The sequence below is a fragment of the Poecile atricapillus genome, chromosome W, assembly GCF_030490865.1.
Source record: "Poecile atricapillus isolate bPoeAtr1 chromosome W, bPoeAtr1.hap1, whole genome shotgun sequence".
NCBI classification, from domain to species: Eukaryota; Metazoa; Chordata; class Aves; order Passeriformes; family Paridae; genus Poecile; species Poecile atricapillus.
This window is the reverse complement of record NC_081288.1, coordinates 103,262,137-103,333,212: the sequence shown is the minus strand read 5'-3', so window position 1 is coordinate 103,333,212 and position 71,076 is coordinate 103,262,137. Positions and strand designations below refer to the sequence as shown.

Below are 71,076 nucleotides of genomic sequence, written 5' to 3'. Positions count from 1 at the left end.
GACATTAAAAGTGCTAATAGTTTCCCAGACAATTGTGCATCAAGGCCCTGTGGACACAGATCTCAGCATGTCCCAGACCCTCAGGATTTGATCTGGCCAGATTAAAGTGAGTGCCTGTAGGCTGCCTTGTCTTGGAGCAACACATCTCCAGGGAGCAGCTGAGGAGATCTGTAGTACAAGAGCTATGTAATCTTGACAGATTTTAAACAGAATTATCTCCTTTTTATTCTCCCCATGAATAAAGGGAAGTAAAAAGAAAATTGTTCAGCTAGCACATACAGCATTACAGAACACAGAAACAAATATGCTTTTCTAGTGTGTACAAGTACAGTAAAAAGCTATCTGTTCAGTACTACAAAACAACCAATACTCTCAGTTCTACTGCTCAGAAATGCACTTAAGGTGATAATCTTCTGCTGGCTTCCCCCAGGCTCTCTGACAGTCTTTACCATCCAGTTTTGAGTTATAGAAGATGGTGCACAAGGTGCATAGAACCACGACCTTCCCAATACCAAGAGCTCCTTTTCTGATATCAGCTCCCAGAAATGCTGGAAACCTCCTGCTTTAGTGGTGCTTTACATTTCAAACAAGTCTTCTTTTCCTATGTAATCCCAAACAGATGTGAGACACACTAATAACCCTGCTGGGGGCAGGCTGTCATCTCCATGGGGACACAGAAAGCTGCTGAAGTGAGGGGGAGTGGAAGAACATAATTACTACTCTGCACAACCAGCGTGGAAGTAGATTTGCCTATCCTTTGCTGGAATTGCTGAGAAACTGAATATGAGACAGATGAGGGAGAGTTTCTGGTATTCTCAGCCAGAGTCAGATAGACTTGAAGAGGTAAAAATAACAAAAGTGTGTCAAGGTAGATACAAAACCAAATACAAGCCCAAAATGGTTCTCATCCAAGCAGTGATCTCACAGTACATGATCACCCATGCCAGGCAGCAGCTCATGGATGGACGCACCCTCAGGGTGAAAGAAGCTGGGACTGCTTTCCCCTTGGATTTGTATGTCTGGAGGGGGAAGCAGGACAGGACTGGAGCCGAGAGCCTTGAGGCACCATTTAGAAGCCCTGGTTTACACAGCAGCCCCACAGCCAAGGTTTAGCCACAGCTGCTGATGTCCCTGGGTGCACTTGCAACAGTTTATGCTGAGTGCTCACCACAGGCTGTTGGAAAGAAGCCACAGGTGGAGTTTGGTGAGTAGGTGGTGTTATAAATTCACTCGAGAGAGTGTTAAAGTTTAATAAAGGGAAGTTTTATTAATTATAGCAAGCAAGCAATAAGCAAAAGACAGCGCTGGACAGCCGGGAAGCGATCTCGCTTTGCCGCGGCCGTGCTTTCGTTTTTCGTGTGTCTCCTTTTAATCAGTCCGGCTCTCCGGGCTCTCCTGTGACGTGTCCTTCCTCGGGTCTTTCTACGCATGCGCCTTCATCGGTCTATGGGTCCGATCGTTCGGTCTTTTCCTTATCTTCCTTTAACCTTTCTTCACTGTTCTCTGTAAAGGCTTAGCTCAGTAATTTTTTGGAATGCAAGGAATCTTAGCAAGGACATGATAAACGTCAGTAGCTATACAAGCATCAGTTACTATGCATACGTAAGTAACTATCGTAAGTAAGTAAGGGGTAAATAACAATCTTGATTTTACAGAACATAACATTACAGGATATCCTATCTGCATGTTTAGTCGAACAAAAGGGTCTCTGTTTATCACAGGTGGTATCTGAATCATGGCAAAAGTGCTGCACTCAAGTACTGGAAACAAACATCAAGTTTGCATCCTCCCTGCACCCCAAGTAAATCCACTCCCAGAGAAACCAACAATCCTTTTGCACCTTTTCTCTAGCTCAGTGGAGCAGTATCTGTTACTGTCACTGTCACTGGGCCACACACCACAATGCAGGCTAGCTTTGACAAGTCAACCCTTACAGATAAACAGCTCAATTAATTGCCAGCTGATCTGCAGAATCCAAAAAGCTACAGCTCTCTTGCCTCTCAGGCAATCAGAAAAGCTCCTCATGGACTGCTCCTAACAGCCTCTGGAATGCCAAACATAGCTCTAACCAATGACCTTTCTAAACACACTGGAGGAAAAAAAGCTTGGTTGAGCACCAAATTCCCTGTAAACAGCTGGGTACATCATGGTGCCACATGCAAGCCTTCAGCAAGGTTCCTCACTGAATACCTCTGGGTTTGTCTCAAGGTCTCACTGCAGGCCCTCTCACTGAGGGACCTCTAAAGGCAAAGTCTACCAGTCTCATCTGCAAGTACAAAACAGATCCTGTGTCGCTCTATTTGGAACAGCAAGAAGAACGACACAGACTCTCTTGGGAGTCAAACAGGAGAGTTTCTCCCCGATTTATTACCTCCGATCTTTTTTATAGACCAATATGTGAAAGTACAGAAAATTAAAACTTTATTGGTTAGTGAACTAACACATCACCGTCATTGGTCAGTGGGATACACCACCCCTCAACCTTCTCTTGCAAGAAAACAAGGAACTGACAAACAGCACCTGCAAGGCTGTCTTCTATCTCTGAGGATTGTTTTAATTCCTCCTTATGATTTCCCAGGACACTTTCTCAGGCAAGACTGAGAAAGTTATGTGGCCTGCTATTCCACAGGCACTGTGCTCCCTGCTTCACAGTTAGCATCCATAATCCTGGGAGATTTAGGTCTCCCTAAATATTTCTGTTTATATTTTTGGGATACCTATAGGTGAGGCAAGTGGATGGATGTGTGTTTCATATTGCTGACTTGGGGTGAAGCTATTTAAAGCTTGTCATATAGCAATTCCCCTTTCCCCACTGTTGGAGGTTTTTTCACAAATGGGACAGGACTGCCGGATGACGTGTCACAAGCTTTTATTTCAGGCACCAGTCTCAGCTACAGATGCAGGAGATGGCACAAACCCACGTCTCCCACAAGCAGCACAAGATCTCTTTGTTACAGAACATTTTATAACTTTTTCAGCCAATAGCATATTGCTGAAGCTTACAAAAAATTGTTCTATCCAATCACTAGAAACACATGTACACCTTCTTCAAACAATGTTTGCTTTCTATTAACAATAGACAATACTCTATTATTAAGCTTAAAACTTTCTACTATTGTGGTAAGCATATTTTTCTGCAGTCTTAGGGTCTATCTTGGCCAAGCCTAAAAACTCAACTATTGTTTCATATTGTATTATTGCATCTTTACTTTCAGGCCTTGAAGCTTCAGCTAGCTCTAAGTTCTCTGCTTTTTCTTTTCTGAGGCTTATTTTCACAGCTTCTGAAAGTCTTCTTACCTTTACTTTTATGCTTAAATGTTGCCCCTGTTACCAATACTCTCTCCTGCAAAGGACACTTCTCTGTGCAGTAAGGGTGAGAAAACAGGGTGTGATTGTTTACTTGCTTGCAGGGAGTTATTTATATCCATAGAAAACAGTTATTAAAAGGGAGGAAGTTAATATGGCAGAGATATAAATAATTACCTGCTAGTACTAACTAGTAGTGTTGGTCTTCTCTTTCCTATCCTAAAGGAACTGAGGTTCCCCTTTCTAGTACTTTGTTCTCTTTCATTCTTTCTGTGATTCTTGAGGATGTTGAACAACAATTTGAGCTGTTACTTCTTCAAATACTTTTTTCCTTTTCTGCCATAGAGCTACTAAATATAGTGAAGTATTTCCTCTCAAAACACCTGGCATTCTTTCCCTTCAACATTTTTTTTTTCTGAAAATGGAAATTTATTCCAAATCACCTATTTGCAGACTCTTCCTCATTCTCTCTTTGAGCAGAAAAAAAATACTTTACTTATCAGAGGAAAGAGGAGTATCTGAGAACCTCCTCTTTGGTTTCAGATTCTCATGTAACACCATTAACACAGAAGTGTCATGCTTTCTCAAGAGATATATTGTTAATCTAAGCAAAATTTTAGTATTTCTTGACTTCTCCTCAGTTCCTCAAGCCTCAGGTATACACAAAAATACAACTACTTTCTCATCAATGCTTTTAGACTATCATCCTTAAATTCATCCAGTGTGTTAATCAGATTAAAGAGGCAGTCATGTTAAAGGAAAATTCATGCTTCTTTATGTCCTGGTCCTCTTAAACATTACTTCCTTTTGGAGAGAAGCTGGTGGGACCAAAAACGTGTTTCTGTTGCTGCTGTAACCAGGGACAAGTTCTGTTTAATAGATTTATTGACCATGAGCACACTTCACTATAGCCTATGAACACTGGGAACTAGGAGCTTAGCACTAAGAGCAAAATGATCTCAAGCATATTCTCCAGAGTGAAACTTTTCAAGGTCATGCTACAAGAAACTTAATTTCCATAGAAGACAAGACTAATGGAAGTTCTTAAAGGAGGAGTAGTCATAAATCCTCCCTTTAAATTTTGCAGCAAATAATTCAATTTCTAGCAAAAACTGTGCATGTGGGGCTTTGCGTTTCTCTCTTGCAGTTAAGTGTACTTGAAGTGCTGATATATGAGATGCTTGTGGGAGTGTTCTCTCTTGGATAACAAAAAAGGGGTGGGTGCGGAAGGGACAAACTTGTAAATTCACCGACAGAAACATACTCCTTGTCAACCAAGTACAAAACAGTAGCTTTGTGGCCTTCTGGGCTTTACCAAACTTTGTTGACTCTGCAGTTTTGTTTAGAGGAAAAAACACTTTTAGAAAAATATGAGCTCTATAATGAAAGCAAATCAACTTTTTTTTTTTAATGGAAAAGCTATTGGAACTTATGCTCTGTAGTATTGAGAGGCCTGAGCCGTGGGCTGCTGATGATTTTAGCACAGCCAGCTGTGTTCTGTTCCTTCCTCAAAACTGAGCTTCTGTGCCTCTCTTCACTCTGTGAAAGCCCTCTAGGTAGATAACTACAAATGGCTTCTACGTGTCTCCAGTAGAAAGTACATGGAAACCCTGCCTTTCAGATTCCTTAGATAATCCTTTATTCTATTGGCTAGTTTCTCCAGAAGATTTGAGCAGCCTAGTTTATTGGAAGGTGTCCCTGCCCATGGCAGGGGGTGGAACTCAATGATCTGTAAGGTCCCTTCCAACCCAAACTGTTCCATGAGTGTAAGATAAGAAGTCAAAATGTTCTGGCCTACGATCAAATGGGGAAAGAAATGCAGTTGCTTCAGCTGGACTTAAAAGAAAAATGGACTGAATTGAGGCTAATATGTACAAGTAAATCTATGTGCAACTACACCCATTGGAGCTTCAGCTTTTTTCTGGATGACAGACTAGAAAGTTGTCTAAAGGAGACCAAAAGTTTTAAGTCAGCCTGTTGTTAGGGACAATAAATGAGTTTAGCAGAAAGTTCTTTGAGGGACTCCAGCAGCATGGGCTGCTTTCTATTTTAACTGGTCATTTTGTGGCAGGAAAACTAAGGAAAGCATTTTTCTTTTTTCATACTCTAAAAGTGCATGTTCTCATTCCTGAGTGAATGAAGCACTTTCTTCTATATGGGACTCTACTGTCCCATGTTGACTAGCCATGTGCTTCTGTAAAACATTCCTGCTGGTCTGAATAAAACCTCACTCCTGGTCCTTACATAATTTTGTTATTCAAAGGAGTTTCTAAGTAAGGAAGAGAAGGTTTGTCCATGTGCCTTTGTTGGCAAGTTTTGATGTCACTCAGTTCTCTCATAAAACTGTTTCCAGGCTCATGAGGTTTGATGTGTCTTTGAAAGGTCTTGTGCTTATCTATATGTGATAATATACAAATTAGAGTTGGTTGAAAATTTTGGTAAAGGGACAATTTTTCTGCTGAAAATACCAATTTGTTAAAATTAGAAAGAGTCCTGGAATGTGTTGGTTTCAGCAGAAGTGGGGAAGGAGACCAGACAGGTTCTAATGAAAACCTGCCTAGCTTTGGACTCTGCTAACAGGGAGCATGCCTAGAAGAGAATTTGGCCATATCTGATTTTCTTTTTTCTACCCCAGAATTAAATATTTTCAGAACTTTGATGCCCTCAACCAAAGAAAAATTCCACCTATCGCATGGATATACTGAGGATATCTTTTTTCAGCTATCTCTTCTGGACTGCACCCAGAAATGCCCAATAGCTCCATCGCACATAACATGAAGTTGTCCTCCTGGGTCCTATTAAAAATAACAAGTCAATATTTCTATAACACCTATTGTATTTTAATTTAAAATTTCAGTTACAAATAGAGTCACCTTCATATACAGAATTCATCACAAACAGAACTGGATCAACAGCTAAAACCAATGCTGTTCAAACCACAGCATGAGCCACACAGCCTACAAAAAAATCTCCCACTTGAAACCAGCTTTTTGGATCCAGTGAGCCAAGCTGTTGTATGTTATTTATAAAGCATTCACAGCTCCTGTTAGTAAGGAGCACTTCACATTTCCAAACATTTGACAGCCTAACTTAATTGCTATTCTTTGAAGAGCACTAAGATCTGAATTTTGCTTTTTCTAGGAGTTTATCTGTCAGTACTTCAGAACTGACAATTTGCATTCATGCATCCCTTAAAATCCCCTGCAGCACTGATCTTACTGAAACCTTTTATTCAATGCCCTGCCTTTCCTGGGATTTAAGCTCCTTCATTCCATTGAGTGCCTGTATCTTCAACTCATGTCTGTGCTTCTGTGTTTCTCTTGTTTTTATCTCTGTATATCTTGCAATCTTCCATTCTGATTCTATAGCTGATCTAGAATTTCTAGAAGAGACATAATCAGTTCTTTAAACAGTGAAAAAAACAGTCCATCATCATGACTTCAATGTTGAGGATTCTGATACTTTTATCACCAACCTTGATTGTAACACAAAAGTCAGTAGGTTTTGGCATGTGATTTAGGACATGCCTCCAAGGGAACAGAAAATTCCAACCACCATTCAAAATGCAAAGAAACATTATTTAACTTGAGTACTATGAGTTCCCTCATTAAATAATGTTTCTTGGGCTCAGTAACAGAAAAAGGAAAAAACAAATGCATATAATGATACTGTGCGAATACATCCACTAAGTTAATGCCAACTTGATCATCAGAGAGACACATGAAACACTTCTCTTCTTGAATTTACTACCATATGGAGAACACAAGTCAATGAGCAATTGTAACATTAACACCAGGGAATATCTTTTTGTTTTGCTGGTTTCTGTAAGAACAGAGGAGTTTTTTCCACAAAAGCATAACCAAATTCCCACAATAGCACCATAGCAATGTCAGGCTACAGTATTTTTTTTCAGTACAGAAACAATATTAGCCTTTGGAGACAGATGTTAATGTATATTAATTGCTCAGATTATTACAAAATTGAGCTTCTAGAATAAGATGTATTGAATTTCTTACAGAAATAATGGAAAAAATTATCAATAATTCAAAAATTGAAAATAAAACTTACTCGTGCTGTGGCTTTGTGCCCTGTGATTAGGTGACTGTGCCTAACACAAAGTACTCCCAGATCCAAGTTCTTCCTTAGGAGCTTTCCTAACATCTCTCTCCTGAAAAGACTCCTTGGTGCCAAACAATCTAAAGGACCTCCAAGTGAAGTGTTTTCATCTTGGGGATTTTAATTTCTCTCAACAAATGTCTGTTTTAACCAAATGAGAAGAAGCACAGTTTCTCTGACATGTCACATCCCCTGTCCATGTTAGCTGGAAATCACCAACTGGCTCAAAAGTTTTCGGTAAGGCCCTTTCACACAGACATGCTCAGAGAGTGTGGTTGCAGAAACCTCATTTTCTTAGGAAGAGAGATTAAAAATTAAAAATTAATAACTACCCCCATATATTTTTGGAACAGCCAAGTCCTGGAACTTTACAGAACCCTAATGACAACTTTCTTTAATATCAGTGTGCCTTCATTAGCAACTTCAGCCATCCCACCATCTCATCCAGGTGAACATCCAACCGTAAGCAGTAAGAGGAACATCCCACTTCAATGAACAAAGAGCTCTTGAGTTTCTTCCCTTCAGTACTGCTCATTTTTTGGTACCTGAAATTTGTCATCAGAGACATCTGCTTAGTACCTCTCAGTAGTACACAGATGAAAAGTAGCCACTGTAGTTCAAAATTGAAAACTTTGTCAGTGACATTTCTATATAAAATTCAAAATAATGTTATGCTGGCAAGAAACACCCTAAATAAAAATAATAAAAATAATAAAAATAATAAAAATAATAAAAATAATTAAAAATAAAAAATAAAAATAAAAATAAAAATAAAAATAGTAAAAATAATAAAAATAAAAATAATAAAAATAATAAAAATAAATAATAATAATAATAAATAAAAACAATAATAATACAAGTAATAAAAATAAAATAATAATAATAGTAATAGTAATAGTAATAGTAATAGTAATAATAATAATAGCAATAGTAATAATAATAATAGTAATAATAATAGTAATAATAATAGTAATAGTAATAGTAATAATAATAATAGCAATAATAATAGTAATAATAATAATAATAACAATAGTAATAATAACAATAATAATAATAGGAAGAAGAAGAAGAAGAAGAAGAAGAAGAAGAAGAAGAAGCATTACTCTTATCAAAGCACACCATGTCCACAATAAGCTGTGACATCAAGGTCAATGCCAGAATCTCAAAAGCAGCCATGTGCTTATAATTACTCTGAACTTTACTTGTTGCTTGTGTTGGTCATATTACAATCACATCATTGGAAAAAACAAAATATCTGTTTGCATTCTAGAGATAATTGTGGAAAGGACAGAAACAGGAATTTGACAGTCCCTTTGAGATAAACAGTTATAAATAGTGGGTTATACACTCCATTTCCAGATAAAAACAGGAGCTGGAGAACACTGTGCTAACTTACTTCAGTTCACTGAAGAGCTGCTACACTCAAAGGATCAAAATATATGCAGGCAAGTGCCCCATTAAAAAGAACCACTAGATCCTTACATTTTTTGCGTTTTACAGCTCTCTACATCAGCAACAGTTGCACACCAAATAAAAATGGAATATCAGACAGAATGGTGGCTCTGATTTTCTGCAATTTCATTAATGGAACACGATTAGCATTTCTTACACGGAGTTGAAGAAAGTAAAAAAACCTGAGAAAGCAAAGTTTGGGGAGGAACAATAATAGGAAAAAATTGCAACTTTTAATTTGTCCGAATAATTTTAATTCACATGTTTATGTATTACTCACAGTGACACAGACATTGGTGCACAGAATCTTTTCTAAAGGAAAAAATCCTCTGCTGGCTAGCTCCCCCCCTTTTATAAACATATTTTTGATCTTTTGTACTTTCCTCCCAAAGTTTTAAGTCTGTGATGTTATTGATGTTGTTCGTATTTTTGTAAGGATCATGCACTTTTAATTATTCAGCAGTAATTGTTCAGTTGAGTTATTTTGAGCAAGCTGCCAGGAACAGGTACCTGTGCGCGTGCATGCACATGTGCTTCTCTTTGAGGGAGCTGTGGGAGTCAGTCTGGAGGAGGAGAGGGGAAACAAGGTAAATCTAGGGCATATTTTCATATAAAACTGAGCCCACACTGCAGATCTCTGATGGGGGAAAAAAAAAAAAAAAGAAAAAGAAGAAAAAAAGAAAACTTTGCCTCATTCCATTCCAGTCTTGGCCAACTGTATTAGCACTGGTTGCAGCCCCATTAGACCATTTGCTGACATGCTGCAACTCCTGAAGGTCCCAAAAGTTTCTCATTTCCTGCTGATCTAGATTCCTGCCATTACAGGGAGCTGATGAAACATAGGAGGACTCCAGCAAGTGCCAGAAGCAACACGAATTGTGCAGCAGAAATGTGTGTCCAGAAGAGAAGAAGGGAAGGTGACAGAGGGGCACCAAGACCTTTTGGCACTGGTAAACCAGTATGCCAGCTCTTGGGAAACCATACCCTAGGGAATACATTTTCCTTATCTGTACCACACAATTCCCAGAGACAAACAGTGTCCCATAGGAATAATTCAGAACCACAGCCATTACCCTCTCTGAATCACCATTTGGAGGAGCTGTTTCCCCAGAAATCTCAAGGCAGTTTATGTCTACCCAAACCCTGCACTTATGAAATGTTTTGCAGTCAAACCAGGTGGTCTGCAGTACTTGCCAGATGATTTGCAATGTTACTTTGCAATTATTGTGCATAATTTCACATGAAATTTAACAAGTGATTTTGATCCACTGAGAAAACAACAGTGGGACAGTGTTTCAAGGTGCTTAATGTGCACCCATCTGAAGACCATCCACTCTTTTTCCACTGGGGTAGGTTTCTGCTGGTGTCAAAAATGGAACTGGTTATCCAAGTGTAACTCCAAGTTTAACTATCCAAGGACACCTACAGCTGTCAGGAGCAAGCTGAATGCTGGAGGTGCACAAGGGGAGCAGAACTGGTGCTGGCTTGTTAGCAGTGAGCTACCTGGTGGATCAGCTCACATCATCCCATAGGAGATTATGGGATACAAATGCTGGTCTAACTTTTGAACAAGAGCAAGGTCTAACAACTCATTTATCAAGTGGCTAAACCAACACAAAGTGACCTGCAACAGCTCAAGTTCTCACTTAAGCTTTTGCAGTGTTACACAGCAAGAAAATGGCAGGCCTGAGAACACAAGAGTCCCTATCCTGGGCCTCCCTCTTGCCTTGGATTTGCCTCCATTCCCAGCCAGTCTGTGGTCTCTCCAGTGTCTGAGCGCAGCCATTCCAGCTGTGCTGATTCCAGGGGTGATGTGACATCTGTTTGCTAAGAGCTAGACTGGGACCAACAGCTCCTTTTGTACCTTCCCACAGCCATCACTGCTTCTTCTTCACTATTGACTTGGACAAGATTCAAATTAGCTGCCTATGGGTGAAAGGTTTCTTGTCCCATCATGAATTCCATGCTCCTGCTTTTCTCTAGTTCCCAGCTGTCATGTCCTACCCTCTTCCTCCAAGTGGCTCTCTGAGCTTCTTGACCATTTTCAGCTGTCCCCTTTGTGCTGTGTATCCAGCTTTCTGATCTCCACAACCTGTTTTTCTTCTTTCCTTTATACCTCCTGCTTAAATCAGATTCTCTTTGTTCTTGAACTACACTGCTTTTGTATTGCTTTTCTCCATTTCAGCATCACTGGCACCAGTCTCAGCTTCCACCACAAACCAACCTGGACTTCAGTGTCTCGATCCCAAATTCTCCTCTCTCCTTCTTTCACCATATTCACTGTTAGCCAGTTGTCATGCTCCCTCACTTCTCAGTCCAAGGGAACTCAGGTCCCCCCCTAAGCTGCTGGCTTTTTTAGCTGAAAAATTAATCCAACCAGGCAACAGCAGCTGAAAAGACAAAAATTAGCAGTCCCTGCATGAGAAATGGAAAAGATAGGAAAAGGGGGTTGGACTGCAGTGAGCAGGGTGTAACTGAGGGGGAAAATACTATGGATCCGGGACACACTCGGGTTTCCTGCCTGCAACCCGCGCTGCGACATCGCCTCGGGCTGACACCAGGTGGCTTCTGTGGCTCACATAATAGTGACAAGTGATAGCCAGCCAGGTGGACACAGCATTCCAGCCCACAGTGGAGCCGTTCCAGTAGACACTATATGGATGTAGGCTTCAGAAATATATCAATCACATAAGTAAGACTCCACCTGCAATTAAATGATTTAAATGTGTAGGTTTGCCGAGTAACGTCACTGCCATAAATAACTCACCAGCAATACAGGTTGTATTTTTCTTTCAAGAGGCAAAACATGAGAGTTATACCCTAATACCTGACATTTGGATGTGATTTAAGCAAGCACATAGCTGAGTTTAGAAATTAACCGAAGCCAGGCACATGCTGCTTTTTCTGGACTGAGGACCACACAGCAAATAGCTGGGCTCTAACACAGATGATCTCCAACACCCCAAGGCTCTTACACAGCCACAGGAATTGCATGTTCATGGAGAAGCTGCTTCTCAAGCCCTCAGCTCTTGCTAAGTGAGATTCCCTGTTCTGTTGGGCATTTTAGAGGTGAAGTATTTCACAGACCTAAACTGGAAAACTATCCAAGTGAGAAGGTTTCCAAGACTAGCATTGATTCTCAAGTAAACTCCCTCACCCCTTCACTCACTTTGTTTTGAAACCATAATTTCAACCTCCACTAAAACTCCAATAACTCTACTAAAATAATACAAATTCTAGATTTAATTATGCAAAAATAATTCCCTTTTCTAACACAGTTATAAAATTCCGTAAGAACCTTGAACTTATTCCCTTAAAAGAAACTTTCTACAAGTGTTATTGGTGATTATCTTGGTAATTTTAGAAAGAGACAAGGTCACCTCCTGGAGCACCTGCTGTTCCCTCACCTTGTATGGTTTTGGAAAGTCAGGTTCTTTCTAGCAGAACTGACTCCAGGAGGAGTCAGGACTGGAGAAGAGACTCCAGTCTCTCTTGGACAGAAAGCTCCCCCAAGTTTCTACATGAGTTGTGTGATCTTTGTGGCAGGGGAAGGACAGAAGGGACAGAGAACATCCAGCTCCTCCAGGCTACACAAATACCAGCCATTTACTGGAAAGTTTGGATTTATTAGGAAAATAATCATAATCATCAGCATCAGATCAGCTGCACTTAAGTTACCTCCAAACCCACAGATAAAACATGGGAAGCTTTTTAGAAATAAATTACAGGTTGTTCTAATTATAAAATTAAGTGTATTTTAGATTAGTAGTATATTTTTTAACAATGTTTCACTGTAATGATATATAATCTTATAAGGCATGTTCTTTCCAAAACAGAAACTCATTATTTGAATGAATACATCATGTAGTTACTGGGATAATTAGTAGCAAAAATATTCTTGAGACAAAACGCTTGCCAAGAGCTGCAAGCTGTTCAAATGTTTCCTTTCTAGCAGCCTCAAAGACAAATAACTTTTAAGAGCACTCAATTTATGTATTCTTTCATGTAAGTTAGGAATCCTTAAAAAAAATGTTGCTGTTGGTATTACCAACATTTCCTCAAATTTTATAATACTGAAAGAGTGTACAGATTTTTAATTTTATCTTAATGCTCTTCATATTTCAGAATAAAAAAGTGCACATAAAGGTCCTTTGTTGGGGATAAAAGCAACACAGATGATGAAACAAATGCATTTTAGCAAGATTAGTAGTCTCCAATATGCTTAAATCATGACTATTCATATATTTAAATCTACACAAATCACATCTGTTTAGTCCTTAGGAATAAAGCATGCTATAAGCATAGTCCTTGAAAGAGGCCCTATCTTTTTGATTGGAGAAATTTCATGAATCAAAAAATCCTTTCAAAAATAAGTATATGATGTTGGGGGGGGAAGGAAGCAAGTATTAATGAGACTATAGATTTTATGCTAAACAGAAGCATTAGGGTTCATTCCTAGAATTACCATATATTTTTCTGGGCAGTTCCTTACTGCAGCCACTGATAATGGGTTTATTCCCAAAATGCAGTCAGGTCATAGTTTATCTCAAACAAACAGAGTAATTTCAACACTCTTCATTTCTTTAGGAAATATGCTAATTTTATAATAAAAGTAAGGACTTTTGGCTCAGCTGGCCAGTAAAACTTGCTCTGGTCTCAGTGAGAGCAAAACTGGAACTTTTCTACACCTAAGATGACAAATTATCTTTCTGTTATGCAGCATTCAGAACAGTACTTGAGGTCTTGCTAAGCTTGACAGATACCATAAGCAGCTCAAAGGAAACAGTAACAGCTGGATTAATATATTAACCACGGCTTTCCCAGGGTAAATGGAAGCCTTAATTGCTTCCTTGCATGTAATGAAAAACATTTTACTAAGTTTGTACTCATTTCACATTGATGACTATAAATCAATTCAAATTAGCAATGTTATACATTTATCTAACAAATTACTTGTTTTGGCTCTTTACATGAGCAAAACAAATTTACAAGAGCAAATTGTGTCTGATCACAGCTGGACATCTGGTAAAAACGGCAGTGTCTGAAGCTGGAACAGTGTAAAGCAGATCAATCAGCAATCAGAAATGCCAGGAGCATAGAGGATTTGCCCTCAGAAATACCAAATATACACATACATCCTTAAAAACAAAGATCATTTGGAGAACAAAGAGCCTTCTTTGGGAACTATAGTGGATATAGTGGCTGATTCTTTGAGGAATTGGCTTTTCCATTGTCTTCAGGAGATAACTCATGGAACAGGTTTTGAGCCCAGGAGCTCAGGTACTGATTCCAGGCTGATTCAATGGGCAGTTTCAGATTTTTCTTATACCAAAGATCATGTGAAAATGTAGGTACTTACACAGCAAAATGATAGATAAAACACTTCCACCCACTGGGCCTCTCCAGGAAGTTGTAGACCTGTCCCTGTGTGCTGGTTTTGGTCAGATACTGGCTCTGGAAGCACTTCGTGGTTCGGGCCCTGCCAGCTCCACTGTCCAAGCAGACTGCAGGCTTTGTGCCTTCCCCAGAGCTCTGGGGAATCCTGGATCCTTTATCCACGAGGGGTTCTGTTTTCAGTGACACAGGAGAATACTGCATGGTGCTGAGGTTCTTCCTGACTTCCAACAATGCTGCAGATTTGCTATTTCCACTCAGAGTGCTCAGCTGGAGAGTGGAGCCTTGATCCTCCCCATGGTGGTTACACGCCGGGTATGCAGCAGTTTCTCCACCACCATAGGACATCCCACAACAACACACAGGTATTGCTGCCTCCGATCAATATTAAAATCATGAAGGAGGGATTAGATGTCTTCCCTGCACAGGGCTCTCCAGCAGCTGATAAGATGACTTCGTGCTGCTATCATGGAGCTCCTCTGTGACACAAGTGTGACCTGCCAGTCTGTCACCTGTTGTCACTCACAGCCTCTGAAATTATATCAGAAAAAACTATGAGACAGTGACACCAGAAGGAACAGGAGTCTGGGAAAAGAAAGAGGTTGAGACTTCTGGAGGAAGGGAAGAAAATAAAGTTTCAAAATTACATTGTTAAGAAGGAAGCCTAGAACTATTTAAATGGTGCAACACTTGTGCAGCAGCAGAGACTTGAGACCTGATCCTACCAGATCACTTTAAACTGAGCAGTTCTTGAAGTGCCCTGATTAGAGATGAAGTGTTTCCCAAAACACACCTGAATGAGGCTTTGAACTTCAACACCTACACTTCAGGAAAACTTACCTAGAGCATTACAGGAAGATTTTAAGACTTAAATAAATTACTTCAGTCATCTCATGGGACCCGATCTTGCAGTACACAGTACTGTGGAACAATTTTTCTCAGGTGTAAAAAGGAGGATGCTGTTAATGATAAATGATACTGGGAGGTTAATATTGCTACAAGGGAAAAGATCAAAAATTCCTGGCCTGAACCTCAATTTTCTACAAGCCCTTCTGTCGCCCTGAAAACTCAGCTTCTGAGCTTGCTAACATAGTTTTCTAAAGACTTTCCCAGGACAGTAACTGTAAACATAGATATGTGTACATTCTTTCTGTTACACGTCTTGTGATGGACATCTCTCATGGCCAGTGCTGTGAGAAAGTGTTATCCTGACCATCCAATCCCTGGCTGTGGTCAGGAGCCTATAAATCCTGGAGGGAAAAATAAACCTCGCTCTTCTCTTCACCACACCTCGACCTGTGTCCGTGTGATCTGTTCATCTTCAGCGGCAACACCCTTCTATGTTTGCAGCTAATTTTGCTACTCTCAAACAAGTACCTAGACAAAACAGAAAAGACAATAGGATTGTTCTAGATCAATACATATTTCATGGACCAGAATTAAATTGTCGCTAATATAGAGCAGCAATTTCTTAGCAGCAATATTAAGAGTTTTGTAAGACTAAGAGTGGATGTCTTTTTTTCTACTGCCTTATTTCTTACATACCACATTCAGTAACTTTAGCCTCAGCAGAATATTTTAGAGAGACCATTTCAGCCTTCATCCCCTGCTTTTTAAAATTAAGCCTATCTTTGCTGTTGCTTAAAGCTCCTCATGTGTAGTGAATGAACTTCCACTGCAGTACATTAAACAGAGTCCTCCAAGTTATTTCACAAAATATTTATATGTATACATTTTAACATGACTTTTTACACTGAAATCATTTCTTAACACCCATCATGGAAAGGTGAGCATCAGTTCACATTTCCACATCAGTCCTAGAGCAAAGAGAGAAATACATCCCTTCCCTCGGCAATTCTCTTAATGAACAGCTGGAGGGTGCAAACATTAAAGCACAAAGCCCTTCATCCAAGCTAGCCTGCAGCAGATCCCTGAGAAGCACCTCTAAGAGTATTCTTTCACTTTGGGGTGCTGAGGCTGCCTGGACAAGGCTGGCTATGCAGAGCTGCAAACATAGCTCCCTAGAACGCCTTTCCTGTGCTGCTCCATCCACACACGGCATCCCACAGACACAGCACAGAAAAACCCGAAACCAGCTGGCAAACAACACCTACTTTCTCCAGGCGTATCCCTCTCCTGGCGGCTGCTGCACACCGTAGAGTACCCTGGAGAGATGCAGGAGAGGAGCTGCTGCCCGGCTCTGTCCACAGCTCCCCAAGTCCCACCCTGAGCAAGGCAGGGGCCCTCCCTTTGGGCTACCTTATATGGCTGCCCTTGCAAAAGGCGCTGCAAGAATCAGGAACAGTTCGGATGATTTCAGAGAGAAGTTAGGCCTGTCTCTTCCTACTGTCAAAACCAGCAATCACAAGCAACAGCTTAACTTCCCTCACAGTCTTTTTCTTATCTGCAGACACCTCATTGCACTGCGTTAAAAGCAGCCTTTCCTTACTGCACATCTTTAAACACTGAATTAGGTGATGTCTGTGGCAAGATGGAGGCTCTGCATCCTCCCTTCTTACTAGGAAAGTCTAAACAGCGGCTTCAGTCGCTCAGGGGGTTTTCCACCAGTTTTGACAAAGCCAAAAGCAGTCCTTCATTGTTCCATCAAGTAATGGAAAATCAGGGTTCTTTCATGTTGTTGCCTTTCTGAGGTCCAAGTCATTTTTTGTATTAATTTGGGAGGAAGAGAATCCCAAACATAACCATTCCAGCATCAAACTCCCCATTTTATTGTTGACCTCTCTAATCAGGAAAAAGAAAGTGAATACTGCTCTTTCTCTCATTTCCTCCCTCTTGTAACAGAAAGCAGACTGTTGTATGCAACACCAGCATTCCAAACTTAAGCTTCCCACTTTTCCAGAGCCAGGAGTTTGAGAATGGAACAAAGGTACTCCTTTCACCCTATGGTTATTGTCAGAGGGGAAATGCTTCCATTGGACATAGTCTTCACTTTTTATCATAATTGTTCATGGGCAAAGGCATCTCTTTCCTTGGAAAGATTATTCCAGAAAGTTATTTCTTAGTTTCCCAGTTATATTTCCATAACACTGCAAAAACTTCAAAACAAAACAAAAACCCAAACCCAAACCATTTTAGTTCCTTTCTTTTTCCCTGATACATGATACATGTAGTCTGATCTAAAAGCCAACCCATCCAGAACATTTTCCTTGGATGCTGTGTTGCTCAGTTTACCCTGTGCACAGAATTGAATACATTATTCCACATACTATGGCAGGTCATTGAGAACTGATACCTGACTGGAGCCACAAAAATCCTTCTCCAGGTTTTTGCTTCTTCCTGAAATGCTTGCTGCATCAATTAATACTTTTATACTCTGCTCTATTAACTTTTCCAGACAGTAACTTGCTAAATGAAAAAATTGTTGTGTGTCCTCACCTCAAACCTCTCCTGAATGTAATTACTCAAGCTCTACAAAATAGCCAAACTATGGAGGGAAAAAAGCATTAAAAAACCCCAACAAATTAAACAAAAACCCCCAACCAACCAACCAACCAACCAAGAAGTAATTTTCATGGATATTTTAAAATTAAAAATAAGTTTCCTTTGAGGGAATAGTCATACCCAGCTTTACTGCAAAAGCAAAAACTCAACATAATAGCAGTGGGTTTGAAACAACAGCAGAAAGAGAAGCCAGAGCACCTATTTCTTGATTGAGGAAAAGATGATTTAGTGATAAGATTTTAATACGCTGAGATGTGGAAGACTTGAACTCATTCCTTCACACACCCCCAAAAGCAGTATATCGCATTTTTGAGTCAAAATCTCAAAAGGCAATTGGTCACCTCACTAATTTATGACTTACATCAAATGAATGACTTCAGGAATGTCTAAATGCTGAAGTGTTCACTGTTAACTACAGATGCACACAGCATCCTGCAACTGTGTGTATACAGAAGCATGACTTCTGTGGCTGAGCTCACTTCATGTCTTTTATTTTGGTGGGCCCAGTGCCAACCCTGTGCTCAGAGAGCACATCTTCCTCACCCTGACAGCACTGCATTTAGCACTAGACTTGGGAATTTATAACCAAAAGGCCAGGATGGAAAGGCACAGAGAAATGTCTGTCTCTGAGATGCATTTTTGAGCCCCTTCTTGAGGAGGAGGCACTTCTTAGAGAAAAACTTAAACAGAGCACCACTGGCACCACCCATCACTGTCTCCTCCAGGGGCTGTTTTAGAAGGAAGTGTTAATGAGTCATGCAAGAGACAGATAATATGGAACCCTTAAAGCTAGAAAATATCTTGAAGGGTAAATAATAAATGATACTTGCAAAGCATTCCCATGTCTCTCTGTCCCTCCCAGATTCCATTCTCCAGACATAAGCTCCCTGCATCAGTGCTCTTGAAGATCTGCTCTGGATCTGTGAGCTGCAGCACTGCCAGCACTGATACCCAGGAGCTGGGCACTGCTGAGTGCCACACAGCCCGCTGGGTCAGCTGTGGGATCTTAACAGTGATCGAATTGGGGCACAAATCCAGTGAATTTTGTGGCTCCAGCTGGTGATGACCAGAACTCCTTTAAGGGGGCAAAATTCCAGCCCCTGCTCTCTGATTCCACTTCCAGCCTGGTGGGCTCTTACAAGAGACTGTAAACAAAGGTAATTGAGAATCATGAAATGAGGCTTCAGCTCTGAGTTCACTTAACTGTACTTGAAAAACTACAGTTTTTGAACTGTAGGCTGAAAAATGGGGCAATATTTGTCTTGCCAATCTGTTACACAGTTCAGATGTCTATGGAGCACCTGGTAGTCAATTTATTGTGCACCATGAACACCATTATTCTCCTTCACAAGAATATGCTGCATATAAACTAAGATTATCATGACTTGTACATTGTGGTATTGGAAAGATGGTGCATATCCAGATTGAGACCCTGGGCTTCCATTCTCTCCAAAAGTTTGCCAAGTGAAATGTATTTGTAGCTATTTACCGCACAAGGAAAGATATGATGCGATAAATTTCCTTTTATGAGTGCTGGCAGTGCTTCATCATTTTTGTATTAAAATAGTCTACAAGGCTCACTTCTTGACCCAGAGTAGTGTCTAAGAATTCCATAATTCTTTTATTTCCACTTCATGATGGTAAAAATGACGGTAAGAAACTAACTTCACTCCTGCTCTTACGAAGGTTTTTTTCTCTATGTTCAAACTAAAACTAAAATATTTTATTGAAAAAATGAACAGAAGATGCAAGTTCTTCAAGAAATGCTTGAACTTCTTAACAGCTATATGTGAAGAAAGTGTAAATCTCATACTATGATGCATATAATGAATGTATAGATATTAGAATTATCATAAATATATAAAACTTATACTAAATCATACTTAAATTATTGATGATATGCTGAGTCTAATAAACTCTATCTGCCTGATGGAAATTTAAAAAAAAAATCAATTAATTCACATGATTATTAGAGGGGGAACTAGTAGCAACTTTCAGATCAGGTTGTCTCCCTGTTCCTACAAAACATGTCCCTTTCATTTCTGGAAGATTCATCAACATTGTAAGCACCTGGGCATAAATTTTATTCTTAAAATCTCTAGTTCTGCTTTTGACTGGTTGGTTAAAAAGCTATTCAGCCACTTTTGACTACGCAGACAGAGGAAAATGGGCAGCACTTTTAAAATAAGCCCCACTGATAACCAACATCCACAACCATCCCAAAATGAAACCAACAAAACAAAACAGCTTGTGTACTGAAACCATACCTGAGGATGTATCCCTTTCCAAAGTATGTTCAGTGGTACCCATGAGATTCAGCATCCTGGAGAGAGCAAAGAGACCCTGCTCAACAACCCCCTGCTTTTCTCCGAGACCCCCACCCACCCAAAAATCACATCTTGTGGGTGCGGAGGAGCCTGCCGAGCCCAAGATCCTGGCTCTCCCCTAGAGACAAGGTACTTCTTTGTAAGAGAGACACAATGTATCGCTCCCAGGGGTCTTTGAGTTAGATATGTTAAACTGTTGTGCCCCATTGGTGCTCCCCCCTGCTGTCCCACCTCCATACATGTATCTCGGGCTTCCCACCACCCCTCTCCTCTCCTATAAATACCCCGGGTTTTCCCCTGTACGGTGGATTAGCTGTTGCTGGCGCCCTTCGCCAAAGCTCTGCCTGAATAAAGGTTTGTGCTTAGCAGAACGCTGGACCAGCTTTCTCGTCCCTGCTTCCCGTGTCGCCTGCCTGCCGCCGCTGAGCTGAGCTGGAATCACTCGCCTGCCCGAAGCCGCTCACACACGCTTCGGCCCAGCCCTTCTCAGGGCTGTCTCTAGAGAAGTTGCGGTGCTCCAGGCTTTCCATCGCCGTGGCAACATCTCACCACCATTATGTAAATGCGGGACTCCAAGTCCTATTTTTCTCTCACTTCAGTGAGTCCTGATGAGTCCACAGCCATCCAACATGTATCTCCTAAAAAAACCCTGCGTTTTTAATGTCAGCAAGGATGTCATGTATTCAGTTTATCTCTGTGTGTTTGTGTGCATGCATGTAGGTCTCTGGGTTATACCATAATTTTCCATACACTGCAACACCTGTGTACGTGAAAAATCTCAGATAAGCAAATCACTTGTGTGGCTTAACTATTATTCCTAAGTCATTCAGGGTACATTTCAGTTTTCCATGAAGAATACGCATATTCTGTGCCTCAGTCTCTTCGCTCAGTATCCTGTCACTATTTTATGTTGTCTCCCAGTACAAGGAGCGGGGAGATGCAAGCTGAAAAACCAGGTGAAAGAGCTGACAAAGAAGTATGTTTTGCTCTGCTGGAACTGGGAAAGGTTTTGATTCCATTACTTTTGCACCATAGTTCAGCAAAGTTTCAAGAGCACTAATTTCAATTAGACAAATGCCAGCATCACAGGGTCCTCGTAGGAAAACATTTTAACAGAACAAAGGCATGATATTTTACTAAAAGCCTGTCTGCACAACCCAGCTTTCAATCCAGGCAACAATTCAAAGGGCAGTGTCCTTGAAACTCTCCTGGAACAGCGAGAATGAAGAAAAACAATGGCATTGTGTATAAGGAAAAGAATGTTAAAAAATATCTATTAACCAATAGTAGCTTGTTAAGTCACGCGAACCCTGCCGGGCCCTATAAAAGTGTGCTAAAGATAGAAATAAAAGACGTTCGCTATACCTCTGTGAGGACACAGTGAATAGTCTGAGTGGTTTTCCATTAGGTCTTCGTCCTGTTTGCCATTTGAGGCACTATGGGAAGTCAAACAATACTTATACCCGCATTCCATGAGAGTCATTTTAAGAGCAATGCAGACAAATTCCACTGTTTTCATGTTATTCCACCTGGAAAATCTTGGTGTGCAGTTTAAGTGCTCTTCATTAGGCCAGCAGAATTCTGTAATTCTAAATCATAGTACAGCTTTATATAAAGCCAAAGCATTTTCAATATCGGATATTAAAAAAGCAGATGAACTTAAATAAATTGCTACCATGTAATGTGAAGTATCTGTTGTTATGCTTATGTTGCATTAAAGGAAGACAAAACCACTGCATGAAACGGGTTCACTGCTGAAGAGGTAACCAGATAGGAGCCACAGAGAACCTTCAAATAATAAGAGGCAATACAAATTCTTGCATAGCAAACCTCAGCTGTTACTTGATTCCTTTCTTCAGTTATACTAAGTGTTCCAGCATTGTTTGATTTGGTTTGTTTAAATCATTAGTGATGCAGTGGAGAAAAAGGATACTGTTATTGGTTCTAGAGATGTAATAGAATACCATGAAAAGTAGGTGCTTATTTCAAGTGTATCTGAAAAGATTGACCAAAATAGAACTTTAGGAGAGACTACATAGGAGCTGTACATTAGAACTAAAGAGGCAGTTTGGAAAGATGACAATAATCCTTTCAGGGTAAGTGGAGCTGGGCATTTTTATATTCACATGTATGAGTTTAAAAGTCAACTAAGACATTTTATTAATTTTATTCAGTTTCCACAAAACGTCTTTTCTGTGAGCCATGGACTCTTATACAACCTTCAATTGATTATCAAGCTGATATTAAAGTGCAGTAAACTGAACTTGAAATTCTTAATGTACCAGGTCCACATTACCTTATTTCTGTGCTAAGCTGGAGCCTCAGACAGTAACTCTTCTGACACTTCACTTCATACTCAGAGTGAAGCATATTTTCTTATTTCTTACCTCCATCTCCTGTAATTTTTTTGAGAGATCTATTGCTTTCTCTGGCAGTTCTAAACTCCTCACTGCTTCCATAGCACGTAACATGCAGTGCATACGTGCAGCATGACCAGAAAGTCAGGCTTAGCATGTTCTGCAGCGATTTAAAAAGCACAAGCTGGCCGAGGTTCTTCCCCACTGCATTCTAAGCAATCCCAGTAAGCCAGGCTGACCTAGCTCTCCTACACACAGAATGGTGGAGAGCTCCCTGGTGAGTACTACCACTCTGGGTGCTCAGAATGTCACCCAGGACATTTCCAGCAGAGGAGCAGATCCTACATTCTTCACAGAATTAATACATTCAGCTGGATATGATGAGCTCAGCAAAGACACTTGGCATCTGAGAGACCTGGCACTTCACTTTTGTCCACCTTTCGGAAATCTGGGACTGTATTTGACTTGGCGGAATCCAGGATATCTAAACAAAGGTATCTGTGACAAGATTTGTTCAAAATTTGCTGTAGAAAAGAAGCTGCCTTGACAGTAAGGATTGTGGAAGAAGTGAGTGAGCCTGAGATCTATGTGTTCTAGCAACTAGGACATCCCATAAACGTTTCTTTAAAAGTACTCTCCTGAAGCAGGAGGGTGTTCCTTTGATGTTCATCTGGAGTAAAATTTACCAAAAGCAGCAGTGTGCTGAACATGGATCACTCTACTGAAAGCTGACTTGTAAAAAATAATTGTGACATACTGGTTTCTTTTTAGGAAAACCAGGAAAATTTGGAGAGGGTTTTAAAGTAAATCAATAACTTTTGATACTGCAACCCAAGACGTGCAAGTGACCCACATTGAAATACTGAAACAGGAACTCCAAGCTAAAATATGACACCTACAGCTGATCTTGTTCTGGGAATAGCACGATTTCAACAACAAAAGTTCTCTTCTTATGTTACCCTAATGTGGAAAATAAGATAAAATTCAGAGTGGCTTCTAAGTAAGAATGTTCTAGTGAGAAAATAGAGCAGGACTTCCGAAGGTCAGTAAGACCACTTTAAGGCATTGTTGAGTATTTGTAAAATGCACTAATAAGTGCCACTGTTCTTACAGGGCACTTACAAAGGGTTCTCCAACTTTGAGCATTAATACCACTCTCCACCTGGCATTCAGGCGCACAAACTGACTTGCAAAGTGTCTGTCCTGAGGACATACAGGAGCAGAGAAGCGTGGAAATACACAGCATTTCTCTTGGCCTTGACAATGACTCATCATGGTAAGGGCAATGAGGTACATCTGACACATCTGCTTAAAATGAAGATGCAAAGATTTAGTCTTTTTTAATTGGAAAAGGTGTTATTATTTATAAGAGATATTTGTGAATGTATTATATGATATTCAGTGCCATTTTATATCCCATGTGTACAGCATGAGGAATGTGTATCTTCTAGAGGTGTGTCCATGCACCTTACTACTGCTAACAATTCATTTTTTAGTTCAGGACATAAAACCTTCAATTTTCAGGTTCAGGATAGATTCAACCATTTTTGGGTGCTCAAGCCCAAATGCTCACTCAGATGCCTTGCTGTCTTTGATCTCTGGACATGTTCACTTAGAATTAACTTTGAAAACACAAAGATTTACATAATTTAAATAATTAATCTTAGCTTTGAACATTTATCAGGCACTGCTACTAAAAATTCCATCATCTCTTTCTTTGTCCTTTTTCCATCAGCTGTTAACAATGGATGGACATTCCATACTTCAAAATTTGTAAAATTACCAAAAATCTTGTGGAAATCTGTAATTGCAAAGTTTATACTTTAATTAGCAGTAGTAATTACTCATTGTCCATCATTCACAATGCATTCTGACCAGTAATTGTGCTAAAGTGGATGAAGTAATTGTGAGATCCTGTATTAGTAATGAAAGGGTAAAATACATAACAGCTCTGTTGTAATATGAAAAAAACACATCAAAACCAGAACTCCTGGACACAGCCAGGGGCACAAGCATATTGCTACCAAAAAAGCCAATTAACATTTGCACAAAAATGTCAGGAGGCACAGGAAAAAAAACTGAAATTAAAGAAAAGCAGCACTACCTAGTCCAGATTTACACAACACCATCACCATCATGTTTCTATGGGGAAAATGTTCCCAGGGATGATCCATTTGCATTTTCCTGAAAAAAATCTACAGAGCTTTGCTTATAGAGGTTGTTGAAAGAGCTTGTCCCTTTTTTGGGTAGACAAACAGCATACAGTGACTGAAAAGTTGTATTTTTAGTTGTGAGGGGAGAAAACTGACTTGGAAGAGACTGAGGGGAACCCTCAGTGGAGTCTGCAGCTTCCTCCCAAGGGACAGCAGAAGGGCAGATCTGATCTCTGCTCTCTGTGACCAGGGACAAGACCCCAAGGAACGGCTGGAGCTGTGTCAGGGAAGGTTTAGGTTGGATATCAGGGAAAGGCTCCCCAGGAATTGGCCACAGCCCTGAGGCCACCAGAGGTCCAGGGGTGTTTGGACAACACTCTCAGGCACAAGGTGGGACTGTTGGGGTGTCTGTGCAGGGCCAGGTCTCCCTTCCCCTTCCAACCCAGGATATTCCATGATTCCATGCAATGGAATCATGGCTCAGTGGCTCCACAGCCACACACTACAACAGGCCCCAGGATGGCAGAGCGTGAGGCTCTTCCATCGGGGTCTGCATGGAGGAGGATTACTAAGTTGTGAGTTGAAAATTTGTTCAGGAACCCCTTCCGCAGTCAAACCTTGCTAAAACAATCTGCAGTGACTTTTCCAGAAGGAGTTTATTCCCAAAGGGAAATGGAGGCCTAGGAAGACTGGAAGGAGGCAGAATCCTAGAATTGTTTAGGTTGGAAAAGACCCTTCAGATCATCCGATCAAGCCATTAACCCAACACCACCCTGTCCACCAGACCATGGGGTCTGAACAAGATGGACAAGCCCAGTGCAGGAATATCCCCAGGGACATATTGGAAGGAAGCCTAGATGGCTTTGGGTGGATTTAGGCATTTATACACTATGGCCCATTCCTTACAGGGATTGTAACAAGCAGTCTTCTTCCTTCTTTCCTCCCTTCCTCCCTCCCTCCCTCCCTCCCTCCCTCCCTCCCTCCCTCCCTCCCTCCCTCCCTCCCTCCCTCCCTCCCTCCCTCCCTTCCTTCCTTCCGCACTTCCGCACTTCCGCACTTCCGCACTTCCTCACTTCCTTCCTCACTTCCTTCCTTCCGCACTTCCTTCCTTCCGCACTTCCTTTCTTCCTTCCTTCCTTCCTTCCTTCCTTCCTTCCTTCCTTCCTTCCTTCCTTCCTTCCTTCCTTCCTTCCTTCCTTCCGCACTTCCGCACTTCCGCACTTCCTTCCTCACTTCCTTCCTTCCGCACTTCCTTCCTTCCTTCCGCACTTCCTTCCTTCCTTCCGCACTTCCTTCCGCACTTCCTTCCGCACTTCCTTCCGCACTTCCTTCCTTCCGCACTTCCTTCCGCACTTCCTTCCGCACTTCCTTCCGCACTTCCTTCCGCACTTCCTTCCTTCCGCACTTCCTTCCTTCCGCACTTCCTTCTGCACTTCCTTCCTTCCGCACTTCCTTCCTTCCGCACTTCCTTCCTTCCGCACTTCCTTCCGTACTTCCTTCCGCACTTCCTTCCGCACTTCCGCACTTCCTTCCACACTTCTGCACTTCCTTCCGCATTTCCTTCTGCACTTCCTTCTGCACTTCTGCACTTCCTCCTGCACTTCCTCTCTCTCTCTCTCTCTCTCTTTCTCTCTTTCTTTCCCTTTTCTCTCAACAAACAGAGAATGTAAGGGCCCTTGCAGATTCCAGGTGAGAAGTTCCCCAAAGCAGAATGTGAAAACTGACATGAAATAGAACAAATGCATCAAACTCAAGCCATTAAGTAATACAGAATATTTCTTTTTTTCCTACCCAAGGAGCTGGTCTAAAATATGGAACTATTATATATGTAACTATTTATTGCTTCAAAAGAGTGAAAGATCCTCCTTCTTTTGAGGAAACATAGCACCCCCATAGCACATCCATTGCTTTTCAAAGTAATGAAACCCTCTTGCCAAACATATTTGTGGTATTGAACCCACCAGCCCTGGCAAGCTCCTGCTCCTTGACTTCTCTGTTAAAAGCGTCACAGGTGGAGCCTTTGGTGCGGTTGGGCTGCTGCTGGGATATCTGTGATCCCAATGTGATTATTTTTGGCTGTACTGGAACTGGTGGTAATGGTGTAGATGTTGCTTCTGGTGTATTTGCACATGCAACAAATTTCTTTCATTCCTCTTCTGAAGTTTGCATTATAGATGTAGAAGAGGGTTGGTTTAGAGGCTGAGGAACTGAAGGAGATCCAGGTGATGGCCAGGAAAAGCAAGGAGCTCTTTCTGTAGTCTGTTTCCTGTGGGTGCCACAACTGTACTGTGAAAAAAGGGAGCCAGCACAGGAGAAAATCCAAGACAAAAATGAAAAACATCTTGACAGTTTTCACTTTTCTTCTTGAGACAATATTCATTGTCCTCCTGCCATCTGTGTCCTCAGTGCCACTTCTCCAAATGTAGGTGAAGAGTTTCTGGTAGCAGAGGATAATGAGAAGTGATGGGATCAAAAGCAACAGCACTGAGAGGTGGATGACACCAGAGGCAGTTCCGAGCCAGGAATTGGGGAGGAAAAAGTTGCAGTGGTGGTCGCTGTTGAAGCCGTAGAGAAAACAGGCTGGTGATGCAAACACAGCACCACAGAGCCAAGAGACCAGAGTCATTCTCTTGGCTTTCTCCCTTGACACTTTGAAATTCAGAGGATGGATGAGAGTGTAGAATCGATCCACGCTGATGGCGAGGAGCACATAGATCTGGACTCCAGGTGTGAGGTACTGGATGTATCTGACCAGCTGGCACACCCTGCTGCCCAGCATCCACTGCCCAGAGCTCAGCTGCAGCAGCAAGAAGGGCGCGCTCCCCACGCTGCTCACGAGGTCTGCACAGGCCATGGACACCACAAAGTAGTTGGTGGTGGACTGTGTCCTCCTGCTCCTGTGGATCACTAAGCAGACGAGGAAGTTTCCCAGGACAGAGATCAGCCACAGAGCTCCCCAAACCACGGTGGCAGCTGCAACTTCCCCCGGCCTCAGCCCATATTCTACCAGAGAGTGGTTCATGCTGGAGCTGGCTCCTGGGGGTGGAGGTTCTGCCATCTCATAGCCAGCAGGAGGGGTGGAGGCTTTGGGGCTGCTCGTGTTCTGCAGCAGGAGCAAGGTAAGGAGAAAAACAGGACCACTGCTGTTATCCATGTTGTGGGCAAACTCAGCCATCTCTTTTCCTCAGGCTGCAGACAGAGAGAGAAAAGGTTTTGTTGAACAACTGCGTGAAAAGCCCAAAGTAATCAATAAGAGATAACTCTAAGTAGTCTCTATACTCCTTAGAGCAGATTTCAGAGAAAGGGGTCAGAAATATATGGTGACACTATGTGGCATGGCAGAGAATATTAAGTTTAGTGCAGATTTTTAGGAATGGCCTGAGTATTTCAGACAAGCATTTCTGTCTACAGAAAGATGAGCTGGAGACTCAGCTGGAGACTGAGGTGCAATTTCATCAGGGCTGTTGAGCTGCAAACTGAGTGAGCAGAACATGCCCCAATGATCCCAGAAATGAGCTGTACTTCCTCTGTGAAAGTGTCAGAAAAGCAGACCAAGAGGGTCCCTGCACCCTTGACTTGACCTTGAGCTTTGCTGCAGAAGGAAAATACTGAGGGAGGAGGTCAGTGTACACAGACAGATGATGGGGGATAGATGGGAGAGCCTTTTGAGTTCTAGCAGTGGAGCCCCAGCTTGTCTTGTCAGCATTGTCAATACATGTGGGTGAAGTCAGCCGCTGAGCATTGCTGTGCTCTGGAGAAAATCCAGGGAAATGGGAATGTTCTTACCTTGGTCAGGGCCTTCCACCCAGGCAGCAGCAAGGCTGACTCTGTCGCTGCCCGCTCGGCCCCTTTTGCCTCAGCTAGCTGTGGCCGATGTCAGCGGCAGGAGTGGGGAACCAGGCAAGCACTGCGAGGCTCAACCTGGAACCTCCAGAGCTCCTCTGCGCTCTGGCGTCGTGGCTCACAGGGCGACACAGGTTGTGACGAAGGGAGAAAGAGTGCTCAGGCTCTCCCGATTTCCCAGGAACAAGTTTATTCCAACAGGTGCAGGGCTGGGATCACAGGGGAGAGGTCTGAGCCGAGACCCTGGGCACCCCCATGCGCCAGGTTTTAAGGACCGTGGGCGGCTCATATGGTGACCAATGGGACAACAGCAACGGAGGGGTTATGGGTGGGGATTACAATATGCAGGACCAATGGTAAGGACCCGGGGGAGGGAAAGCAACTGTACAATCAATGGGGCGTCGAGGAAGGGATGATGGGCAAGGAAAGAACTGGAACAAAAGGTGGGGGTTCACATAGATTGATAGGGCTTAGGGGCAGGATTGGGGTGATGGATGGGGAACAATCTGGAAAAATGGGAAGGGTTTACAATGATGGGCAACTGGGGACAAACCATTCTTTATGACAGGGGAGCAGCTGGGGTAAACCACCTCTGAACTTAATAAAACCAAGCAAATGGGCGGCAACAGACTCTTCACAGCAGGACCAGCCCAAAGGTCCTGCAGGTCTAGGGTTGACCCAAGGGACAACTGAAGGACTGCCAGAAGCAACTGACACCAACAGTCAACCGAGAACCTCTGCCCCCGATTCTGTAACAGAGCTCTACAAGCTGAGATTCACTGTGGTCCAAGTGCAGGACCCAGCACTGGGTCTTGCTGAACCTCATCCCATGCAGCCTGTCCACATCCCTCTGCAGAGCCTTCCTACCCTCCTGCAGATCAACAACTTGTGCACAAATCAGTGTCACCTGCTCGCTGCCCAAAGGGTCACTCGGCACCCTCAGCCATGGTCGTTGGTAACGATATCAGACACAACTGGCCTTGCCCAGCTCTGGGAAGGACAGTCACCCTAGGGAAGACATGTTTTTGTGATAATAACGTATTCTTTGATAAGCATACGAGCAGACAAACCCTGTTCCTTTCCAATGCTCAGTAACTGGGGTGTTATGAACTGGTACACACTTTCAGAATTTCAGAACTTTAACGCTTATTGTCTTGTCTGCCACCGTACACTCAAGCCCTTCAATTCCCTACTGCTATTCCCCCTTCTCCTCCTGCTGATTTATCCCAAGCCAGGAAGATGGCAAGCTCCTCTTCTAAGCATCTCTGAGATCAAATGTAGTGGAAGACTGGAAAAGGCCTGTGTCATGGGGTGGCTTTACCTTTATGATAGCTTTGGGAGCTAAAGAAGGTGAAGCTGCTGGTGGCTGATGGGAGTCTTTCCTCCTGACCAATTATCAGTCATTTCTAAGAATTGACAGCAGTTTTAAACATTAAATGTGAAGTCAACTTGTAAATGCCTCCTTAAGATGTAAAGTCAGAGCACTCTTGTCCTCTTTGTTTCCTGGCTGTGAAAGGTAACAGAGCTCCAGCTGGCCTCCCGTTCCCTGCCCAGCCCATGCGGCTGGGCGGGGGCTGGGCTGGGACGGCCGCAGCTCCGGTCCGGGAGATGGGGCCTGCGGGGCTTGCCCCGGGCTCTGGCCAGGCCAGGCCAGGCCAGTCCCTGGCTCGGCTGCAGTTTTTGCTGTGACTGAATTCACCAGAGACTGCCAAGTAAGGAAAGAAAAAAGCTCTTGACCTGCAGCAGGCTGAGACAGTGACCACACTCTCCAGAACAGCCATGAAGAATCTTCCATCGCAGACAACTCCAGCTCTTGCTCCAGCAGAGATCACAGAACCATCTACAAAGCCTGGGCAAGATTTTAACCCTTTCATTACCCAGATGAGACTTGCAGATTAATCCTTTTATCCAGAGAGAGAAAAAGAGAGTAATCAACATGTAAAGAGACTTTATAAACTATCAGAGACAGTAAAGAAAAGAATTAAGCTTCAGAAAAGGTAGAGAATAAGGAGATGCTTTATAAGCTGAAATATTTTTCTGTTAAAGCTATGGAGATGGACAACAGTGTGTCCTGAAAAAACTCCTTTAATTCATGGCAGAGTATATAGGGAGGAATGGAGTGTTCAAAGTTTGGATTTTGAGTAAAAAGTAGAGTAATTGTGATACAGTGAGGTGCTGGAACAGAGTGAAGCGAAAATTTGAAGCCTTGGGGGGCAATGAGAAAACTGTTTTCCAGTGGAGCTCACAGAGACAGATGAAGAGGACTTTTGCCTTTGAATAACTCATCCTTAAAATGACATCCCTAGACTCATGGCCCATACACACCTCAGAGTGATGTGAAATGGGAGGAGTGAACTGATAACAAGATTTCCGGGTAAGTGGCATCAGAAAAATAGAAAGCTATAATAGAAATAGCTTTCTTGTAGAAAACTCCATAGATTAGCAGAAGAAAACTTCTGTTTCTCTACAAAGACTAATGAAAAGACTCTAGCAGGAATTGGGACTGTTTTAAACACCAAAGTTCCGAAGTTTTTGTCTCTATGTTGTCATGTGAACAAAGGAATGGTGGGTAGTAGGGGATAAAAAGGGTTTTCTGGAAGTTTATTCTGGTGTTCTTATTCATGTAGTTTGTTAATAAACTTTCTTTATTCCTTTTTAAGTTTTAAGCCTGTTTTGCTCTTGCTCTAATCCATATCTCACAGCAAGAAATAAGTAATTTTTTTAGTTACTGCTTTAAAACCACGACAGCATGGTAGCCAAATGGGAAAGGCCCTCTGTTAAAAATTCCTCTACAAACCAGCACTAACTTTTGCTGTAAAAGAGCCTTGAAATTCCTGGGGTCTTGGAGGCAGTAACACTGACATTTGCAGATCAGGGCTGGCCATGGTGTTATGGGCAGAGCAAAGAGGTCATCGACTCAGACAGCTCAGCCAGTGGAACTCCTCTGATTAAAACCAGCAGGTGGTGAATATATGGGAATGTAAAATCTTGTAAAATATTACTAAATATGAATGCCTCCTGTGGAATGTGGCCATTGAGACAAGATGTTGGAGCCTGGGCTGGTTGTGTTGCAGCAGGGAGGAAAATTCAATTACTAGTTTATCACTGAAAAGTCCCATTGAAAGCAGGAAAGAGAAGTAAATGGAGAAAGAAGTCGATTTTCCAGTAAGGAAAAACATTCAGAGGCATTCAATTCTCCTTGCTCCGATTCCAAAAGATTTTTGTCAATGTTTTGATTTTCTAGGTATAAACAAATCACATAGTCTTTTCTGTTTACATGATTTTCTTAGATTTTTTTTATCCTCTTACATTTCCTGTCCTTCAGGATGATATACTGGTATATTTTACACAAAATAAATACAACAGGGATAAAATTGTGCATATTTTTTTATCCAGACTTGGAAATCTGGGCAGTTTACTGGGACCACCTCTGCTACCAATAGTTTTGTTTCCCTATCAAGATTTATTTTGTGGCTAAAACTTTAGGAGAGCTGAAAGGAGCTTTCCTGTGGAAAGGAGGTTCCATGCTGTGTTCCAGAGGAAACTCTCAATGTGCCTGTTGGTATTTCACTTAATTCTTAGTGAGTTCTAAAGCCCCAGCTCTGAGCAGTATCCATATCTTTAATACAGGACTTTCCAGGCAGTTACTTAGATTGCTTTTAATTTGAAGCTCTTTCACTATGAAATATGAATCAAAACCTTGAGTACCTTTTGCAGTGTATTTGCTAGAAAAGTCAGTCATTGTCATTCAGATGAGGTTTTTAGAGTGTGTCTCAGATGTAGCCCAGCAGAATTAAATTTGTTTTGCAACAAAAAAAAAAAAAAAAAAAAAAAAGGGATTGAAGGATCTTGTGGGAAGAGGTGGATGTGAGAGACAGAAGGCTCTGGTTGAACAGCATGAAGGATTGATTAGTGCCATCAAACTTCTAGCAGAAAATGTTGATTACTAGTTTTAAGAAATACACAGTTGCAGGACTATGTCTTATCCTAGCAAATTCTACTGGTTATCCTGTTTCAATTTACAGCTCCACTGACTTAAACTTTTCTTCATTTACTCTCTCGATCTCCTGTTCTGAACTGTATTGTATGGCTGTTTTCACCAGTCCTCCTTCCCTTCAGTTCTGGGGGAAAAAAGTAAATCCTCCAAAAATAAATTGGCGGAGACTGGGGGGAGAAGTTGTATTTTTACTTGGGAGGGGGAAAAACTTGACTTGGAGGAGACTCGAGGGGCCCCTCATGGTCGCCTGCTACTTCCTCATGAGGGGAAGCAGAGGGGTACTTCCGATCTCGGTTCTCTGGGACCAGGAACAGGACTTGGGGAATGGCCTGAAGTTGTGTCAGAGGAGGTTTAGCCTGGACATCAGGGAAAGGTTCTTCCACCAGCGGCTGTCGGGCACTGAACAGGCCCCCAGGAATGGTCATGGCCCCGAGGCTGCCAGAGCTCCAGGAGCGTTGGGACAGTGCTCTCAGGGATGCACAGGGTGGGGTTGTTGGTGTGTCTGTGCAAGAACAGGACACGTTTCGAACACCGGATATTGCCCAGTCCAGGGCTCCACAGCAGCGCTCAGGAACAGACCCCGGGACGCCTGCGGCTTCTCCCTGGGGCAGAACGGGCCCTACGGGGCTCCATCAGGGTGGCGCTGCCGCGTTCGCCCGTGCGCGGCCGGGCCCGAGCCGGCCGCCGTCGTGCCGGGCGGGGCCGCGGGAGGAGCGCGGCGGGGCCGAGATGGCGGCGGGTGCTGGGCGGTGCTGCCGGGCCGGGCTGAGCCACGGGGCTCTGCTGTCCTGGGCTCTGCCGTTCCCGGTTGCGCTGTCCCAGGCTGTGCTGTCCCGGACCGCCGGCGGAGCCCTGGGCACGCCTCGCTGGGGACGCGCCGCTTCTTCGTCGGCGGCCGCGGTGAGCGGCAGGGAAGGGCCGCAGCCTCGGGAAGGTGAGCGTGGGGTGCTCGAGGCGGTCGGGCTGCACCGCCGGCATGGCGGGACGCACGGCAGGCAAGGCTGCAGCGGAGCGGTGCCTGTGTTAGGTTATTCCCAAGGGGAATTTCATCGCTGTGTGTACTCCGGGGAAGCCTTTGGTGTCGTGCCTGGCCTCTGCCAGTGGGAGTGATGGGTCAGGGTTTTCCCGGCCTTTTCCCGGTGGGCATCTGGAGCACGCCGGGTCGCTGAAAGCGCAACAGAGTGATCTCCGGTGACGCTGCTGTAGCTAAAGGTGTCCTGACCTGAAATTACAGATGTTTGTAACCGGTTGTAAGATTGTTGTGACATGTGGCTGTATGTAAAAGCACCACGGAAAAGGTAGGTCGAGGGATAAAGGAATACTGAATATTATCTGTTGGAAAGCCCTGAATGGATGTACCGTTCGGTTTGAGATTTTAATAGCAAGAAAGCGATGAAGAGAAAAGGGTTCATAAAGTTTTCAGATTAGGAAAACAACATGCGAAATCCACAAGTTTTTATGGGGTAGGGTTGTAAGACTTACGAAGGAAATAAAAGAATCCAAACATCCCTTCTTAAATCTCAGTCATCGCTTTTTGCTAAATATGTGCAATCAATGAAATCTCTGAACTCAAACCAAAAACTTGAAAATAAATGCCGTCAGGCTCATCTTTGAATGTCTGAGGCCACGTTATTCTGGTGGTGTTGTTTGGACAGTGGGGTTTGGAATGTTTTAGAGTTTGAGGAGAAGGAAAAAATGGGGACAGACCGGCATGCAAAGATCAGTGTTTAGTTTGAAAGTCCAGTGGTATTTGGTGATTTCATTCATTCCTAGGGATCCCTCACCACAGCTCCAGGTGAAATCAGTGAGCTATAAAGTAGGGCCAGGAAAAGCCCAGGCCTGAAACTGATTAAATGCTTTCACTTCCTTCCACCTTCTCTGGGAATGCCCAGTGAGCGGGATCAAGGTATTCCCCACCCCCAGTTTAAGAAGAGAAACAATCCAATATCCAAAACGTTCATGCAGCTCATGTGCTGGAGAGTGGCACAGAAGACCGTGTGAAGCTGTGCTGTCACAAGAAAAGGATGGAGCCATGGCACTCTCCTTTTGGGAGTAGGAACTCATAAGTTTATCCATCTTGTGCTGCTGATGGAGAGTGATTTGTGACTGCTGTGTGGGAAAGAGGAAAAGGAGCATAGGAATGACGGCAAAAATGTCCTTCATTCTTGTCCTCCAAATTCTTTTTTATTTTATTTTTTTAAATAATTAGTAATCTGCAGTTTTGAGTATCTCATCTTCCCCTTCTTCCATGTAAAGATTGGAGAGTATTACTAGATACTGTCACAAAGACAAAAAATGTACAGAATTATGCTGTATTTTTTGCTCCCTAAACTACAGAATAATTTCTTTTTAAAATGTTTTTGTTCACCTCTTTTGTTTTTCCATCTTTCAGGTTCAGTAAGGAGAAGAGGCAGGACACCACAGTTTGTAAGATCGGTAAATTTACAGTTAGTTCAAGTGTTTGGGAAAATTTTCTAAGTTCTGTGTTGTATCAGTTTACTCAGGAGCCCTTTCTGCAGTCAAATCCTGGTGAAACAATCCCTTGGGACTGGCCTGCCATCACCTGGCTTCTGTAACTTTTTCAGTCTGTGTTATCAAAAATCAAATATATAGCACTAAGCTGATGGTTAATTTGCATTGACACCATGTAGCGCAGGTCTGAAAAGTAACTTAAAGTTGCATTTCCAGTAACCCAGACATGTCAATGTTGTTTTCAGCCTGAGTTTACAGGGTTTGTGGTATAAAGATTTCTGGCATAAAGCTTTTCTTTTTCTAAGAGCATTTAACTAAAATGATGGTCATTTTTTGGAGTGTATAAGCTGTTTCTGCAATATGCTGATACATTGTCCCTACACTGAAATTTCTATGGCAAGAAATTTCAGCATTATTTATTACGAGCTGTTCCACACCTACAGAATTACAGATTTTTAAAACTCATTGTCTTGTTCCCCACCAAACATTCATGCCCTTTAGGAAACAGAGTTTGCAATTCTGTGCTGGTTTGATTCCCCCTCCTGATTTATCTTAAGGCAGGATGATGGCAAGTTCTTCTTCCTAAGCATCTCTGGCATCAAATACAGTAGAAGATTGGGAAAGGCCAGGCAACTAATATGGGAGAGGCTCTCTGCTAAAAATTCCTCTACATATCAGCACTAACTTTTGCTGAAAAGGTGTCTTGAAATGTCCAGCTGTGGTAATTGATTCCTGAAATCACTGTTTGGTGTGTTGATCCTGTCTTGTCTTACATCCCGTGTATGTCCTGTCCCACCTGTCCCCTTTACCCTTGATTAGGCTGCACCTCCCAGGACGGAGAGGATGGCTGTGGATCAGGACTGGAGCAGTGTTTATCCAACAGCAGCTGCCTTCAGACCTGCCTCTGTGCCTCTCCCAATCCGAATGGGTTACCCAGTGAAAAGAGGCGTGCCTCCACCAAAAGAAGGCAACCTAGAACTTATCAAGGTAAGACACATGCCATGGCTGGGGGATCACTTTTAAAGTCACTGTTCACTAAGGCTGCACTGCTTTGATTTGAATATTTGTCTTGGAGACTGTTTTTTGTTATTAAGTCACATAATCCTCTTGTATTTCTAAGTGGTAACAAATGTAAAGTTAATTAAAAAGTGAATGATATCAGGAGACTTTTTAGGATGATCATGCTAGTGACTTTTGTCACAGAGTTAAGTCTTTCCCTAAATCAGACTCGAGAAGAGTCTGCTTATATGAACATTTCCTTAAAGCTTGCTACACTGCTTTAGCAAATGTGAGAAGTGTAATCAGATTTCAGTAATGCCCATTTACTTCTGATCAGGCAAAAAGCTATTATTTTGGTAACTGTTAATGTGTCTGTTTCAGATTCCCAATTTTTTGCATCTTACTCCTCCTGCAATTAAGAAGCACTGTGCAGCTCTTAAAGGTGAGGGGGGTGGGGGGGGGGTTGAGGTTTTTCTTTTTTTTTTTTTTTGTTTTTGTTTGTTGTTTTTTTCTTTTTAAACCATCCCTGGAAGTTTTCAGACAGCAGGATGTAACTGTGTGTGATGGAGGTGAGACATGGTACACTTGTGGAGCTGGTTTTTTAGCTGGCTGTGGCTGATACTGTCTGCTTTCCTGCTGCTGCCAAAAGTCATCCAGGAGGTAGCAGATAAGTCTCAGGAGATTGTCAGCACAACAGTAAGACTGAAATGTTACTTTTCCATGAGAACTTGCTTGAACTGATGAGTTGATAGTTCAGTGGTTTACTGAAGGTGAGTGATGAATGTGACTCAGTTCTCAGAGAACTCTGTGATTGAACCAGGCTTCAATCAGTAGCCCTTATGGGCTGCATTTAATGACCAAAAAGCTGTTAATGTTAAACCCTCTGTGAAAGCAGGGTCTGCTGGAGAGATGTAGGATCTACTGGAGACCAGGAGCAGCCTTCCACACAGCAAGCCTGTAAGAGAAACCTGATGAGGAGCTCAGGCAAAGGAAGCCTTTTTTGTGATGAGGGTGGTGAGACAGTGGAAGAGCTTGCCCAGAGAAGGTGTGGATACCCCATCCTGGAAGTGTTCAAGCTTAGGCTGGACAGGACTTTGAGCAACTGTATCTCATAAAAAAATCCCCATAGCAGGAGGGTCACTTCCAACCCAAACCATTCTATGATACTATTTGGCTGCTGTGAGACTGCTTCTGCAGTACTGTATCCTGTTTTGGGGAATCCAGTACAAAGAGGGATGTGGCAACACTGGAGCAAGTCTAGCAGAAACACTGCTGATACCTAAATGAATGGTTTCTAGGACTAGTACTTTTAAAAACATATATTGCAATACATTTGAAAGAAAAAAAAAAACAAAAAACAAACAAACAAAAAAACCCCAGCCAAAACCCAAGCAGACAGATATTACTCAGAGCATTTTTTCTTTATTGCACAGATTTCTGCACTGAGTGGCCAAGTGCTCTGGACAGTGATGAGAAATGTGAACAGCATTTTCCCATTGAAATTGAAACAGTAGATTATGTTTCTTCAGGGATTTCTATTTGGAATCCCAAAGCAAGAGTGGTGACCTTAAGAGTAAGTAGTAGTTAAGTAAATAAGTAAACAGCCTTTGTTTCAAACCCCTAAATACTTTACTTTGTTTTCCAAACATACAAGTGTGATCTACTGTAAGGAAATGAGGTAAATGGAGGGAATTCAAAATCACACACAAATGAGTACATCTGTGTGTTCCTGACCAAATCTGTCCATTCATATTGACTGGCCTTGGGGCTTGTAGAGCATTGTGGGGATGTTTATTATGCAGATGTATATTGTTTGAATACCCACATTCTTGCCCTGTGTTAAGATTTCCAACATGATACAATCCGAAGAAATTCTGCAAATGCATCCTGAATAGCTCTCCTTGATAGAAAATGTGCCTGTCTCAAGTACTTCTGAGTTCAGAGTTTGGATTTTCCAAGGAATTAAAGTTGTTTTCTCCTTTTCTTGAAGGTTAAACTTTCGAACCTGAATTTGGATGACCATGCAAAGAAGAAGCTCATTAAGCTCGTGGGAGAGCGGTACTGTCGGGAAACAGATGTACTCACAATTACAACAGATAGGTGAGCTGTCAGAAGGAAAAATATTGTAGCAATGCCTACAGCAGAGAAAGGGCTGGGTGTCTTCTAGTAATACCAGTTTTTGTCTTGGTGAATTATTATATTTTAGGACTAAAATAGGACTTAATTAACATTACTCCTGTTATTAACTGTGAAAAACAGGTTTTAAAAGAGTTCAGACAATGTATTATGGATTCCACTTTGGCACAGGGGGCAAAGAAGTCTCCAGAAGATTTGTAAGTTCTTGGGTATTGTATATTTTCCTGCTGACTTGCAGCTGCCATTCTTCTCTGTTCTTATTACTCATGCCCCCATTACAATGTTATTCTTGGTTGTGTGCAATTGAGAAATAACACAGGAATCAACCACTCATTTCCTAAGCTTCCCTCCTTTACACAGTAGAAAATTTAATGGTCGGTTTTAACCTTTTGTTCAAAAATTGTTTCTGTATTTGCAGGTGTCCCTTGAGAAGACAGAACTATGATTATGGCATGCACCTGCTCACAGTTCTGTACCACGAATCCTGGGTAAGCAGTTGTACATGGACTCTCTTGATGTGCTCTCTGTCATATTTTAAAGTAAATGACCTTAAAATTCTGTTCTCTTCCAACTCACTTTTCTTCAAATTCAACCAAGAGAACATTTTGCAGAATTCCAAACTCCTGTCTATTAATTAGAATATGTCTTTTCTTGGACTCTTACTGGGCTGCAGTAAACCATGGCTGTCATTTGGAAGTGTTCTGCTTCTTAAATGATCTCTCACAATCTTGTCTCAAGCTGACTGCTTTTCTGAGCTCCCTCTTGCTCAGAAAAGAGGCAGCCTTCCCACCTTCTGACTACAGATGTTCCTTTCCCAGGGAATTCTTCACACTTGTCTCCTGTATTTTTGTGGTTGTGTTGGTGCCCTTCAACAATTGTACAAGCATTTTTTACAGAAAACAAGTGAGCAGTCTGAACTGAAATTGTCGTTGTTGGAAATCCATAGTAATGTTTTGGATGACTGAACTTTGTTCAAGTGTCCCATGTCACTATCACATCGTTTGAGACAGACAAAGCCTTCATGATCTCCATATGTCACTCTTACAGAAGTTGTACCTTATCTACTGCTGAACTCAAACTTACTGTTTTCAGTTGTTCTAGAGTAGGAAATGTCTGTATTTAGCAATTTTATGAATTTTCTTGAATTTGATCACTGCAGTGCTGATGTTCAGAATATCCTAAGGAGGATGAGCTATATTTCCCTTTCAGTGGCAGTCGCCTTAAAGGATAATTTTGTAATTGTAGATCATTATTGCATCAAAGTAAATCAGTGGGGAAAGATAACATTTCAATTTGCATTACAAATCTTAAATTAATGGCAGAGTAGTTTCCAGTATTAAGCAATGACAAGAGAGCTAGACAGCACTCGCTTTAATAATTTCAGACAAACACCACGGATGTGCTGGGCTCCAGCTTTAATTAGTGCTGGCAGACAGGGCTATGCAATATTGATATGGGAGTATTCAGTGTGTATTGAATATGCACAAGTCTCTTGCACTTTTATTACCTTTCCTCCACATTAATATTTGATGAGTTCATCAATCAGTTGTAATTGTCTTTGATTCCCATGAAAAATTAATGGTTTCCTGAGACATGGGTTTTTATTTTGTGTGACATGTTTTTTTTTTGTGGCATGTTTCTTTTTGCCCCTGATCAGGGATAATGCCTTTTAATAACTTGATGAAAGATAGTTTGGATCCATTTTGTAAATCATGAGTAAGCAGTCTGTGGTTTATTTCCATTTACATAAACTTTAATATTGGAGGAGAATGGACAGGGCCTGGCCTTCCCTTTAGGCAGTAATATCAGTGCCGTTTGCAGAACTAATTGTAGGATTTGATGATTTCCCAGCAGAGTAGTGCCACACTGCTGATACATGTGGCTGCTGGAGTTGAATCAAAAGATGAGGGCAGTGTTCCGTTCTTGCTGAGTGAAGGAAAGCTGGATGCATGTAACTTCTGCCCTCAAGCCTCAAAACTTTGCCCATGACCACTTTAAATGTGGCAGAACTCCTGTGATTTACATTAATAACTGTATTTTGTCGATTGGAAGCATGTATAGGAGGAAAAAGTTATATGCAGATATACATCAGGAAATGGAATTTCATGTGTAATTATGTTTTAGTTGCCAGTGATGCATCATCCTTTCATTACGAATAAAAGAAGTTAAGAATGCAGTATCAGATCCACGAGTTCAGTTATTTTAAAACAGTCTTTAAAATCTTCACAACCTAAGAATGTTTTGTTTTCTCATTCTAAAATACCTGGAGATGTTTTGCTTCCTGTTTACTAGTTGTCTTGTTATTAATCAAATATTGCTGTTTTATTAGCTTTCAGAATATATTAATTAGATGGCTGATTGCCTGAACTATTAAGAATTACATTTCTCTTCTTTGGACTTTTTCTGTGATTCCTTTCAGATTATCCCCCAGGATTGTGCCTAGATCAAATTAATCAGTGAAAGAGTGAGATATATTAGATAGATTATTAATCAGCATCTTAACCAGTTGTATTTTTGCTGCCTCTATATGATTGCTGCTTGAGTGCTGTAACATCACTCTAAACCTCGAAGTCGTCGTATGGTACAGGTGGTTTTCAAAGAGGGTTTGCTGCCCTCTAGTGGTTGAAAGGATCGTGGATGGTAATCCACACAGTTTGGATTAATAGTTCATCACTCAAAAGATCACTTCTGTTGGGAGTTGAAAGCAGGAATGAGAAGCAAATGCAACAGGAAGTCAATTTTCCAGTAAGGAAAAACGTTTAGAGTAATTAAATTTTTATTGCTCTAATTCCACATGGTATTTCAACATACACAAGATATGGGAGAGAGAAGGATCTTGATTTAGCCTTGCAAAGCTGGGATCTTGAAAGATTACTGACTCGATCTTCTCGAGTGTGGCCCGGCTAGCTCAGTGTTGAGGTTTCTCTTCACTCGAGTTTCGAGCCAGCATATGTTTGTGGGGTTCACTGATTTTCTTCAAGAATTCAAGTCTATAGAGTGAGTAAAGAAATCGGGGGGGACTCTCTCTCTCTGGTTTGCATTCCACAGTTTATTTCTGTGAAGGGGAATCCAAAGGACGAGAGACCAAGGATTTGGGGTCTGGGGGGTCTCTTTTAACAGGGTTTCTCGGAGGGAGGGAACATCAGAGAAAGAACCAATTATTTTTCTCAGTTAGTACATCTTACAAGCTTTCTACAAATCAAGGTTACACACACCAAGATAAGAAATAACAGACAATTGCCCACAAAGGTGTAGGACTATTCTCCACAGAGGGGCAGAGGGGGAGAGAGGGGGGGCTTGGTTTCCTGGCAACATAGGGGGGAAAGAAAGGGAAGGCAAGGTAAGCATACCCTCTCAGCTTCCATAGCTCAGAGGCATTCTGGGACAGGAAAAACAAAGTTACAAACTTCCGTGTTGGAAAGAAGGGTCTCTCTTCTCCCAACCCCGTGCTTTCCTAGGCTAAAGAAACTTCAAGCAGCTGGAAATGCCAGCACGGTCCTCTCTTTACTCTATCCGGCCTCTCGCCGTGGGGCTGAGGAGAGAAACTTCAGTAACCATGGTAACTTGATGCCAGGTACAGTTAGGAGAAAGAGAAGCTGGGGGGGGGGGGGGGGGAAATCACATCTAAAAGATGGGAAAAGATACATTTCAAGCTATCAACTACAACAATTACTAAAAAGTTGTCCTGGATTTTCCGTTCTCCACTACTTCTTAGAGTAAGAAAAAGAAAGGTGAGGGAGGGAAAAAAAAAAGAATGGGCAGATAGCATGGCAGTGGAGGCTTAACTAAAATTTATCCTTCAACCCTGCAGCTGTACAGCTTGATTGAATGTCAAGGGAACTACTTTTGCATTTCTTTTTAGAGCTTTCAATGGTAACGCACTGGTGGTATGCAGTGTCTGTGTCTGCATGCTGAGTGGGTATTTTTATATGAGCACTGGTGATAACACTCAAATCCATCACATAGCTTTTCTTCAGGCTTCATCTTAATTCTTTTTCAACTACAGTCATTTTAAGCTATTTAAGTCATTCCAAATAAACGTAATTTTTACTGTTTCAGGTTGTGCCAGTAATACTTGGTAACAGCAGAATTTTGCAGTTCCATAGTGGGAGTTTACCTTGTAATTAAGCCTAAAATATGTGAAAGGATATGAGTCCACTGTTGAAACATATGCAGATCTCTGGCTACTTAGGATTTAAAAGTTCATGTTAGGAACACTTGGATGTTATGACATGGGGGTTGTAGAGTTGCAGTGGGAGTTGGAGGAGGTACTCAAATCTTGCTGAAGCTCCCTGGGCATGTTTTTGTATCACTGAAAATGTTCAGGGTAAAGGTTCTGGCTTGGGTATCTTAGAACAATGACAGGTGGTGTAATTGTACTCTCCCTACCTAGAACAGGCTTCTCTCTCAGTGTTGTTTAAGGGGTTTAAGTAATGCAGACTGAGGCTGAAGTGAGGATGGTCTCTAAATGTTGGAATATGTCCTTTGTTTTGAACAATTAATTCCATTGCATGCTCACCAGAATCAGACAGCTGAGAGAGTCTTCATCAGTAATGGGAACTAGAAAAGGTAAAGTGGCTTTACAGTAGGTGTTAAATTTCATAAATTTTCTCTGAATTTAAACATTTAAAATCAAAGGAAGGAGCTCTTTTGACAGGAAATACATATTTTAGTAGAAGGTTACACCTTTTTTTTGTACTTCTTGGAACCAAAAAGGATGAGCATTCCAGCAAAAGGCTGAATTAGGAATTGTCTTTGTAATATTTCTGACTATAGTAAGCTTCTTGCAATACCTTGTGTTTAATCTCCATGTTTCTTGTTGCTGGAGAAACAAGGCTCCTCACTGATGCATAAATACAGTTTTTGCAGCTGTTCAGTTTTCAGTCTGTGTTGGAGTGAAATGAAGTCTCGTGGGGCATAGACATTCATAAAAAAAATGAACAGAAAATCAACAGACTTGGATTTTTAATATCACTGATCTCTCTTGATGAGATCAAAATCTTATTTGGTCAACCTTCAAAAGGCAAACTGAGGTAGATTTTTAAAAAAAAATATTTTTATATTTATTAAGGTATTTACCTTACAAATGACCCTTTCAGAAACCTGGATTTTCCAGAAAACGCATGCAGCCACTCTAGCCTAGAGAAATTAGATGTTGTCCTTAGTTTTGAAAGAGGCTGATGGTAACTTTCCTAAGTTAGTTACAGAGCCAGAGAGTAAACTTGAGAGCATCATTAATTATGAGCACATCATTAATTATGAGAGCATCTCTTATGCAGTATTTGTTTTTGGGGCAGAGTTCTGTTTTGTTTCTCTGCTTGTTATCCTTTTTTGTTACACATTTGTACCTCACTGGAACTTTAGTCCTCCTTTAGTCTTGGTTTTCTCTTGACCGTCTAGAAGTCCTACCAGTCCTGTGCCATTGCTGTGTCCTAGAAAATAGAGTTCTGCTTATTCAGAGCAATGGATTTTAACTTACTGCACATCAACAAGTAATTACAATTTCTGTATCCAACCTCATATGATACAAATAGGTTTTGACTTTCTGCAAACTCCTATTGATATCTCTAAGTTGCTAATTAAATAGTACAGATTAAAGGTGTATTATATCCAAAAAGATAAGCACTTAAGAGTGAAGGCTCCCAGTAATTTGGAAAATGTTAGCATAGCTGTCATTTATTAGCTGAAAATCTAAGATCATTGTACCACATAGAGCATCTTTTATTTCAATGCAATACAAAGTGTATTTATTACAGGCGATACAGACTTTGAAATTTAACATGCCATTTAAGGAACTTTCCTTCCCCTCAAAAATAATCCTTTTAAAATACCTGATTTTTGCTGAACAGCATTAAATACTTAACTGTTCAAACTGTTGAAAAGAAAATTAACCAACATGAGTCATGTTTTCAGTTGCCCTCAACATTTCTATGTGCCACTAGAGAAATTTCAGTTAAAATGTTTTTCCCAAAAGGAAGATGGGTTAACTGACAATTTTAAGCCTCTGTATCACTGCAGCAGCAAAACTGCGAGTTGAACAGGCAGAAGAAATCTTGAGCACATTGATGGTGAAATACCTGCTTAAGAGATCCCAAATTCTTTCCTTTCTTCTCTAAGGTACCATATAAAGTGAAGCTTTTTATTAATGGCTCACATGTAAAAGGTGACTTCACTGTCCAAAGTCTATTTTAGCATTCGTACTTTCAGAATTCAGATAAGCACTGTATAGGCTTGTAAATCTCCCAATGTACTGGCTTAAACTGTAGCATAAAATATTTGCTTAGAAAGAAATCCTTAATATGTTTATAGCATTCAAAAAATAATTCTTTATATTTGCATTAGGAAGTGAAAAAATAGTCTTTCTCTGCCTCTTTAGTCATAGGTTTAGATCTTTGACTTTATATGGAAAATTGTTTTCTGTTGTTTTGGTTTGGGTTTTTTTGATTCCAATTTTAAGTCTTTTAAGAGGAAAAGGTTGAAAGTATCAGCCAAGCACATCTTTAGCCAAGCTGGATAATACTGAGATTCTGTCTTTGTGTGATAGAACGAGGAATCCATTTTTAGTGAATTCTTATTTTCAACCTGGTTTGCAAAGTGGGGGTTCTAGGAAAACATTACACAATATCACACTTGGATTCTACTTCTCCACACTGATTCCACAGTTTTATTCTCATTTTTAAGATTGTAGTGTTCACTAACATGCTAAATCTGTAGGGGACAAAAATAATTCAACTAATGAAATTTGAGTGATAAAGACCTAATTTTTGAACTTTATTTAATTGTTCTTATTAGTTTTATCCATAACACTTTAAACTCAGTCTGTAACATACGTAACATTTCCACTGTTCAGAGTCCATGGTGCTTGTCTACCTAGAATACATTTCCAGTTGTTTATATAATTCTGCAGTCACTTTTCCCTTGCAGTAATTCTTGTTGAAAAGTATCTAAGTTTCACTGGATACAGTTAGTTTGCAAAAACTAATGGATTTGGAAATCTCTCCTACTGTCAAATCCCTTTCTGCCTTCACCCTCACCTCCCACCACACAGTCAGACTCTATTTTAAAATCCGTGTTGGCATCATTTTGTTGGGAAGATTCCTAGAAAGAAATACTCAACAGTTGCTTTAAAATCTTGCTTTGTATTGCTCACAAGAGGTAGGTAAATTTTAATCTGTTCATCAGCGTGCATCTCCAAAATCCTGTAAGTTGCTGTGTGCAGAGAAGGATTTTCCTGAAGAGATAAATGTGATACTGTCATTAGTCCTTGTAGTCTCTGCTATGACTTAGAGGTGTTTAAAAGCCTCACAGAGATCTTTTGTTTGAACTTCAGATATGAATTTGGTCCAGGGAGTGGCCAGGAGTGATACCCATATTCCTTTACTCATGAGAAACCCTATCCCTGTGAGAGAGGCTTTGGCTTGAAAATTCTGTTGTAGTTCAGGGGAAAAAATGTCTTGGATAGCCACTCCGCAGATAACCAAGGGATGTGTAAAGTAGGATGATGCTGTTAATTTAAAACTCTAAATCTACACCCTGGATTGCAGGGTTTGTCAAACAGACAAGGAACACTTCACTGTGCCCACTTATTCCATTAATGTTTCAGCAGAACAGGGCTACAGGATGTCCTTTTGTTCCTGTTTTTCCCCTCCAGAAAATGAATGAGATCCTTTTACTCCTGTGGTTTAATTGTGTCCAGGGTTTAATGTAGTCATATGAACCTTTGAGCAGTGTGAATTGCTGCTTCTGATTTAGACTCAGACTCAAAAGACAAGAGATGCCATTTACCAGGTGCAGGACACAGCAGTTGGGAAAGTGTTTTAAATTCAGATAGAGGAATCCAGCCACACAAGAGTTGCAGGGTGAAAAAAACTATTGGAGCTTAATTAAAGGTTATTAATACTGTGGTTTGACTGCAGCAGCCTTGATTCTTAGTGGAAAGAATAACCTTTAAATAAACAAATGAAATACAATACCAACACACACTCCACTGTACCTCCTTCACAGAAAAGAGAAATACAACAAAAAAAAAAAAAACCCATCAACCAAACAACAACAAAAAAACCCTCCTCCCCGACTTGCGAGAGGTGTTTTTGGTTATGCATAGCACGGCTAAAAATTTACTGAAGAGCCCTTTTTTGCACGTGATTTTAAAAAAACCAAAATCTGTATGATGTAGAGGCTTTACTATAAGGTTTCTTTGAATGTATTTCCAGAGAAATGCAAGTTTTATTTATACATGATTTTATAACAATTGTAAGAAAAACATGAATAGTAAAACTAAACCCAAAGTATTTCAAATTGTGATTCTTACAAAGGTGAGGTAATATAAAGATATGACATACTGGTTACATCAGTAAAGTACTAAATAATTGTAAATACTCAAACATACAGCCTGCAATATATAAAAATGCAAATATATCACTGAAGCATCTGTATTTATCAAAATACAATAAAAAAATAGCAGGTTACGTTTGAAATATTCCTTAGAGATTCTTTCAAGGCCTGGAGAAATGTTGAAAGACAATTAATACAGAACAAGTGTATTTGCAGGTGTTTGGATGGTGTCTTCTGTCAGTGCCCAGCTTGTGATCCCATCTAATTAAGTAAATATCAGCACCTTGTGGAGAGAGATTCTATTGAGCAATTTATTTTGCAGGAAGAAGAAATGGATTTGGTGGTGGTGCTTTTCTTCGTGAGTCACATCGCTGGTCACTCATTAGGCACTGTCTCACTTTCCCTCCACCAGCCAGTGTAGCCAGAGCAGAACCCTGTGCTAGGGAGATATGAGCTGGGTGGCTGCTTCCAGAACTGCAGTGTTGAGGGTTCTTTAAAATTACTACTTTTGCAAGGTTTTTAGTTATTATGTATAGGCCATAAGCTTTTCCTCCCACTCTGACTCACCCAGTTGTATCTGCCAGATACATAAAGAACCTGATGAGTAGGAGAAAGGAGCTCATCCTGCTCATACATGCTTGAGTTACAAGCGTTGGACTCTACAGGAGGAAATATCTTCCACCATGAATGCAGTTTTTGAAAGGAATTGCTCTGAGAGATCAATTTCTTCAATTTATTGTTGCTTTGTTTCAGTCTTGGGTAGTTTTTCAGGTTGTGTATTTTCTTTCAGAAAACTGAGAAGTGGGAGAGCGAGAAGTCTGAGGAAGACATGGAAGAGTATATCTGGGAAAACAGTCACTCTCAGAAAAATGCCTTGGACACACTGCTTCAAATAAAAACCTCAGAGAATGTCAGTAATGTCACTAAGGAGGAGCTGCTGGCATCTGAAGTGGTTAAGAATTACAGAAACTCAGTCATTGCACTTAAAAACAACAGCGAAACAGAAAGTAATATGTCTCAGTACAAGGAATCGGTGAAGAAATTGTTGAATATACAAGCATGAGAGCAGAGTCTGCAGGTATACCTAATCATTACAGAGATGTTCAACTACTGTATTAGTATGTCTTAATGATATGGATGTATAATTATTCAGAACCTGAAGCAAAAAAATGAAACTTGACAATGAGTTAATTCCTGTCCATTAATCTTTTCCATTGAATAAAGTATGTTTGGATTCATACTGGTAACTGGAATGTTTTATTCTGTGTTTTGTTAGCATGGGAGATCCTGGTTCAGTCCACTGCTTAATCATATTCTGATTCTCACACTTTTTGGGCCTTTAACCTAGAGCAACAATATCAAAACTAATGAAATTACTTAGGCTTCCAGTTCCATTAATTAGAAGTCTGAAAATTAAGAGCTCTAAATGCTTTTCAAATGCCATTCAGATTTTTCCCTAAAAATTAGGATAATGTTGCTTAAGTAGTCTGATTTGAAGAGGTGTTGAAGCACTCTGGACAGTTGAGGTTTTCAGTTGTTATTGTGAGGGCAAACAAATAACCTGTGTAAAAGCACCTGTCTCTAAAATAATGGAGTAAAATAAGGTGGAAAATGAGATGGTAATGGGAAGGTGAACCAGCAATTGTTGAGAAGATCTCAGAGTACCTGGGACAGGAAGAAGGATGAGAGTTGGTGAGATGGGTTTGTAACTAAATAGGAGTGGACTGAGCCTTTTTACCCTCTGACTGCTGTTACCTGCTGACTTCTCTCTTGAAGGTACCCAGGCTTTTCAAGGAAAGAAAAAAGTTCTTAGCATCCTGTGTAGCACAGAGAAAGAATTATATCTATGTTTATCATATATTAGGTAATTTGTAATTGAAAGAAATTGATTTAAAACACTGGAATCACAATTTTATTGCCTTCTCACAAGTAAGGAAAAAAACACCCCTACCAAACCTTGAAAGAACATAAATAATTCTTGCTTTTATTGTACCTTCCTGGCTTACTAAGATTTCAACTTCAAGAGAGTCATTCTCTAGAAGGGGCAGAGGCAGTTAAGGATTCTACATACCTATAAAAGAGCTGACCATGTGACCCTGCCAGCAGCTCGTTGAAAATAAGCAGTGTAAGAATAAGAACATTGAAAGCTGAGGGGAATTGATTCCTGCAGCATTCTGTGTGCTGAACTCACTCTCTGCTAGAATTTCTCACTCTGTGCTCTGTGTGTACATACAGTCAAGGAGTGGATCTGTTCCCACTGCCAAAACACTGTCAGTTTAGGAAGGATTCTTCTTAGGTCAAGGTTGTTTTCATATGGTGAGAGACAGAGTTTAATGCAGCATTTTAATTCCTACGAGAATTTGCCAGAGCTGTAGCTAAGACTGAAAATGTTTGTCCTGTAATCCCAATTTTGCACCGACTGACTTGGTTCTTTAGTAGTCCTTCCTTTTGGATGTGTATTAATGTAAAGTTTTAGCAGAAGCTTAATATGGGGAAAGTTTCAGCTGTTGTCAGGCTGCTTCTTTATCCAGGGACAATGAGTATAGTGTTTAAAATTCCCATTTGAAATGGGAACATCTGTGTAATTCTAAATCTTCTCTGAACAGCCATGAAACCGAAACGACTGAGGAAGTAAGTGCAGTTTGACTGGAGAGAATGGTACGGCTGGTGCCTGGAGCTGTGCCTGGCTCTGTTCCAGAGGCAGTTTGGTTCTAGTATGTGCACAGGAGAATTCTGTTTTCTTAATTAGCTTTGTCAGTGCCTGCTGACAAAGGGCTGCCCTAGGAGCCACCTGGGGAGCCAGTGCTGTATACAAGGCTAGCAGGAGCAAGGTCCTGAAATGTCTTAAGAAACCCCAAACCCTGTAAGTTTGCTTTTCTCCACAGAGCTGTCCTTCTGTACTCAGGACATGTGAGCACCTGAGAAAATTCTCTGCAGCAGAGGACATCCCAGTTTTCCTTTGCTTTTCACAGAATGGACAAAAGCAGAACTCTGGAAACCACAGCTGAAACAACATTTTGACCTTACCAATAATAATGTCTGGTAGAAAGAACAGCACAGCAAGGGTAATTTGATTTTTTCATTAGCTCCACAGCTAATTGATGGAAAACCTAAAATGCACAGGCTTTACCAGCTCATTCTGAATTGTTCAAGCCTAACTTACTGTCCTGGGGTGACTTTATGATACTGGTATCCCCAATCGTCTAGTTTATGTTATATATTAAGTTCTGCACCTTTAAGACTGACTCTGAGAGCAAGAGAGGGGGGTAGAAGAAGCCGCAGTTTGTGTTAAAGAAAACATCACTCCCACACATCTCGCTCCTGGACTGTGTTGTCTGCAGCACGGACAGACAGCGGGACAGAGCTTCTCCCTGGTTTTTAGTTAGTTTTAGCTAGCTGAGGCAGAGTTCCCCGGACTTTTGTTTTTTCCTTTTTTTCTGGATCTGTGCAAGCCTGCTCTGGACTGAACACCCAGCCAAACCCCGGGAGCTCACAAGCCTGTGGCCCACCGGGGCCTGGGCCTCGGCACTTTCCAGCGCCGGAGGGACTGATAAGAACCTGAGCGAGCCGAGCTACACCACATGAAAAGGACTTTTCTTCCTAGATTTGCCACCCCATCGAACAGCAAGAGGTTTTATTACTATTATTTAATATTACTCAATTTCTGTTAAATAAACAGCTTTTTCCACTTTTCTCCAAAGAATTTTTTTTTTTTCTCTCTTTTCCCGGACCAGAAAGTGAAGAGGGGCATTTCCCTGGGGAAATCCCCATTTGGAGTTTTCCTCCCTAATTTGCCCTAAACTAGGACAAATATAGTTTTTGGCGCCCAACGAACAGGGGCAAGAGAAAGTGGAAAAACCTGTACTGATTGTTGGTTGTATTTATTCTGTATTGGGATAAAGCAGTCAGCAGCCATGTTGCTTGGATACATAATATCTCTCGGGGTGGAAGCCTTCATGTGGATCTGGTCCCTAAAAGTTTTTGAGGTTTTAATACCTGTCTTTGCCCTCTTTCCCAGTAGAGGGGCACGGATTAGAATGGTTATTGTGCTGGGCTCGGTGATAATGATTTATAAGAAGTTTATAGAACTACTGAAGTTTCTGTCAGGTATGTTTGGCTTATGGTTTCTTCGCCCGACCCTGCCTCCCAGTCCCAGTAGCACATTTTGGGAGTTTATTAGTAATTGTACCCAGTTTGTTAGAGGAAGAGCAGGGGATGAGGCTTTCCAGCCTTTTCTTTCCTTCTTCTCCTTTGAATCTGTTATGTCCCTCTTTGAGAATATCCAGTTTCCCCTGAGTGTTAAGGATACCACTTTCTTGTTAGTTCAGCTGTTAGGTTTCCTCTATATGGTCTGCAACTTCTCTAGAATGAGGGCTGAGATATCCAGAAGAGCCAATGAGACCCCTGCCCCAGAAGTAGACTCAGGTGTGAGAAATCCTGAGTGGAGTAGAGAATGGGAGAGAATTGGCCGAACTCTGAAGGAATTCTCTGATCCCCCAGCCTGGGAATTTTCACTTGAACAAATTCAGAACCCAGATGAAGTAGGGAAATATCTGGAAGAGAATTGCTGTGATGATTCTAAGCAGAAAAATATCATTGCAATAAGCTGGGCCCTAGCGTATGCTTATCGCACGGTGCTAGATACTGTAGGGCAGGCAGATAAATCAGCAGCTACCCCAGTCACTCAGGCTGCAGCCAAACCAGACAGTGAGCCTAAGCCAGTGGCCACACCAGACAGTGAGCCTAAGCCAGTGTCTGTTGCTCCTACCACGAGAGGTATAAAATTCAAAACCAAAACCGATCGGCCAGTAGATGATGATGATGGTGATGCGGGGGAAGGACCCTCAAGACCAGCAACTGATCAAAAATCAGAAGGCGCTGGTGAACCTTTCTCCCTGAAGGACCTTCGTGGCCTGAGAAAAGATTACACTCGACGACCTGATGAATCTATAATTAGTTGGTTAGTCCGTCTGTGGGATGCTGCAGGTGAGGCTACAGTTCTGGATGGCACTGAAGCGAGGCATCTGGGATCCCTGTCACACGATCCGGTTATCGACCAAGAAGTGATGAGGGGGGCTGACCCTTATAGTCTCTGAGAACGGGTCCTGAGAAGTGTGGCACAAAGATATCTGTGTGCAGATGATCTCTATATACAGCAAACTCGTTGGAAAACCATAGAACAAGGGATTCAGCGCTTGAGAGAAATGGCAATAGTAGAGATTGTCTTCGTGGGTAACTTAGGTACTAGAAATCCAGACTTGGTGCCATGTACATCTGTGATGTGGCGAAAACTTGTTCGACTTGGGCCACAAGAATACGCTTCTGCTTTAGCAACAATGAAGCGAGATGACCGGGAGGAGACTGTGATGGATATGGCGAAGAAGCTTCGAGCATATGCAGATACCGTGCATGGCCCCATGCAGACAAAAATTGCAGCTATGGAAACACGTATACAAAACTTTCAAGACAAAATGGAAGAGAATTTCAAGAAACTCAGGGAGGACCTTGTTCCAGTCTCGGCAGTACAGACCAAGAGCCCTGGTACTCAACGCAGAAGTTCCCCAGATAGAGAGAAAAGGCTACGAGCTGAGCTGTGGTTTTTCCTACGTGACTGTGGAGAAAACATGAAAAGATGGGATGGAAAATCTACTGGTGCTCTGGCGCAACGGGTGCGTGAATTGGAAGACAGCAAGACTCAGGGGGGATACTCCACCAAAAAGAAAGCCACTCCAGTAGCCTGTAGTCAAACTGACAAGTATGATGATGACATGTCTGATTCCCTTGAAGGAACCTCCAAGACATATACCCAAGGAAAGAAGGATAACCAGGCTTAGAGGGGCCCTGCCTCTAGCCAGGTAGAGGCTAGGGAAAACCGTGTCTTTTGGACTGTGTGGATTCGTTGGCCTGGCACATCAGAACCACAACGATATGAAGCCTTGGTTGACACTGGTGCACAGTGCACCCTAATCCCATCAAGATATGTAGGGGCAGAATCTGTTTCTATTGCTGGTGTGACAGGCGGATCACAGGACTTGACTTTAGTGGAAGCTGATGTGAGCCTGACTGGAAATGAGTGGAAGAAGCACCCCATTGTGACTGGCCCAGAGGCCCCATGCATTTTAGGCATAGACTTCCTCCGAAGTGGGTATTTTAAGGACCCAAAGGGACTTAGGTGGGCATTTGGGATAGCAGCTGTAGAGACAGAGGGCATCAAGCAATTGAACACTTTGCCTGGACTGTCAGAGAACCCATCTGCAGTAGGACTCCTGAAGGTGGAAGAACAGCGAGTGCCAATTGCCACCTCGACGGTGCACCGCCGACAATATAGAACAACTCGAGATGCTGTGATCCCCATCCACAAGATGATCCGAGAACTGGAGAGCCAAGGGGTGGTCAGCAAAATCCACTCACCCTTCAACAGCCCCATCTGGCCTGTGCGTAAATCTGAAAGAGAATGGAGACTGACTGTGGACTATCGTGCATTAAATGAAGTGACTCCACCGCTGAGCGCTGCCGTGCCGGACATGCTGGAGCTCCAGTACGAGCTAGAGTCCAAAGCAGCAAAGTGGTACGCCACTATTGACATTGCCAATGCATTTTTCTCCATTCCCCTGGCAGCAGAATGCAGGCCTGTTTGCCTTCACGTGGAGGGGAGTGCAGTACACCTGGAACCGACTGCCCCAGGGGTGGAAGCACAGCCCCACCATCTGCCATGGACTGATCCAGGCTGCCCTAGAAAAGGGTGATGCTCCAGAACATCTGCAGTACATTGATGACATCATTGTTTGGGGAAAGACGGCTGAAGAGGTCTTTGAGAAAAGAGAGAAAATCATCCAGGTTCTCCTGAAAGCCGGTTTTGCCATCAAAAAGAGCAAAGTTAAGGGACCAGCTCGTAAAATTCAGTTCTTGGAGGTAAAGTGGCAAGATGGACGGCGTCAGATTCCTACTGATGTCATCAACAAGATTACAGCAATGTCTCCACCAGCCAACAAGAAGGAAACACAAGCTTTCCTAGGTGCCATAGGTTTTTAGAGGATGCACATTCCTGAGTACAGCCAGATCGTGAGCCCTCTTTACCTGGTCACCCGCAAAAAGAACACTTTCCAGTGGGGCCCTGAACAACAACAAGCCTTTGCTCAGATCAAACAGGAGATTGCTCATGCTGTAGCCCTTGGCCCAGTCAGAACAGGACCAGATGTGAAGAACGTGCTTTACTCTGCAGCCGGGAGCCATGGTCTGTCCTGGAGCCTTTGGCAGAAAGTGCCTGGGGAGACTCGAGGCCGACCACTAGGATTCTGGAGCCGAAGCTACAGAGGGTCCGAAGCCAACTACACTCCCACAGAGAAGGAAATCTTAGCTGCCTATGAAAGAGTCCAAGCCGCCTCAGAAGTGATTGGCACAGAAGCACAACTCCTCCTGGCACCCCGACTGCCAGTGCTGGGGTAGATGTTTAAAGGAAAAGTTCCCTCTACCCACCACGCCACCGACGCTACATGGAGCAAGTGGATCACTCTCATCACACAGCGCGCCCGTATTGGAAACCCAAATCGCCCTGAGATTTTGGAGATAATTACAAACTGGCCGGAAGGTGAAAACTTTGGTCTCACTGATGAAGAGGAGCAGGAACAAGTGACACGGGCTGAAGAAGCTCCACCGTACAACCAACTGCCAGCAGAAGAAACACGCTACGCTCTGTTCACTGATGGTTCCTGTCGCATTATAGGGATGAACCGGAAGTAGAAAGCAGCCGTATGGAGCCCCACACGACAGGTCGCAAAGGCCACTGAAAGAAAAGGTGGATCAAGCCAACTTGCTGAACTCAAAGCTGTTCAACTGGCCCTGAACATTGCTGAAAGAGAAAAGTGGCCAAAACTCTATCTCTACACTGATTCATGGATGGTAGCCAATGCTCTGTGGGGATGGCTGGAAAAGTGGAAAAGGGCCAACTGGCAACGCAGAGGAAAGCCAATCTGGGCTGCTGATGAGTGGAAAGACATCGCCACCAGAGTAGAGAAACTGTCTGTGAGGGTCCGTCATGTAGATGCCCATGTTCCCAAGAGTAGAGCTAATGAAGAGCACCGAAACAATGAGCAGGTAGATCAGGCTGCAAAGATAGAGGTGTCAAAGATAGACTTAGATTGGCAACACAAGGGAGAGTTGTTCCTAGCTCGATGGGCCCATGATGCCTCAGGCCATCAGGGTAGAGATGCCACCTATAAGTGGGCACGAGACCGAGGGGTGGATCTAACCATGGACAGTATTTCCCAAGTTATCCATGACTGTGAGACGTGTGCCACGATCAAGCAGGCCAAGCGGTTGAAGCCCCTCTGGTATGGTAGGCGGTGGTCCAGATACAAGTATGGGGAGGCCTGGCAGATTGACTACATCACACTGCCCCAAACCCGCCAAGGCAAGCGCTACATGCTCACGATGGTAGAAGCCACCACAAGATAGTTGGAAACCTACCCTGTGCCTCATGCTACAGCCCGAAACACCATCCTGGGACTTGAAAAGCAGGTCCTTTGGAGGCACGGCACCCCTGAGAGGATTGAGTCAGACAATGGGACTCATTTCAAGAATAACCTTATAAACACCTGGGCTAGGGAACATGGCATTGAGTGGGTGTACCATATCCCCTACCATGCACCTGCTGCAGGGAAAGTGGAGAGGTACAATGGACTGTTAAAGACTACCTTGAAAGCATTGGGTGGGGGATCTTTCAAAAATTGGGAGCAGCATCTAGCAAAGGCCACCTAGATAGTTAACACCCGAGGTTCCACCAACCGAGCAGGACCAGCCCAATCTGAGACCCTACATATAGTAGACGGAGACAAAGTCCCAGCAGTACACCTCAGAGGTTTGTTAAGAAAGACAGTTTGGATCAATTCTACTTCGAGTGCAGACAAACCCATTCGTGAAGTTGTTTTTGCTCAGGGACCGGGTTGCACATGGTGGATAATGCGGAAAGATGGAACAACACAATGTGTACCTCAAGGAGATCTGATGGTTGAGCGAAGATCATGAATTAATTCCCTTGTCTGTATATAATGTATGTGTTGTAGAGTTAAAATATATATATATTAATTTTGATAATAAGTTGACGATATGGGGATAAGGGGTGGAATGTCCTGGGGTGACTTTATAATACTGGTATCCCCAATCATCTAGTTTATGTTATATATTAAGTTCTGCACCTTTAAGACTGGCTCTGAGAGCAAGAGAGGGGGGTAGAAGAAGCCGCAGTTTGTGTTAAAGAAAACATCACTCCCACACATCTCGCTCCTGGACTGTGTTGTCTGCAGCACGGACAGACAGCGGGACAGAGCTTCTCCCTGGTTTTTAGTTAGTTTTAGCTAGCTGAGGCAGAGTTCCCCGGACTTTTGTTTTTTCCTTTTTTTCTGGATCTGTGCAAGCCTGCTCTGGACTGAACACCCAGCCAAACCCCGGGAGCTCACAAGCCTGTGGCCCACCGGGGCCTGGGCCTCGGCACTTTCCAGCGCCGGAGGGACTGATAAGAACCTGAGCGAGCCGAGCTACACCACATGAAAAGGACTTTTCTTCCTAGATTTGCCACCCCATCGAACAGCAAGAGGTTTTATTACTATTATTTAATATTACTCAATTTCTGTTAAATAAACAGCTTTTTCCACTTCTCTCCAAAGAATTTTTTTTTTTTCTCTCTTTTCCCGGACCAAAAAGTAAAGAGGGGCATTTCCCTGGGGAAATCCCCATTTAGAGTTTTCCTCCCTAATTTGCCCTAAACTAGGACACTTACGTACATACTATAAATGCTTCAGGTAATACAGGCAGGATTTAAGGTGACTGTCTCTTGAGCACAAAGCGTCTCTCCCAAAAACAGATGATACCTACTGGACAATGTTGGGATAAAACTCAAGCTTACACTTGTGATTTTTACTGATGGTTTCTATGTTGCAGTACAGAACTTGTGTAATGCAGTGGGCAGGACAAAAGGCAGCTTGGATGCTATTTTGAGCTCTTGGATGTTCCTCTCTGCTTTTCTGCTTCTCCCTCTAAACTGTTAGTATTTGATAGTGTGACTGCAGAATACCTGGAACACTGGGATCTTTACCTCTGTAGGAGTCTTCCCAACCTCAAGGATGTAAAATACAGCACATATTTTTAAGAAGTAAACTACACATGTCTATTTTACTATACAATACTTTTGCATCTTCCATCTCTCTGGAATCCTGTGCTGAAGTTTAAAAACCGACAAGTTAGAGATTAAGAAAATTACAGGTTAAAGCAGCTCTGCAGCACAATAAATTCATCTTTAGCACTGGTTACTTACTAATTTGTCATGTACATTAAAATTTAAATTACTGAGGCATGCATCCCTCTGTGCACACCTTTGGGAACTTTCCTTTCATCCCACATATAAACATTCCAAAGAGTCAACATTTTTTTTCCCCTATGTTTTTAGGAATAAGGTTTCTACAAGCACAAGGAAGGGATAAAGGGACAGTTACCTAAAAAGAGATGTGCTGTTTGGACAAATCATCTTTTTACCCATTTCTTGCTTTTCCTCATACCTAAAATGTATTTATTTTCTTGTGACTCTCTTAGTCTGTAATAAAATAGCTCTGCTATTGTGTCTCATATAATCCTTTTTGTGCCAGTTTTTTTGCCCTCTCTCTGTCAACAAACCAAGAAATCTCTTCAGAACATAATCTTTAATCATTCCCTGCTGTTCCAGAAGCATTTGCTCGTGGAACAGATAGAAATGTTCACTTTGTCTCCTGTATCTTTTTCTGATGAGAACGGAGGTTCCAGTTGCATTATATGGTTCTTCTCCAGAACATCATATTGAGAGTAAGACTCAACAGAGCATCAAGGTGCTCTGAAGTGCACTCTGTGGTCACTAATCTGGAGATGAAAAAGACAAGGAACCAGGAATGACTGTGGCTTACTGCAGGCAAGGAGTTATTTTTCTGAAAGTGAAGGGAGGTGAAAACCCTCCTTTTTGAAAGCAAGTGGTTAACTACCTATGACTTGCTCTATTTAAAAAAATCTTACCGCTGTATCCACCCCATAAGATGGGGTTTTCTTCTTTTTTTTCCTTGATGCAAGCTGCTCTGGATGGTCACTGATAGCACAAATGAGCTGAAAGCACTTCTGATTTTGCTGTCAGCAGATGCTCTATGGGGAGCTCAGGGCACAGCTCAGCCTGAACTGGAAGAATGGACACTTAAGGACTTGGGGACATGAAGTTAATGCAAGTCTCAGGTAAGGAAGGGATTACAATATGATAGAACCTGTCAGTTTTCAGCTGAATTCTGTAATATTTATCTGAGAACAGTAATATCTTAATAGTACAGAGGAGAAAGGTGATGGCCAACATTCACAGTTTGTTTCCACACTGATACTGTAAGAACTGAGTTCCCTAGACAGGCTTTTGTGGCTGCAAGTTCAGCAACAGACCATAAATATATGTTATGGATTTAAGCATCTTCCCCTATCCCTGATGCATTATTTAATCATGACTTAAATAAATAATGCATTCTTTGTAGCATTATAAATTAACAAGTGAGGGGCATTGTGTTACCATATTGCTGCCTCAAACTGCAAATCTTTGTGAAATAGGGAGAAGAAGGCTTTAAGCGCTCTCCTGTCTTCAAAAATAAAAAATAAATTTGTATTCCAATAAAAATCCCTAATATGAAACAACTAATTCGAACATGAACTGTGTATACCTCTGTGATTGAAGATAAAATATTCAGCAATGCTTGGCAAAACCCTAGGCTAAAAAAATTGAAGCACATTATCCAGCTATATGGGGTAATGTTTAGGTCAAGAGAAGATAATTCTTCTAATATAAATTAGATTAAGATACCTGTATGTGAATTCTGTATCCTAAAAACTACACGCGATTATGGAGCAATAATAGTTTTAGTATATTCCCAAATTTTCTGGAGAAACTATTTTTGGAATGTAGTGCTGCAACATCTTGAAGTTTGGATTGCCTTCTTGGCAGCACTCAAGACTATAAAGTGAGCACAAGCAGAATTTTAATGGCTGTATTCAGCTTGAAGAAAGGCATCAGAAGGTACAGACCTAATTCTTTACCAGGTGCTTCTCTCAGTTTAGGTTTAGTCTTTCTTTGGGAGAAAACATAATCATTTTGACCATTTCAAACAAAAAGACCATTTTGTAAGTCACTTGTGTACTCCTGCATTACATGGGATGTTTATTCATTTGGTAGCAAATACACAAGCACAAAGATAACTATAGCAGGATTTCTCACCCCGCTAAATAATTCTCTGTCACACAGACATGCCAATGCTGTAGCTGCAGTGAACCTGAGCGGAAGTGTTACAGTGTTTGTCAAGCATTAATCTGCATCAGATTATGAACCAAAATGCTTCAAACAGTGGGAGCTGGGAGTGGGTGCTTCCTGCCTAAAGAGACAGGGAGTTGTGCTTCATCTGCTGAGAATTAAATCATAACCAAATATTCTGAACTGTTATCACCTGTTATTCTCCGTGAGAGAAGTAAGCTGGTGTATGGACTGCATTTTTAAAATCCTGTTTGTTCCAGAGCGAGGATGGTGTTTCACAGGTTACCTCTGACAGGAGCATATTTTATGAGCTGTCTGGACATTGTTGTTCGTGTCCTTACAGGTTTATAGTGACCCCTCCTGTAGCTGCAGCGCTCGGCTGTGAGGGCAACAGTGCAACAGCACAGGCAGAGGAGAGAAGAGCAAAGGACAACAGGAATCAGCCAGACCCCCAAAGCTGCAGCTTCCCAGGCAGCTGCCTCATCACCCGACGTGGAATTCCTCCCACTGTAGCCTTTGGTTTCATTGAGGTGTTGCTTGCTGCTGTTCAGGTGAGGAGGGGTGGGTGCATGGGATAACACCTTGGCAGGCTTGGGGCTCAAAGCCGAGTGTGCAGTCTTGTCTGAGTTGGTGACCGACCTGCTGCTTGTTCTCCTAGCAAAAGCAATGTCTACCGGGGAAGTTTCTGCCCTGGAATAGGCAGTACCTTCAGTCCTCCGCGATTTCAGACTCCAGGTGGGGGTGTGAGTGTTTCCTGGTAAGCCATGGCTAGTGGCAGCAGGTGGAGCTCGGAGCAGAGGAGAACCTGAGGTGGTGACATTGTGATGTTGGCATCTTCCCCACTCAGGGGTCTTTGTGCTCTGCTGCCTCTCAGATGTACTCGCTGAGGAGTGAGCGTTTGGCTCTTGGTATTTCAGTTTCTCAAAAATGAGAAGATCTGGATCAATCCCTATTAAATGAGGATAATGTTAGTTTATTGATAAAAGCTTGTCTGCATGCCCACAAAAAGGATCCATGGAGACAAAGGCAGGGCAGGGAGCCCAGATAATGCCCTTTTGGATTGGACATGTCACTGCCTTGGGTTATGGGATATCTTATGGGCTGCAAGGGATGTGCATTTTGGGATTGCACACGACTTACTATGGGATGCTTAGGGAAGGAACCGAAGGTGAGGAAAGGGTGGTATCTAGGCCATTGAGGGTAGGGAAATCCAGGAAAGCTATGTGTGTGTGACAGTCTGCAGCAGCAACTGGAGGGAAGCTGCACCCTAGGGGCTCAAGCATCCCAGCAACTGTTGAGACTGGGGTCCAGACTGGGCACCCTGAGGTCGAGACTGGGAAGACTGAGAACATCTCAGCCCGGCTGCTGGGGACTTTGCATCGTATATATGTGTGTGTATATATACACATATTTATATATTTTCACTAACACAAAAGCAGGATGAGGCTTTTGGTGCTCCCTGTGTTGGTGTGTTCAATCTATGTGTTTGGCTCTGTAACCTGTGTGCTCATGGTGTATGTGCCTAATGAAAATAAATGCTCAATCTTGTTACTGCATGGGTCTGGGGGCATGGAGCAGTGGCACCCTCCTCTCAAGTCTCTCAGAGGTGGAAGAGTATTTTGGCCAAGCACAGTACTGATGAGGTACTCAGAGCATGAATCTTGAGAGTTGGGTGTATCTTCAAGCTTTCTCATTGAGTGGAAAAAAGGGGGGAAGTATTTTCAGAAGTAGGTATATTAATGAAAAAGGAATTAAGTCTCCAATTTTTTAGGGTTGTGTGTTACTTCAGGAGGTCATTTAGCACAGCAGCTGACCTGGTATCATTTTAAAACTTCCTAAAACTGCTCTGTTTTCAGCCATTATAAACGAAATGCTTAATTACCTGTTGTGATGTTGTACAAAATGACATCAACTCCAGCCCTTAGAATGCAGCTTTCCAAAGCTGGGCAAGACATGTGCAGGCAGTTCCTGTTCTCATGAATGGCTCCATGGTAGAACACTGCTAGATTGCAAGAGACTGGAACCCATAAAGAACAAAGCTGAGCTTCTCAGCACAATGACCATTGCATTTTGCATGTCATGATGTTATTTAACATCAGAAGTTCATTATATTTGCCCAGATCCTGTGGGAAGAGAGACCAGATCCTGTGGTTCTCTCTTTATAACTATATAATCTATAAACTAATTGAGAATACAGTCAAAAGAGATTTTTATTTTACATCTGGACTAGAACAGCCATATGAGTTCTACTTCCCTATCTCATTAAATAATAACTAATTTAAAGCCCTTTGACATGCCCTCTAATGTCTCAGTTTTAGTTAAGATAGTAACAAATTTTGTTTGACTATATACAATTTTAAAAAGGAGATTTCAAGTTACCAAATATAGATTATCAGTTTCCTTTCTACAGGACAACAGTTACAATGTGCCTCTGCTTTCCTGCCTCAAAAAAATTTATAGATCCTGCTTCCACCCCCTCTATTTCTTCTTCAAGTGAAGGACTGTTTATATAAACATTACCCAAAATGGGGGGTTTAATGTGTGCCACGATCTTGCCAACAAGTACTCACCGTTCCTCAGAAGGCAGCAGGTTCTGCTGCACTGTTGTGGGGAGATTTCTGCATAACCCTTCAGCAGCTGGGCTCCCCTCCTCTGGGATTCCTGCAGGTCCACAAGGAGGCCTGGGAAGCGCCGGATCCAGCAATTCTTGTAGAAGGCAGTGGGTGAGCAGAAGCACTGGGACTCCCCAGCCAGACCCAGAAGCAGCAGCATTTGTGCCACTGCCACCAGCAGAGCCATGACCATGTGTCAGGGCCTCAGGGAGCCCCCCGCTGCTCCAGGGGTGCATGGAAGGTTGCACCAACACTGCAGAGACCATCCTTGGACGGCTGAGGATGCTGCCAGGTCTGCCAGGGGCGTGAGCCAGGGCAGGGTCTCCTCCAAACAGCACCCATAGTGCTGTTTAGGCAGCTGCTGGAAGAAAGCAGACATTTAATGAGTTACAGAAGACTGTAAGAGAGATTATTATTATTATTGCTGTTCTCTAACTTAATTGTTTGGAGATGGGTTTTGAAACACAAAAGGGACAGGTTGTTTTTAGTCATTCAGAGAACTTGTTTCTGTAGTCTCCTCTCTCTCTTGTCCTCAGACCAAACCACGCAGGCAACCTTGAGATTTGGTGACTAATAGCAAGCTCAGCACATTGTTCCACCTCACTTTGTTCAGGAACACTGTTACACTCAGCACAGAGAAATAGTTCTGTCTAGGATCTGAACACTTTATCTGGACACTGCAGAAATTTGCCTTCTTTGCTAACAAATGAACCTCCAGCCAGAGGTGGAGGTGTAGATCTGTTCCCCTTCCTACACTGTTTCGATTGCAAGAATAATACAATTTTATTTGCAAAGATCTAGAACCAGATGGACTCTATGACTAGAGGGCTGGAACCCCCATTCAAGCTGTGAGTGCGTCCTCCCCCTAATAAGTTTAAGAATATTGAGCAGTCCATACAAGGTTTTCTGCTAGGAAAAGGCCTGTCAGAAAGAAAACACAGCTGACATACAGGGAGATGATTTTGAAGCACCTGGTCGGAAACCTGAAACTCCCACATTTTGTTTCTTAATCAATTAAGACCAAGTCTGATCCCCGCTTCCCACATTACACTTTTCACATAGAAAGGCCTTAAAATATTACAATACACAAGTTTATTTAAACCCACTGGGCTGTATAGTGAGGTTGAGAGAGTCAGGTAGAAGTATGGTCTGCAATAAAAATTGGGAGTTCAATATATAAGAATATTTTACACTGTGTTTTTACCCTTTAAGATTTGAATCAAGGATTTTCCTCCTTTCCACATGAAGTATAGAGCAGTTACATGGAGTGGGGAGAGTTTTAATTCTTTAGTCTTTACAGATTATGTTTATTTTTGAAGAACTAGGCCACCAGTTTGGAAATGAACTGACAGGTGTAATACTTTGTTCCTTACACAGTTCACTGGAAAATAAAAAAGCCCAGAGCAGGTTAACCCGTGTTGATCCAACAGCAAAGCCAAGGCAGTATTTTATTAATTGGAACTAAAATTAGGAGGATTCAAAATAAATCTGTTGTGGGGAATATGAGAATTAAACTGTTAGAAAGAGGGTAAGTGGGTATCCTTCAAGCCTCTATCCTGAAAAGCAGCTCTTGGCACTTGGGTTGTTTTATTTAGTTTTGGTAGCTTAATATTTTCACCTCTGTAAAAACCAGCACTTAAAACCTTAAATACATTTTTAAATACCTGATACCTTGCACTCAGTGGACTGCACAGGGAAGCTTTTAAACATTTATCTACCATTGCCACAATCACTATTTACAGTGTATTTTTAAAAATATTTGTTTCAGCTTTCCAAATATCCCAAGGTATCACTTGATTTGGAACACACTCAAAAGTTTGAAAGATATGCCTGTATTTTGGTATTATGTCCTATATTTAGTATGAATTTAGGTTCTGTTTTGTTCTGTAAGATTTGCATGCAAAAATGTTGATTTCTGATTGCTTTCCTCACTCCTACTCTTCCTGTATCTCCAAGAAGAGAAACCTGGAAGACTCTGAATAACTTGAGGAAGCATTTAACAAGGAGATTAAAAGTATTCTTTCCTCTTCCTCTCTTCCTGACTAAATTTTAAGGGCAGAAATAGCTGCAGGGAAGCTTTCTTTTTAATGAAAGATAAAGTGATTTAAACAAGAAGATAAATGGCTGCTTTAGGCAATTTCCTTTAAAAATAGAAAACTTCTATTACATTTCACCATCTTCTGCCAGCTTCCCCTTAATTTCACTTCGACTTTTCAATGGGAAATGTAAATTAGTGCTGAAATTTTAATTCACAGACATTTTGCAAGAAGGAAATCCCTAGGTCTTACCTGCAAACCAGCAGCTGATTTTCCATGTGCTCTGCAAAGAGGCACCAAGAGGCTATCATTGATAACAGGGGAGTCTGTGGCCAGTACCAAACCAGCACTTCATGCTATTTAGGAAATCCTTTCATCTGACTCCTCACATTTCCTCCTGGAAAACAAAAAGGCAGGGAGGCCTGTTTCCTGTGAGAATATGAATGTTTTTGTGGGCCTTTCAGTAAAAGAGATATAAACGGACCGGCCACTCTGGAACAAAATTATCTTTTTCATGATCCTTCTTATAATCAGAAACAGTCCCCGAAGTTTCCCACCTGGGCTAGCAGTGAGAATGGCACAATCCAGGAGCTTCCCAGCACAAAGGATTCAGCATCAGGCCTTAACTCTTTTTTTGCCAAACAGAAACAAAAGCAGACACTTTTTCCATATGAAGTAACAGACTTGTCTTGATTTTTGGAACTATTTTTAGCTTTTATGGAATATATGGTTCTATCACTCAGAATATGTAAAGACCAGGAAGGATCTATTTAGTTGTAGAATTGTGGAATGGTTTGGATTGGAAGGGACCTCAAAGCTCACCCATTTGCACCCTCTTGCCATGGGCAGGAGCACCTTCCACTATCCCAGGTTGCTCCAAGCCCTGTCCAACCTGGCCTTGGACATTTTCACAGATGGGGCAGCCACAGCTTTTCTGGGAAACAAGTGCCACGGCCTCACCACCCTCACAGGGAAAAACTTCTTCCTAATATCCCATCTAACCCTGCCCTCTGTTAGTGTGAAGCCATTCCCCCTTGTCCTACACTACATCCCTTATCAATAGTCTCTCTCCATCTTTCCTGTAGGCTGCCTTCAGGCACTGAAAGGCAACAATGGGTTACACTGAGTCCTTCTCTTCTCCATGTATTGTGTGACAGAGAAGTTGGAAGGTGACAAGCTGAGAAGTGAGACCCAAGCAGTTCCCCAGGTGAGGTATGAACCTGCCCAAGTCCTGTAAATGTCAGTAATAAATTTAATGAAATGTGCAGCATAATCCCACGTGACATGAGAATTAAGTTCTCTGCCTGTGTTGTGCTCCACATAAGTAAACTGAATTTCAGGCCTGTGTTAAAATAATCTTTAACTAATTTTTCTGAGATATGCACAAGTATTTTCCCTTTATTATAGTAGTGGTAAGGTCAAAGTTTTAAGTAAGCCAAGTATATTGATAATTTCAGAATATGTCACTGTAACTCTGTTAAGGTTGTCTCGGTTTTGGGAGACAGGTGTCTGCTAGGGAGAGCAGGAGCCTCCCTTGGAATGAAAAATGTAAACCCCCTCCGTCTGAATTACAATAATTCTGAAATCAAGGGGCTCTCAGGCAGAGATCTGGGGATAGGAATAACAGTTCTTTACTAGTGTGTATAACAAGGCACACGAACAACAATAACTACAGCATTAACAAGAAAACAGAACCAGGGGCCCCGTGACAGCTTTCTCGGCTGAGACGGGATGGAGGAGAGGCTTTGCTTCACAAACCCCTCGGGCAGTCAGTCCCGGTGCTCCTGCAGGGCTCTGAGGAACAGTCGGCTGGGACAGCAGGGATGAGCTGAGATCCTGGGCTGGTGGCTGAGGTGTACCAGCAGCTCCGCGGCGGTGCCTGGCACTGCCACACGTGAAGGCAGGACAGGGAGTGCGAGGCCACCAACGAAGAGGGAAGAAGAAGCAGCAGCTCCGTCTGGGTGATGGCGAAATTCCCTTCTCCCCACAGCAACAGCTCTGCACCCAAAGTGTCCTTCTCTGAAGCTGAAGAAGCCCGAAAAACTGTCCCCACCCTCCCCTTTTCCTGCCCCCTTCCCCCCGTGGGCCCAGCCGAATTCTTTGTGTTTTCTCAAGCACCCACCAAGTATCAGCAGTCGAGTTTTCCCCGCAACGAATGGGTAAAAATTGCATGGGCAAGCCAGAACTAAAAGAAGGACACCTAACCCCCAACAAAGGTATAAAAGTTATAAAAGACTAATATAACAAATCATGAATTAATGAAATGTAAATATGTGGAAAAAAATCAAACCAAGTCTTTGACGTTATTCAAATAATACACTTGCTTTCTTTCTCCTTTAAAATTTTCCTTGAAATAAAAACACTTGCAAAACATCTAAAGTCCAACAAAACAGTATTTTTTGAGAGAAGTGTTTTGAAAAAAAACCTGCTATTAGTGGTCAGGTTTTGGTTTGGAGCAATGTATCACATTTTTAATGAATCTGACCTTCGAGGTTAGGGAAAATTGGATCCAAAGATTCTGGTTTCAATCCCATCCCAGCAACATGGTAAAAATAGGTGAAATATTACAGTTTCACTTTCTGGGGCTTCATGCAAACCATTTTTTAAACCCTTGTTTCCACGGGTTGCCAGGCCCTGAGATTCTCTAGGAGCTTGACTTCCGACTAATTGTGGCCAAACCTCTGCACCAAGGCTGGGATCTGTGTGTTCAAGCAAAGAGCAAAACAAGTCTTAGCCAGATTAGATTTATACAAATATGTATCTAGTGGCATGGCAGATTAACTTGAGCCAAGTTTTATGACAAAAGACACAATGTTTAGCAAACACTAATGAACACATGCTGATTTACAGCAGAAATTGAACTAGGCAAAGGGGATGGAGTTTCAATCTTGTGCTGAATTTTACAGAGCTGGATACTGAGTGGAAATCTTCTATGTGGATTACCATTCATCTTACCTAGTTATTATGTACTAAAATTCAGCTTTGCCTGTCTGCACCAGATTAAAAAATATCTGCTATTTTAAAAGCACCCAGCTGAGTCTCCTCCAGGCACAGCTGCACAAGAAATTCCTGGCTGTGAATGCACAATGCATATGTGAAGAGCAAGCATCCATAACAGGGGGTACAGCAGCAGGCAGAGCACTCGCATTCAGATTTTGTCAGAGAACATTAATTTCACCTGAGGGAGTTTCAAAGAAATTCCTTACTGGGTCTGTGGTGTAAAAAATGGACCAGATTGAAGGCCATTGCAAGGATTTACACTCTTCCACCTCCACTCTGCTGCCTGGTACCTGGACTTCCTCATGATCCACAGAGAATGCCCACCATACACAGACTCTTGGGACAGCCTTTTTGCCACCCAGAGAGAGCTCAGAAGCACACACTTTAGTATTAATCACTCAGATGTGATTAATGAGTACTTAATAATAAACAATCTGTTTTCAAAAACATGCCACTCCAAGTATCTCTTCAGTAGTGCTGCAACATATCTTTATTGCAAGGAATAAATAAACAGCACATTAAAAGCAGAAAAAATAAACAGAAAATATTAGGGAATAATGTCCGAGCAAGTGCTATTAGAAATAAGAGTGCTTTCTTCTTTTTTTTTATTTTTTTTTAATAGCATTCCTAATGACACTGGGTAAGAAGTTCTTTGTTTGGATGCGAATCTGAAAAGAGAAATTACCTTGGCAGGTCATCCTTCACAAATGCTAGAGTTCAGCTGAAGCAAAATGATGCTCTGGTCAGTTCCTCTTAGAAATACCAAGATCCTTTAGAACACAAGACATTTTCAGTGCTGAAATACTGCAGGATAATTCCTATGTTCCATAGATGCTTATTTTGTATCCTGTGACAGGGAAAAGACTAAACAATGGCAGCAGACGGCAAATCCTTTCCAAAAGACCAATTCCTGTCTTGAGTAATTCCACTATTACTCAATTCACAGTTCCCTGGCAGTGCAGTAAATTCTCTAGTGTCTCAGAGGGCAGAATGTGGCACTTTATATTTATATTAGATAGCATGGATACTTTAAATATCCCAGATTCTGTTCTAGTTCACACTTTAGGCTAATAAACCTGAAAGGAATTAAATTTTTCCACAAGTTTTTTTCACTCGGTGTGGTCCTTTCCTCAGAGCATTCAGTCGGTGCTACTCTCTGGTTCTCAAGTATTACCCACTGTCTCTCTGGCTTTACTTTTCTTGTCTTTGTAGCAGTAACTCCTGAGTCTCTGTGATTCCTTGCTTTTGCTATGTTAAAATGCGTGCCCTGGCAGAGAAAGGCTCCAATTCTGTGTCATGGATGAATGGTCTGTTACAATGGAGTTGCTGTATGAAAAAAGCTTCTTCCATTTCCACATCTTTTTAAAAGAAAAGAATGATCTCTCTTCAGCCTTGGTAGTAATTCAGACATTAACTACAAGGAAATCGTTCAGGCACCGGACACAGGGAAAAATTATGTAGCACAAATGGCCAACACAACCCTGGAACAACAGAGCCTTTACTGACACTCTCTGGTGTCTGCACAGCCCCTTTGTTGGCACTTGGGAACCCTTTTTCTTGGTACTAATTTGTCTCTCAGGTACTGTAAAGAGAGGCCAGAAATGTCTAAAATAGCTTGAAGACTTTGCCCCAGGAGCCAAAGTCTAGAAGATAGGTATTGAAATGCTGAGGAGAGTTACCCTCGTCTTCCCCTCTGAGTGTTTTGTTCTTCATGGCATGTTCATTTATCATAAACTCATTTAACATCTACCATGCTTGTTTTCATGTTTGATGCTTCAGCATATTCTTGAAGGATGATAGATTGTCCTTCATATTTGTTTCAAAGATCATGCAAACCTTTTATGGCTCTGAACTACACATTTTGGCTTTGTAGCTCTAGAAATGGAGTTCCAACTCTGGAAAATGCATTTCTTATTCACTTAAGGTACAACCAAGATGATTGCTGGTGAAACAGCAAAGTTTTTTCTTTGATTCCAGTATAATAACACATATTACTGATCTCTTTGAATAAACCAGTATAGCACCAGAGTGGAAGACAGACAAAATTATCTCTACATAAGTGGAACAAAAAAGTAGCCCTTGCCTTGGTGCATTTGCAGTGTAAGTACTCTATAAGCACATCACACAGGCTGACTTACGGGTGTAGTAAAAATCAAGGGACCTGCCCTGTCAGCACACTCTAGCTTAGCACAACTGCCCAGCCCTGAGCCTGTAAAAAGCCCAGAGAGATGACAATCAGCCCAGTGAAATCAACTGGGTAAGGAAACAGGCTTTTTGTAAAAGTGGCCACGCAGCATTGCTGACTCCTTTAGCACGTGAGAGCTCCTGGAGAAAGCTGTCAGAAGTTTGCTGGCAGGGATAAAACACTAGTACATGTCAGAAGTGATCCAATTCATTAACAAACCTCATGGACTGTGAGGAAGAAGGACTGGAAATCCCAAGCAGAGTGGCAGACATGGGCTCATCTGGCAACATATGGCCAGAGAAGAAATATTCCATCCACCAGGATGTGGTGTCAACACTTTGAGGCTGAACTTACCATAACTGACTGCCGCGGCGACGGAAAGCCCGGAGCACCACGACTTCTCTAGAGAAGCAGCCCTGAGAAGGGCTGGGCCGAAGCGCATGTGAGCGGCTTCGGGCAGGCGAGTGATTCCAGCTCGGCTCAGCGGCGGCAGGCAGGCGACACGGGAAGCAGGGACGAGAAAGCTGGTCCAGCGTTCTGCTAAGCACAAACCTTTATTCAGGCAGAGCTTTGGCGAAGGGTGCCAGCAACAGCTAATCTACGGAACAGGGGAAAACCCGGGATATTTATAGGACAGGAGAGGGGCGGGGGGAAGCCCGAGATACCTGTATCGGGGTGGGACAGCAGGGGGGAACACCAATGGGGCACAACAGTTTAACATATCTAACTCAAAGATCCCTGGGAGTGATACATTGTGCCTCTCTTACAGCGAAGTATCTTGTCTCCAGGGGAGAGCAAGGATCTCGGGCCCAGCGGGCTCCTCCGCACCCACAACTGACTACATGGAAAAAAGCATTCACCAATTAGGAGCTAACTTACAAATCCATGAAACGTAAGAGACTTCAAAGCAGATGTCTAAAAACAGCAATCCTCCTTTATTCCAACACGACAGCTTGCTGACCATGCCAAAACGAGATCGCTGTTTTCCTCAGGAATAATAATGATTACAGTTGCTTGAAATGTCTGTGGGAATTAAAGGGCAAGAAGGAATTAAGGGTTGGACTCCTACTGAGGTGGTGAGACACTTGTGTGTGATAATCTTTTGAAGGCTGAACCTGAAGCAGAGAAAAAAAGAGCCAAGTGCTCATACTTCAACTAGGTGTAAGAAACTCAAAAAGCAAAATGTTGTGGTGCTTCATTAAGAATAGAAGACAGGAAAGTGGAATTTGAATGTTAATTAAATAATGAGGAAGATTGAAAGAGGAACACAAACCAAACAAACAGTGTAACGCATTAGCAGGAAAGAAAAGGAGAGGTGGTGGTCACCCAGCTACTGAAAGCTGCTGGAGACACCTCTTTGGGTCTGGTTGAGATCCTATAGAAAAGGATTTCAGAATATGAAATGGGCCACTCAAAAGCAAGATGATGAAGATACTTTGAAGTGAAGTGTAAAACAAACGTGCACAGAAGTCTACCTCACTTCAAAAAATGTTTCTATAAAAATCAGCAGAAAAGAACACCTGTAACAGAGATTGATATGTGTGTCATCTCTATGATCTAGAGTTAAGAAGCTGAAAATCAACAAAACAGTGGTAAAGGATCATGATTATTTCATAGAGGAAATGCTAAAAAGTAAACCACCCTGTCTTCCTTAAAAAGGGAAAAGTCCACAAAACAGACTAATACCATTGAAATATTTTAATAGCAGGGGGAAAAGATCCCTTCTGAGCAGTGAAAATAGGGAGCTGTCTGAAAATTAAGCAAGCTGCACAAACTGGACAGAAGTCACACCACTGCTAAAGGGAAAGATTTTCCATGGTCTGCAATATCAGAAGGAAATATCTTTATAAAGATAAAAAACATATTTTGAACATCTTTCTAGTAAGTATCAGCATATAAGAAGACAGACATGGCAGACCTCATCTGTTTCGACAGGTGGTAGGGTTATTTAAGATAAAGGATTGTCATTGTGTTTGAAGAATATAACAATGCAAACAGCAAATCTGTCAATTTATCCTTGCCCAAGATGCACAGTTATTAATGTAATCTTTCCTTGTTCATGTCAAACAAACTCAGGACCCTAGTACATAGCTCATTCATGAGATGTCCTGTTCCAGGAACTTAATTTAAATAGAAAAGATGGAGCAGCAGAACAGGCTATGCAGTATCTTCACAGGGCAGACCAGGGGCAGGGACACGCAGGGGACCGGGAAGGCCAGAGCAGAGTCATGTTTTGCACTTGCCATTCCCGAGTCCCACTGCTGCTCTGGCCGTGCAGGACGAGCGACGGGGTATTCAGGTCAGGAAGGGATGCGGGAGTGCGGAGACGCGATGGCACCAGGGTGGCTGTGCCGCTTCTCCTCCGCTCTGCCTGTGCGCGGATCCCGGCACACACACCCTGCTTTTTCCCTGCTCGTGTGGCTCGGGAACGCTGACCCTCGCCAGGGATGCAGCGGTACATTTATGGCAAGGGGTTAGAGCTGCGGCTGCAGCTGCGATCCCGGCCCAAATCAGGAGAGGGGAGCACCAGGGGGGGTCGCTGCGCCTCTGGGCTATCCCCTGGGGCCCAGTATTGGCCTTTCCACCGTGTCCCTGACACC

General features: G+C 42.2%; 4 protein-coding genes across 7 annotated transcripts in view; 1 reads left to right on the top strand and 3 right to left on the bottom strand.

Moving 5' to 3' along the window:
• Positions 1 to 14,616, bottom strand: part of LOC131592121 (potassium voltage-gated channel subfamily KQT member 1-like) — a 492,490-nt gene extending 477,874 nt beyond the window's left edge. Inside the window, exon 1 of the mRNA XM_058863404.1 lies at positions 14,234 to 14,616. Within this exon, the coding sequence (XP_058719387.1) occupies positions 14,234 to 14,616 (383 nt within the window). The remainder of the gene's footprint in view (positions 1 to 14,233) is intronic.
• An 11,956-nt stretch (positions 14,617 to 26,572) lies between these two features.
• On the bottom strand, positions 26,573 to 27,721 carry LOC131591789 (probable G-protein coupled receptor 19). Its single transcript, XM_058862849.1, has one exon. The coding sequence runs from the start codon at positions 27,719 to 27,721 to the stop codon at positions 26,573 to 26,575; it is 1,149 nt and encodes a 382-aa protein (XP_058718832.1).
• Positions 27,722 to 33,086: 5,365 nt separating this feature from the next.
• LOC131591790 (small ribosomal subunit protein mS35-like) lies at positions 33,087 to 47,595 on the top strand. 4 transcript variants are annotated; one of them, XM_058862850.1, is made up of 8 exons: positions 33,087 to 33,341; positions 34,800 to 34,843; positions 35,699 to 35,866; positions 36,260 to 36,320; positions 37,312 to 37,451; positions 37,869 to 37,978; positions 38,433 to 38,502; positions 47,139 to 47,595. In XM_058862850.1, exons 1-8 carry the CDS (start codon positions 33,137 to 33,139, stop codon positions 47,409 to 47,411), a joined length of 1,071 nt encoding a protein of 356 aa, XP_058718833.1. In that variant the 5' UTR covers positions 33,087 to 33,136; the 3' UTR covers positions 47,412 to 47,595. The 4 variants fall into 4 exon arrangements, with proteins under 4 accessions (XP_058718833.1, XP_058718836.1, XP_058718835.1 ...); XM_058862853.1 differs by lacking the exon at positions 47,139 to 47,595 and adding an exon at positions 39,869 to 40,165; XM_058862852.1 differs by lacking the exon at positions 47,139 to 47,595 and adding an exon at positions 39,866 to 40,165.
• Positions 47,596 to 58,918: 11,323 nt separating this feature from the next.
• LOC131591791 (MANSC domain-containing protein 4-like) lies at positions 58,919 to 61,442 on the bottom strand. Its single transcript, XM_058862854.1, has 3 exons — positions 61,214 to 61,442; positions 60,526 to 60,660; positions 58,919 to 59,592 (listed from the first exon to the last, which is right to left on the bottom strand). Exons 1-3 carry the CDS (start codon positions 61,440 to 61,442, stop codon positions 58,919 to 58,921), a joined length of 1,038 nt encoding a protein of 345 aa, XP_058718837.1.
• Positions 61,443 to 71,076: the final 9,634 nt, after the last annotated feature.

Bases quoted from the DNA above. Each gene is read 5' to 3' on its own strand.
- LOC131591789 (XM_058862849.1), bottom strand. From the start codon at position 27,721: ATGGATAACAGCAGTGGTCCTGTTTTTCTCCTTACCTTGCTCCTGCTG.
- LOC131591791 (XM_058862854.1), bottom strand. From the start codon at position 61,442: ATGGCTCTGCTGGTGGCAGTGGCACAAATGCTGCTGCTTCTGGGTCTG. The intron at 60,661-61,213 runs GTGAGTACTTGT...TATGGGTTCCAG, and splicing joins CTGCTGCCTTCTGAGGAACG to TCTCTTGCAATCTAGCAGTG. The intron at 59,593-60,525 runs GTAATTAAGCAT...CTCATTTAATAG, and splicing joins TTTGTACAACATCACAACAG to GGATTGATCCAGATCTTCTC.
- LOC131591790 (XM_058862850.1), top strand. From the start codon at position 33,137: ATGGCGGCGGGTGCTGGGCGGTGCTGCCGGGCCGGGCTGAGCCACGGG. The intron at 36,321-37,311 runs GTGAGGGGGGTG...TTTATTGCACAG, and splicing joins GCACTGTGCAGCTCTTAAAG to ATTTCTGCACTGAGTGGCCA. The intron at 37,452-37,868 runs GTAAGTAGTAGT...CTTTTCTTGAAG, and splicing joins CAAGAGTGGTGACCTTAAGA to GTTAAACTTTCGAACCTGAA.